General features: G+C 38.7%; 3 protein-coding genes across 4 annotated transcripts; 1 reads left to right on the forward strand and 2 right to left on the reverse strand.

Annotated features, from left to right (window-relative positions):
- The first annotated feature begins 23,889 nt into the window (after positions 1–23,889).
- Positions 23,890–30,559, forward strand: LOC104226717 (putative late blight resistance protein homolog R1A-3). Of its 2 annotated transcripts, none has more exons than XM_009778760.2 (4): positions 23,890–24,725; positions 25,130–28,214; positions 28,292–29,395; positions 29,950–30,559. In XM_009778760.2, exons 1-4 carry the CDS (start codon positions 24,659–24,661, stop codon positions 29,966–29,968), a joined length of 4,275 nt encoding a protein of 1,424 aa, XP_009777062.1. In that variant the 5' UTR covers positions 23,890–24,658; the 3' UTR covers positions 29,969–30,559. The 2 variants fall into 2 exon arrangements, with proteins under 2 accessions (XP_009777062.1, XP_009777064.1); XM_009778762.2 differs by having other exon boundaries at positions 25,261–28,214.
- An 8,050-nt stretch (positions 30,560–38,609) lies between these two features.
- LOC138880121 (uncharacterized) lies at positions 38,610–39,053 on the reverse strand. The gene has a single exon (XM_070159783.1). The coding sequence runs from the start codon at positions 39,051–39,053 to the stop codon at positions 38,610–38,612; it is 444 nt and encodes a 147-aa protein (XP_070015884.1).
- Positions 39,054–41,856: 2,803 nt separating this feature from the next.
- Positions 41,857–43,173, reverse strand: LOC138880122 (uncharacterized). The gene has a single exon (XM_070159784.1). It carries the CDS (start codon positions 43,171–43,173, stop codon positions 41,857–41,859), a length of 1,317 nt encoding a protein of 438 aa, XP_070015885.1.
- Positions 43,174–72,089: the final 28,916 nt, after the last annotated feature.

Here is a 72,089-nt window from a genome sequence, read left to right on the forward strand (position 1 = left end):
ACAGGAAATTTTCTTTGTTTTGATCTATTTTGTTGAAGTCAGGAGCCCGCCTAGAGAGCAGGGAATACATTTCAAGTTCACCAATCAGGAGCCCGCCTGGAGAGTAGAGAATACATTCAAGTTCAACAGTCAAGCGTCTACCTGGAGAAAAGGGGAAGCATCTCAGATTACAATTCAAGTCAGCAACAAAAGAAGCTAGTAGCAAGAATGCGGGTCAGCAGTCCGAGGTGATCAACATAAGTTAGTCACAATAAAGAAAAAAGGAGAAAGGCAAGAAGTTAATACAAATGCAGAAGTTGATGAAAGATGTAGGATGTTCAAATACATGGTCGAGGTCACAAGCACTGCATGTTCGGTCTTGATTCGAAAATCTAAAAAAGAATGAGCTAGCACCTGCAACTAGCAAGCATCAATTTTCAAATCTATAGTCTGCATGAAGAACCATTCAAGACTCAAGATCAAACTTCAGAAGTCTTATAGATAGGAATCTTGTAACTCGTAGTTGACAGGCTCATCTAGTCTTTTTCGTCTTTTGATTTTTTGATGTAATAACAGGACCGCGGACCGGAACCTCGACGGAACGGCACCTCGATCGTCTCTCCATCTTGGCATACTCCATCATCTCACTTACCTCTGAACTACACGTGACCTGATTCCTTTATAGCCAATGATATGTAGGCAACTCAAATACCAGAGCTCGGTCACATTTCCCACTCTCTTAGTTTTAGTCTCTCCAAATAAGGGTCGGGTCAAAAAACCTGTCTAGTCGTTCTTTGTCTGAAAACTCTTCGCGTTTCCAGTCAAAGAGGGGCAGCTGTAGACATGCGATTTTTGACCCTCCCCAAGATTTTTCGCATTTTTAGCATAAAATATTTAATTTAGGTCTAATATAGCTATTTCAACTCATTTTTACTCTTTTATTTTATTTTATTACAAGAAAAAAAATTATAAAAATAGGTTCATTAATGTTTTGTAGTTATTTTTAATCTTAAAAAAATAATACAAAATAGTATCGTATTTTTATTTTAATATGATATTTGAAAATACCAAAAATATGTTTATTTTAACGGTTAGTTTTATTTTAAAAATTATTTTAATAGTACGATTAATTAATAAATTAGATCGTATTTTTAATCTCGTTCGCAAGGAAAGAGTAAATCTTGGGCTCAAGCAACCCATTTTTAGGCCTAATTTTGGACCTAGCTCATTATTACCAAGCCCATAATTTCAAGGCTCATACCCTTTAACCTAAAAACCCTACAAAAAACTAACCTAGACCTATATATATACACACAAGCTAACACCTAAAGCCGGGGGGGCGGGGGAAACCTAAGGAAAAAAGATCTGAAAGATATCCTAAAGCTAGAGCGTCGCTTTCAGAGAATCCCACCCCCTCGATCGAGTATCTTCTTCTTCTTATGCCATTTTCAATGGTTTCGTCTGAAGCAAAAGCAGTGACTCCATGAGCTACTGTTCTTGAACAAAATTGAGACCCTAAGCATCATCTTCCTCTTATCCAAAAAGAAAAAAATAAAAGATCTGAGCAGCTAGAAACGGGAGGGATCGAAAATTTCCAGCAGTTTCTTCATCTAGTAACTCCGACGACCCTCCATTGAGTCCGGCGAAAGCCGAGGTCGAACACAATGGTAAACTCAGCTACAAAACCATTTGAAACAACAGCTTAAAGCAGCACGAAACACACACAAAATTAGCCAAGGTTTTGAGTCAAACCCGTCGAGGTCGCTCGTTTGGTGTTCCAGTCGAAGGTTTCGTTTTCAATTTCCAATAACCTGTATTGCCAAGGTATTTACCTGGAGTTTCTTTTCCATTTGTTCAATCAACTACTGAAGAAAATCATTGCTTATTGAGGTGCACTTTTATTTGATACTTTTTCTTAGCATGCTTTGCTTGTATGTATGAGTGTGTGCATGTCATGATTCATTCATTGTGTTTATATGTTGAGTCATATTGATTTACTGCCTTCTTAGTGGTGTATTAAAATTTAGAATTTTATTTTGTTTGCTTGTTTCTTTTGTTTTGATGAAGTAGTTTGTAAAACACTTGTTGAATTTTTATGATTAATTTGGAAGATGAAAGATCTATTCAGACGAATTCTAATATCGGTCGTACGAATTGCATGATTTTGTTAGCTTTAAGGGGCCGTAAGCTTGGTTTGGATCCTTAGAAGAATTGATGTTCAAGTTTAAGTAAAAGGGTTGCATAATAATCCCACAGTTTAGTTCATCACTAGTTGCTTTAGGCACATTACAATAAAATTATCATAGCTACGGGTACGGTTCCCGTGTCGTAGTTGTGATACATAATCCCAAATTCGGGGGTGCATTTCATGTAACCCGATTATAACAACTTCGAATAATGAGACCCTGTGAAATAATTTGAGGCATGTCGGACCAAATAAAATCTTAAAATGCATGGCCCTCACTTAATTAGTATTTTAATCCTTAGAGTTCGAGGCGTGTCACTTAGTTGAATTTCCATGGCCCTAGCAAACTTGAAAGTGCGTAGTTGTTTTAGACGCGCTTTTAAAAAATTATTTTCTTAAACTCGGGTGCACATTTATATGACCCAAATTCAAATCTTAACAACATTAAATAAAATGTGTCTTGGACTATGGGTGCATTTCATGTGGCGTGATCCAAAGACGTGTTTTAGATGACGTTGAAATCTTCCTTAAAATAATTAAAAGCGGTTTAAAAAGTTAAAAATGCACATAGGTTTAAAAGTGTTTTAAAATCAGAAAATCAAGCCGATTCTAACAAGTTGAGCGACCGTGCTAGAACCACGGAACTCGGGAATGCCTAACACATGTAAGCATGTGATTTTTGCCCTATGAGAGAATTACTCCCAAAAAAATTCAAAATAAAACAATTTTCCTTTGTGTGCAATTTTGAGAATTTTCGTGGCATTTTCAATAATTATTTCTATTTGTCCATGCATGTTTATTTGTTAAATTAATAAAAAATACAAAAATATGTCGCATTTGCATTTAGGATTTAATTCTACAATTAGGAGCAATTAAGTTTGTTTTTACAAGAACAAAAAATCATAAAAATAAAGTACGTTGCATTTTTAGCATTTAATGTCCAAATTGTTTGATTTTATCGTAATTGCTATTTAATTGTGTGTTAATTGTTATTGAGAGTTAATTTGCACTTTTATAAATTAATTTAGTTCTATATGATAATTTAGGATTTTTAGAATTTAGTTTTAGTTTAAGAAAAAATAAAAGAAGAAAAAAAAGAAGCAATAAAAGAAGAAGAAAATCGGATTGGGCCACCTTTTAATTTAAATCAACCAGGCCCAAACCAAATAACCCCACCGGATCGACCCGACCCAGTCCGCCCCATAACCCAAACTAATCCCAACCCCCCATTTTCATTTTTTTCATTTTTTCCAACCCTAAAAACCCTAAAGCCATCCCCCTCTCTTCTTCTCCTTCTCGACCCCAAGCTCCAGCTCTCATGGCTGCCCTCTCATAGCTGTTGTTCCTTCTTCTTATTCATCTCCAGCTCAACCACGGTGACCACCAGCCACACACAGCACCAGCCCACGACGAACAACATCCCTCCTCCGTGGTCCGCCATTGACGAGCAGTAGCGCTGCTTCGTCGACCAACACCCCCTCCCTATCCATTCTTCTTTTCCGTCGTCGGACCACCCAAGTCGACCCCCCGTCCGCCATTGAAACCAAGCGACGCAGCCAACCAGACGACGTCATGGCTGCTGCTCCTTCTTCTTCTTCGTCTCCAGCAGCATGAACGACCAGTGAAATGACCATCGCTGCGACTGTTGCCCAGCTCCCCAGTCGACCAGCTCACCTTCACGTCGAACCCTAAACCTCCAGATAGTCCCATCTCCCTCAGCGAACCAAACAACCCCTCCAGTCGCTTCTTCTTCAGCCCATCGCACGAGCAAACGACCAGTCCGCCTCCCATCTCCATGCCGGTTTTGATTTCTGTCTCATCATGGAGCTCGTGTGTGCTTTCATTGGTTCGAGCCTGACTAAGAGCTGCCATCCGCTCAAGGTCTCGTTTGGTTTAGTTTGAGTCCGTCGTTATTCGTCGTTCGGTGAGGTCCAGTCTGAGTTCGTCGAGGTTAAAAGAGAAGGTGGGTTTTCGTTAAGTCGAGATCCGGTACGTCGAGGTTGCTGTCCGAGTTTCTGTTCCGTCATTGTTCATTTCCGGTTAGTTGGTTTAAGTTTCATTTCTGTCCGTATTTTGTTTGATATTCTCGGATCTGAAATCAATATATGTTTGATTCTTTTCTTTTTCGTTATTTTTCATTTCTTGATTATTTCTTCAGTTTGTTTTTATTCATTTGTTCTTGTTTAGTTTTAATATAGAAGTGTGTTAGTTTAATTACTTAAATCCTTTATCTTGGTTGTAATGTTGTTAGATTTAATTTGAAGTTCAATCGATTATTAAGTTTAGTGATTTGAATCTACTTGTTTGTTATGTTCAATTTGTTACTGTTATTGAATCTGAAAGTATGTTTGTTGTTAAAAATGTTGTTCAATCAAAATGATTTCAGTTGTTTCTTTATTGTTCATCATATGGTTTGGTTCCCTGAATCCTTAGTCTTTGTTTTGATGATATTTGACATAATCTGAGTTTCTAGCTTAAATTTGTTGATGAAATTTGATTAGGAATTGGTTATAGCTGCTATATTTTGGTTAATTGATTAGGTGAATTGGTTATAGCTAATGGGGGCAGAATGGTAAATTTCAGTATTTTTAGGGGTAGAATGGTAATTTCAGTAGTTTCAGGGGCATTTTCGGGATTTTAAGTTTTAGTAATTGATTAATTTGAGTATTCTGTCTACTAAGCACTAATATATTAAAATAATGCATAAAATAATACGTAGTGGGGGACAAGACATAATGGTGGGGAATTAATACATTGTTTAATATAGTGGGGGACAAAGCATGCGGTGGTGGGGCAATAAGGGAATTAAATAAGAAAAAGATATGTGTTAGTGAGAATTAATACATTATTTAATAAAGTGGAAGACAAAATATTAGGTAGTGAGATTCAAAAGGGGGATGGGTAGAAGATGGTGGGATTTAGTTTAAATGCTTCAAGTTTGTAAATAAATAAGGGAGAGCTTGACACAAGTAAATGAGGTTTTTTTTTCTGAATATAGAAGGGCTTGACACAAGTAAAGGAGGTTTTTTTTCTGAATATAGAAGAGCTTGACACAAGTAAAGGAGGGTTTTTTTTCTGAATATAGAAGAGCTGGACACAAGAAAAAAAGGAGGTTTTTCTGAATATTAAGAGGAAATTCGAAAAGGGTTTTGGCCCAATATTAAGGGGGAGATTCGAAGACGGACTTTTAAAAATCTTGAAGGGGATTCGAGAGAGAATTAAAAATTTTCTGAACATTAAGAGAGAATTGGGGATTTTTCGGAAAAGAAAAACGTTCTGGAAATCTAAAGAGAGCGTAGTATACACCCAATATACGCTCTGAATACACTGGATATATGGAGTCAGAATTTAAGGGTTAAACATTAACTGGTCTTTCAATCTAAAAGGGGTTCACTTTGTTTCTGCCCGTTAATTGTTGTTGGTGTTTCTGGATTTTCATTTGGTTTGCTCCTTGAGTTTGGTTGGTTATTTGCTACTACTTCACTGGTTATTGCTGGATTTTTGCTTGATTTTAAAATTTGTCACTGGTTTCTCGTTGCTGGTTGTTACTGGTTGCGGGGTGTTGCTGTTGTTATATGCTACTGCATTTCCGCTGATCTTCCTCTTCTTTTGCTTCCAATATCAGGTACACAAATTGATACACTGGTTCTTGTAGAATGGAAATTGAAGCAAAAATATGAAATGAAGAGTTGAAGTTCTGAATTTATCTTAGTTATATTCTGAATTTTAGTTGTATATGTACCTTATTTAACTTCCTCTAATTAGAATCATGTAGTTGTTTGATATATATAATGGAACATCTGACAGTAGCTTAGTGGACGAACTGTCTATGTATGCTAGTTAAAAAGACTAATAGTGTAGTAGCTCTGTTCAGTTAGTTCGTTATGGTTTGATGATTATCATGTCTCAAAAAAGCATGTTAGCTGATTTAGACTATTCTTAAACATTCAACAGTTAGCTCATTAAACAAATAACCCATTTCGGAATTTGTAGGAATATTATTTAGCTAGATACTACTGGTTAATTTCAGCATATAAATGGTTTAGGATTAAAATTAGATTGTTAAGTTCTTTAATTTGGCAAACTGTGAGCATGTGTAGTATGATGTAACAAGGTAGTAACATGTGAATGAGATGGCCCGGGTCCAGTTTTGTACCATACACGTTGGGCCTGGGCCCGCATTGGCAACGGACTGCCTTGCTTGCATCATTTTCAGATTTTACAAATCATATTCGGAACCCAACTATAACAACTCGTAAGCATGTAAATAAATTTAGGACCTTTTCTCTTTCATTTTTAGAGACAAATTTAATAGAAAAAATGTAGGCACTTTAGGATTATCCTTTTAAAATAAATGAGTGAGCCTCGCCCTATAAAATGGACAAGTTGCGGGGCCCTCAATAATTGGTTAATAATTGTATAGACTTCGGGATCGGTCGTTTTAGCAAATTTCACGGCCTTGCCCAAAATAATGATACGCTAGTCGTTTTAGGCGCGCCTTTAACAATTTACTTTCTTAAACTCGGGTGCACATTGATGTGACCCAAATCCAAATCTCAACGGAGTCGAAGTGTGTCGACGACCACTAGTACATTGATTGTGACGTGGTTCGAGATACATTTTCACAACGTTGCAATTCTCTGTAAAATAATACTAATAATAAAAGCGGTAAAGAGTTAAAATTTGCTCATAAGTTCGTATTTGTATAAAATCAGATAATTAAGCCGAATATAACAGTGGAGCGACTGTGCTAGAACCACAGAATTTGGGAATGCCTAACACCTTCTCCCGGGTTAACAAAATTCCTTATCCGGATTTCTGGTTCGCAGACTGTTAAACAGAGTCATTCTTTTCCTCGATTCGGGATTAAACCGGTGACTTGGGACACTATAAATCTCCCAAGTGGCGACTCTGAAATAAATAAAATATATCCCGTTTCGATTGTCCTTTAATTGGAAAAACTCCCTTCCGTGCCCCTCTATGGTTGGCGCGGGAAAAAAAGGAGGTGTGATAGATCTGGCGACTCTGCTGGGGAAGTTAACCCAGAATCACTGGTTCAGGGTTAGAAATTCGAGCTTAGAATAATTGTTGTATTTGGCTTTATCGTGTGATTAAGCTTAAATGTGCAAAATAATGCTTTTTACCACTTTGATATTATTTGAACTGTACATATAAACTATGCTGAAACCTTCTCTTCTCACCTCCGGGGATATGCTAACTGGTTGAGACTCCCTATTCTGTTAGTGTCATACCCTGAAATAAAAGAGGCTCGGAAAATTCTAAGCCGGCTGGCCTTTTGGTTCCCGGAAAGGAGCTCCTTCCTCAACTCGAGTTGTCCGCTCGGGTACACTGTCTAGAACAAACACCCAGGATAAACCTAGTATAACAAAACCTCATGCAGGATCCCTAGTAGGAATGCTTATTTGCATCATGTTGCATTTGACTTAGGGGACTCAACACAGGGGTTGGATCCGTCTAGGACAAGCAACCTGAAATGAAAAAAGATCATCCTGCTGCATCCTGTTTGTTTTGCACATTTATTTGCTTCAGATCTGCATGCTGACCGGCTTCTGAAATCGGGAATTTTTGAAAAAATTGTGAAAAGGAGAAAAAATAGCAGTGTAGAAAGATAATTCTGAGTTACCCGCGAACTCTGCCAAAATTTTGTGGAAAAAAATATTTTTTTAGTGTAATTTGTTTAAACAAGTCTTGTTGTCAGAATTAGTTTATTGTCGTGTCGCGAACTACGCGGGTCTGATTCTCACCGGATGTGAGATACGTAGGCAAACCTCTTCAGTTTCGGCCCACCATATTCAAGAGAAAATAGGAAGAATTTTTTGAACATTAAGAGAGATTTGAGGATTTTTCGGAACAGAAAAAAAAACATTCTGAAAATCTAAAGAGAGAGTAGTATACACCCGATATACACTGGATATACAGAGGGGTCAGAATTTAAGGGTTAAACATTAACTGGTCTTTCAATCTAAAAAAGGTTCACTTTGTTTCTGCCCGTTAATTGTTGTTGGTGTTTCTGGATTTTCATTAGGTTTGTTCCTTGAGTTTGGTTGGTTATTTGCTACTACTTCACTGGTTATTGCTGGATTTTTGCTTGATTTTAAAATCTGTCACTGGTTTCTCGTTGCTGGTTGTTACTGGTTGCGGGGTGTTGCTGTTGTTATATGCTACTGCATTTCTGCTGATCTTCCTCTTCTTTTACTTCCAATATCAGGTACACAACTCACACGCTGGTTATTGCAAGCTGAAACATGAAGCATGAATACAAATAAAGAGTTGAAGTTTTAATTTGATTTAGTTTTGTTACTGATTGTACTTAGGACATTCTATACACTACTGTTTCGTAAAAAATTTCTGTCATTTCTGTATAACTGGACAGTGTTATAGTAATGTAGTCAATAATGTCCCGTTGTTTTAGTTTGGTTATTAGGTAGTATAGGTTTAAATGCATGTTAAATAAAACCAGGCCAGTAGACTGTTTTAATATCATGGCAATCTAGCTCCAACAATCAATTGTTTGAATTTAGGATTAAAACTAGACCTTTAAGTTACTTCATTCCAATTAATTGCTCTTTCTAAAACTTGCATGTAACTTGCTTAGTTAGATACTATCATCTTATATCTCTGTAAGTGCAAAAATTGTGAACATGTGTAGAAATAATTAACTAGGCCCAATATTGGAATAAGACGGCCCAAGTCACGTTTAATACTACATGCGGTGAACCTGGGCCCATGTTGGCCAACGGACTGTCCATTTTGTGTTTACATTCTAATTTAACAAATTGCGTTCGGAACCCGACTATCACAACTCGTAAGCATGTAAATAAATTAAGACCTTTTCTCTTTCATTTTTAGAGACAAATTTAATAGAAAAAATGTAGGCACTTTAGGATTATCCTTTTAAAATAAATGAGATGACCTCGCCCAATAAAACGCACAAGTTGCGGGGCCCTCAATAATTTGTTTTAAAATACTTAGACTTCGGGATGGTCTGTTTAGCAAAATTTCACGGCCCTACCCAAAATAATGATACGCTAGTCGCTTTAGGCGCGTATTTAATAAGGTTATCTTCTTAAACTCGGGTGCACATTTATGTGACCCAAATCCAAATCTCAACAGAGTTGAAATGTGCCAACAACCACGGGTGCATTGATGTGACGTGGTTCGAGATGTATTTTCATGATGTTGCAATTCTCGATAAAAATAATAATAATAATAATAATAATAATAATAATAATAATAATAATAATAATAATAATAATAATAATAATAATAATAATAATAAAAGCGGTAAAGAGTTTAAAATTCGCACATATGTTCATAATTGTATAAAATCAGACAATCAAGCCGAATATGACAATTGAGCGACCGTTCTAGAACTACGGAACTCGGGAATGCCTAACACCTTCTCTCGGGTCAACAGAATTCCTTATCCGGATTTCTGGTGCGCAGACTGTTAAACAGAGTCATTCTTTTCCTCGATTCGGGATTCAACCGGTGACTTGGGACACCATAAATCTCCCAAGTGGCGACTCTGAAATAAATAAATAAACCCTGTTTCGATTGTCCTTTAATTGGAAAAACTCCCTTCCGTGTACCTCTGCGGTTGGCGTGGGTGAAAAAGGAGGTGTGACATCTTCTGAAATCGGGAATTTTTTAAAAAATTGTGAAAAAGAGAAAAAATAGCAGTGTAGAAAGATAATTCTGAGTTACCAGCGAACTCTGCCAAAATTTTGTGAAAAATAAATGTTTTTTAGTGTAATTTGTTTAAACAAGTCTTGTTGTCAGAATATTTATTGTCGTGTCCCGAACTGCGCGGGTCTGATTCTCACCGGATGTGAGATACGTAGGCAAACCTCTTCGATTTCGGCCCACCATATTAAAAAAAAAATCCAAAAAATATTTTCAATTACTCGCTTCTTTAGAAAGTCTTTCTTTTAGACCTCAATTTTAAAAAAAATAATACAAAAATATTTCCTTTTAATCTCTCTCAAAATCCAAAATATTTGTTTAAAAATTCAAAAGAAAATTCAAGATTCAAAAATATTTTTCTTTTCTTTCGTAGTATTTCTTTCATAAATTCAGAGTAATAGTTCAAAAATATTTCCTTTCTTCTTTAGAAGTTTTTTCGAAATTTCCAAAAAAAAAGGAAAAAGAAAAAGAAGTCGGAATGACGGGCCCGAACTACGCCGGTTTGATTCTCACAGGATGTGAGATACGTAGGCAGCCCTCATCGGGTCCAACCTCCCCTTTTGCAAAAATAGCCAAAAGATATCAAAAAAATTTCGTCATAGAGTTGGGTGATGCCGTTTTTGTCAGAAATAGCCGAATGTTCCCAAAAAGGACGTCGGAAGGCTGACTTTGCGTAAACGACCACCTTTGGTCATGTTTTTAGGATTTTGGTCGGTTAACTAACGCAACCTTAAAATCTTTGTCCTCGAGGTGCTGAAAGGCTGCGTAGGCAAAACCCGGTCTTTTATTTTAATTTGAAAAATAATAAGAAAAAGAGTCAGTGGTCAAGAATACCGTTTAGATTTTTGGTCAAAATAAGCCGAGCCAGCTTCGGCGGTGTCTTAAACCGTTCTTGCCGAGATAGCCTTAGAGTATCTTTCAGTTGTCAAAAGGCTATTTTCGTAAAAGAACGGACAAGTTTGTGAAGTGTCATAAAATAATCTTCCCGACCTCAAAATTCATGTGAAATTGGGAAGGGGCCACGTTTGCAAAAACAACCGTTTGGTTAAAATCGGCATATAGAGGAAGGAATCTGTCATTTTATTTTTCTTGAGTTTGTATTTCTTTTGATTAGAGTATGTGGACAGTTTGACTTTTGAGTCTGTTGTTCGTCTTTAAGTGATTCCAAAAATGTTTTATTGTTGTTTACCTTTTATGTGGCAGAACTACGCCCGGTCTGATTCATGCGGGGACATGATACGTAGGCAATCCACATAAGATTCGACCACCATTAAAAAAAGGAGAAAAATTGAAAAAAAGAGAGGAAGGCGTTCAAAAGGAGCACAATTATAAGAAGTCGGAATGACGCACGTAACTGAACAAATGCATGATAGAAAGGGTTAACTGCCTAGTTGCATTGCATCCTCAATGTGTGTTTTCCTATCTGTTAAAAACCCTAACGCTAACAGGTTGCTTCCATTTTGTTCCTTTTCAATCTTTAGAAAGGTGGTTGGTTGTGGTCCTGAAAGTAACGCTTCCCTGCAACACAAAGGCAAAAGACAATGGCAGAGAACAACAGAACTGAGCGGGTTGGTACCGATGCCCGAAAGCAGTTGGTTGAACATGATTACGGGTTGGAAGAAGAGGTAATAATGTTGAGACAGCATGTGGCGGACATGTATCACGCATGGATGACTGAGAAAACACCACCCCCGCCACCTCCTAGCTTCTTGAACTCTGTCCTTACCCAAGCACCTAACACAATGATGGATGATCCCTCATACTTTCCATATCTACCCACTTATAACAGCTTTCCCAGCCACCCGAGTAGCTCCATCACTCGTCGTCCAACTATATTCTCCCAACGCTACTCCCCTCCCCAACGCTGCTTCTCTCCACGGGACTCCCAAAAACGTGCTCCACTTTCACAGTACCCAGCTCCACAAAATGCCTATCCACCCTCACAAGCCTACCGAAAACCCTCTGGATCAGGTTTCCGGCCCAATCAAGCATTTAAGAATGAGAAGTTGCTGAAAAAAGAAAAGGCTTTCACCCATGTTAGAGGATCATATGCCGGTTTGTTCCAAAAGTTGAAGCAATTGGACATGCTGAAGCCGATTCATATAAAAATGTCAAACCCTCTGTCAAAGAAGCTTGATTTTTCTCGAAGGTGCACATATTGCTCAGATTCCCCGGGGCATGACACAGAGAAGTGTTGGAAGCTGAAGAAAGCAATTTAGAATCTTATAGATGCAGGTGACATTGTCATGCAAAATCCAGATGCAACAGACACTAGCCAAAGTCCGTCGCCTATTGGTAGTGAGATGCATATGTTAAAAATGACTTGTTTTGAAAAGGAATATGAAAAGTCTTCCGAGATCCCCGGAGGTCCGCGTGTTGCAGAGTTTTCAGTGCTATCAGAGGTTACTCTTAAGAACGAGCCCGCAAAGGGAACCCAAAAGCAATTTGTTAAGAATAATGAGATGGAAGCTGGTGGAGGTCCCAGTAATGTTGATGCCGAATTCAGTGGCTAAGATGCCGAGCTTGGCAATTGGAAAGACGCTCCTTTCTTGGTTGGTCAGGAAGGAGTTTTGGTGGTTCATTTTGTTATCATTTCTGTTGTCCGGGTTATTTGTAGGGTTGTAATCCAGACATTGTCTTGTGTCAAACCCTCTTATCCTTCCATTTTTGTCATAGTGGTTTGTTTAGTGTTGTCTAGGTTCGTGTTAGGTTTGTTCCTAGGTTGTACCCCAGTTGTTTTGCTTGTTTCATTATACGAACCGTTTCACCGCTTATCTAATGCAAATTCCGGTCTTTTGTTACCCTCAGTCATCTTCTTTGTTTAGTTCTTTTATCCTTTTGTTTTGTCTTTGTTCAACACCGATTCTAGTGACATGACATGCGCGCACAGTTTGGGCCTAATCTTAAGAGTAAATTATAAAGCCATTGGGAGATGATCGGGACACTTAAGGTAAATAGGAACAGCTTGAGATCATTTGAAGCCCGAGCCACGTGAAACTGGGGCAAGTAAGACATAAAGAAAACCATAAAAGCAAATTAGCCATATTGCCAAGAGGGCCGTTCATGATAACGAAAGTAAGAGTATTGCCCAACGGTGCTTTAAAAATGACAAATGAAAGGTGAATATGTGGATATGGTTATCAAGTCCGGCACAATCAGAAGATGTGGCGAATGTTTAATTGTTTGGTTTGTGCTTGGCATGTTTTGAAGATTAGAATGACGAAGGCATTTTATTCTGTTATCTAAACACTTTATCCTTCGTTAACCCTTTTTAGCCTTATTGGTTTTCTTTCATACCGCTCATTCAGAATCAGTAGCAAAGATTAGAAAACACAAACATGGAAGATAAATAAAAAGAAAAAGGAAAAAAAGGGGAAAAGAAAACAACAGAAACAGAAACAACAAAACACAAAAGAGAAAGCGGAAATGAGAAAGAGAAAGAAAAGAAAATAATAAATAAATAAATAAATAAAAAGAGAAAAAAAGGAATTGGGAACTACATTTGACCTGATTCCTCAAAGAGGATACGTAGGCGCTTCACGGCTCGGTCATAGTGTGCATAGTGTAACAAAAATAAAAATCCCCAAGCAAGAAACTGGGGCAGAAGTTGTGCTTGATGTAAAGAAATCCGGTTCCGAAGGTTGTAAATTTTGAACCCAAATCGATTTGCTTTGAGCCTTTAAAAACATTTTTTTAGCCTATCCAAAATTCTACATTACAGTCCAAAGAAAGACCTTCTGATCAGTCTTCAAAAGATGCCAAGTTAGACAAATGAGAGAGTCTTACCGGTGAACACTCTGATCTCCAACAGAAAAGACTCTGATCCCAGCAAAAAAGAAATATGAGAGAGTCTAACGGTAACACCCCAATCCCCAGCTGGAAAGTGATACAAATGAGAGAGTCTTATCGGTGAAAATCTTCACGGGCACCATAAGGCGATGAAAGCTGAGAGAAAAACCAAAATGAGAGAGGCTTGACAATGAAAACCCTTCGGGCACTACAAGTCGAAGAAAGATTGAGAATCAGATGGAAATCACCAGACGAAAGTTGTGAAAGGCGATTAACGATGGAGGATAGGCCATATGTGCATGTCATGACCATTAGAGTTGGTATCCGCATTTGATAGGTTTTTATTTTATAGTTTCCTCATTAGACAGTCATCTCTTTCCTTTGTCTTTTATTATGTTCCTTTTTATCTTTCTCCTTTCATAGAAAAATTCCCCAGTAGAGTCTGTTTGGTCAGAACAAGTGAGAAATGACTTCAAAATTTGCCATCAGCTTTCCAATTATGCAAGACGATATCTGACTAGTACATCCAAGTGGTATAGTCAGCAAGGAACAAGCGCAAGGTTAGTGTCAAGAAAGATATCCCCGGCAAGAGGGAATTGACAAAAGGATGGACGAGTGTCAAGAGGGATATCCTCGCCGAAATCAAAGGTTATAGATCTCAAGGCCAAGGCCCGTGGACAAATCAAGAAAGAACAACACGGAGTGCAATGGACATGATTTGGGAAATTTATATGAGACTAAAAGGTCGGGGAAATGCCAGTTTCCGAGCTATGCCACAAAAGAAGAGGGATATCCCCAGCAGAAAAGGTTGTTTTCAGTGACACGAATAAACAAAGAAAGTGGTTTATCAGCAAAACATTGCAAAATCCTCAAGGGGAATCAGCTGTCATGGAAAAGATACATGGTCAGATGGAAAACAACGTTGAGAGGTTGGTGAATAAGGAATCGACAATAAGGTCGGAAGTTATCTCCCAAGTTTCAAGATAGTCGAACGACGCAAAGCAGGTCAAGTCATTCTAAGACCAGCAGGAATATCATCCATATCATCCCCAGCAAGTTTTGATAGTATGATGGAATGCAGAACAGGGAAGGAGAAAGGGAAAAGTCATCCCTAGTAGGAGTATCACAACCAACCACCACAGTCGAATCTTAAAGGAAATGGCATTGATGGCGGAAAGGCATGCCATAAAGAAGATTATCAAACTGGGGCAGAAAATTTTCTTTTCATTTTGAACATTTTCTGGAAGTCAGGTATCCACATGGGGAGGAAGAAAGATAACACTAGTCTTAAGGGAAGTGGGTTTTGAACCAGTGTTAGCCCAGTAGTGTTGAAAGAAAGAAAATAACGAGTTTTAATGAAAGGAGTTGTATCCCCAGCGGACAGAACAAAGAGATGAAACTAGTGTTTAGAAAAAGCAAAAGCCATTATCATCCCCAGCAGCTTCCAGAAGAATGAAGCACCGATTTGAAGGAATAAAATTACCCAGCAGCATTATCCTCAACAACGTTATCCCAAGATGATAACACTTTTATTCCCAGCAGTGTTGAGAGAAAATAAAAAAAAATTGAGGGGAAGAAAGGAGACTCCCCCAGTGGTATAATCCCCAGCAGGTAAGTAAGTAATTCCCAAACATCATTATCCCTAGCAGTCTCGGGGGAAGACAACCCGAGCTTTTAAAGGAGGAAGCCATCCCCAGCAAGGCCACAAATTGGCCACCATTTTAAAACTGATAATTTTTCTTTGCTTGAGAGTTTAAATAGGAACAAAGCAGCGCAAGGGAAAAAGAAAAGAAAAGAAGAAATTATAAAGGTAAGTTTCTCAAATCTTTGATCTTTACATTTTCCTCCTAGGATAAAAAGTCCTAGTCTGATGGATTTCTCTCCTGATACAATCTTGGTCCGATGGAATTTTTCTCCCAAGATAAGATATCAAATCCTAGTCTGATGAATTTTCTCCTAGGATAAACATCTTAGTCGGATGAATCTTCTCCTAGGATCAAAATCTTAGTCTGATGAATCTTTCTCCTAAGATGACAAAAATAATTCTTAGTCTGATGAATTTTCTCCTAGGATAAACGTCTTAGTCTGATGAATTTTCTCCTAGGATAAACGTCCTGGTCTGATGAACTTTCTCCTAGGATCACAATCTTAGTCGGATGAATCTTCTCCTAAGGTAACAAATCAAAACCTAGTCGGATGAATCTTCTCCTAGGATCAAAATCTTAGTCTGATGAATCTTTCTCCTAAGATGACAAAAATAAATCTTAGTCTGATGAATTTTCTCCTAGGATAAACGTCCATGTCCGATAGAAATTTTCTCCCAAGATAAGATATCAAATCCTAGTCTGACGATTTTTCTCCTAGGATAAATGTCTTAGTTTGATGAATTTTCTCCTAGGGTAAACGTCCTGGTCTGATGAACTTTCTCCTAGGATCACAATCTTAGTCGGATGAATCTTCTCCTAAGGTAACAAATCAAAACCTAGTCGGATGAATCTTCTTCTAAGGTAAAAAATCAAAACCTAGTCGGATGAATCTTCTCCTAGGATCAAAATCTTAGTTTGATGAATTTTCTCCTAAGATAGAAAACCTAGTCTAATGAATTTTCTCCTAGGATAATTTGAAAAAAAAAGAAGTTTGAGTTTGAAAAAAAGGGAGTCATTTTTTAGTTTTCTTAAGATTATCAATGTTCAGTTTTCCTATAATCAGGAGCCCGCTTGGAGAATGAAGGTGTTAAAATTTAAGAAAGTTGTTGAAATCTCGTCCGCCTGAAGAACAGAATGACGATTTATTTTTCAAAGTTGTTGTTGAGGTCAGGATCCCCCCTGAAGAACAGAATGACGATTTATTTTTTAAAGTTGTTGTTAAGGTCAGGAGCCCCCCTGAAGAACAGAATGGCGAATTATTTTTCGAAGTTGTTGAAATCTCGCCCGCCTGAAGAAAGGAATGGCGATTTATTTTTGAAATTGTTGTTGAGGTCAGGAGTCCCCTCTGAAGAACAGAATGGCGATTTATTTTTTTGAAGTTGTTGAGGTCAGGAGCCCCCCCTGAAGAACAGAATGGCGATTTATTTTTCGAAGTTGTTGAAATCTCGCCCGCCTAAAGAAAGGAATGGCGATTTATTTTTCGAAGTTATTATTGAGGTCAGGAGCCTCCCCTGAAGAACAGAATGGTGATTTATTTTTGAAGTTGTTGTTGAGGTCAGGAGCCCCCCCCTGAAGAACAAAATGGCGATTTATTTTTCGAAGTTGTTGAAATCTCGCCCGCCTGAAGAAAGGAATGGCGATTTATTTTTCGAAGTTGTTATTGAGGTCAAGAGCCTCCCCTGAAGAACAGAATGGCGATTTATTTTTGAAGTTGTTGTTGAGGTCAGGAGCCCCTCTTGAAGAACGGAATGGCGATTTATTTTTCAAAGTTGTTGTTGAGGTCAGGAGCCCCCCCTGAAGAACGGAATGGCGCTTTATTTTCAAAGTTGTTGGTTGAGGTTGGGAGCCCGCCCATATAACAGAGGAATACATTTTAGTCTTTACATTTCAAGTTTGGAAGTTGGGAGCCCGCCCATATAATAGAGGAATACAACCGAAATCCCCAGCGGGAAACAACAAGAATCCCTGGCAGAGGAAGGCAGTTCAAGATTCGATGGGAAAAATGATGCGAAGCTCCCAAGAAGGACATAAGCAGTTCGAGATCGGCAGTCAAGGGAGAATACAAGACAAATCAGAAGTAAAGAAATGCCAGAGGAGTCACCGAGACATCAAAGCAACAAGAGACACAAGAGCATGGCTGAAGATCTTGATAAGATTTTGTAATTCATAGACTATAGTTTAGTCTAGCTTCTTGTTTTCTTTCAGCATGGTGTAATAAGGAGGTCGGCAAGCAGTAACAACAACATGCAACAGCAGTAACATTGCAGTCCCATGGTAGTCCCAGCTACCAAAATTTCCTGAACTACATTAACCTGATTCCCTTCTAGCCAAGTATATGTAGGAAACCTTTGAAGCAAAGGTTCGGTTAAATCTTTTTCAAAAGAGGCTTCACACGGAGTACTCAGATGGGCAAAAATCGCTCACTTTATCTTTGCACGAAAACTCTTCGTGTTTTCGGACAAAGAGGGGTAGCTGTAAGCACGTGATTTTTGCCTTATGAGAGAATTACTCCCAAAAAAATTCAAAATAAAACAATTTTTCTTTGTGTGCAATTTTGAGAATTTTCGTGGCATTTTCAATAATTATTTGTATTTGTCCATGCATGTTTATTTTTTAAATTAATAAAAAATACAAAAATATGTCGCATTTGCATTTAGGATTTAATTCTACAATTAGGAGCAATTAAGTTTGTTTTACAAGAACAAAAAATCATAAAAATAATGTACGTTGCATTTTTAGCATTTAATGTCCAAATTGTGTGATTTTATCGTAATTGCTATTTAATTGTGTGTTAATTGTTATTGAGAGTTAATTTGCACTTTTATAAATTAATTTAGTTCTATATGATAATTTAGGATTTTTAGAATTTAGTTTTAGTTTAAAAAAAAATAAAAGAAGAAAAAAAAAGCAATAAAAGAAGAAGAAAATCGGATTGGGCCACCTTTTAATTTAAATCAACCGGCCCAAACCAAATAACCCCACCGGGTCGACCCGACCCAGTCCGCCCCATAACCCAAACTAATCCCAACCCCCCATTTTCATTTTTTTCATTTTTCCCAACCCTAAAAAACCCTAAAGCCATCCGCCCCCCCTCTCTTCTTCTCCTTCTCGACCCCAAGCTCCAACTCCCATGGCTGCCCTCCCATGGCTGTTGCTCCTTATTCTTCTTCATCCCCAGCTCAACCACAGTGACCACCAGCTACACCTGCCACACACAGCACCAGCCCACGACGAATAACATCCCTCCTCCGTGGTCCGCCATTGACGAGCAGCAGCGCTGCTGCGTACCGTCCATTCTTCTTTTCCGTCATCGGACCACCCAAGTCGACCCCCCATACGCCATTGGAACCAAGCAACGCAATCAACCAAACGACGCCATGGCTGCTGCTCCTTCTTCTTCTTCGTCTCCAGCAGCCATGAACGACCAGTGAAACGACCATCGCTGCGACTGCTGCCCAGCTCCCCAGTCGACCAGCTCACCTTCACGTCGATCCCTAAACCTCCAGATAGTCCCATCTCCCTCAGCGAACAAAACAACCCCTCCAGTCACTTCTTCTCCAGCCCATCGCACAAGCAAACGACCAGTCCGCCTCCCGTCTCCATGCCGGTTTTGATTTCTGTCTCATCATGGAGCTCGTGTGTGCTTTCATTGGTTTGAGCCTGACTAAGAGCTGCCATCCGCTCAAGGTCTCGTTTGGTTTTGTTCGAGTCCGTCGTTGTTCGTCGTTCGGTGAGGTCCAGTCTGAGTTTGTCGAGGTTAAAAGAGAAGGTAGGTTTTCGTTGAGTCGAGATCTGGTACGTCGAGGTTGCTGTCCGAGTTTCTGTTCCGTCGTTGTTCATTTCCGGTTAGTTGGTTTAAGTTTCATTTCTGTCCGTATTTTGTTTGATATTCTCGGATCTGAAATCAGTATATGTTTGATTCTTTTCTTGTTCGTTGTTTTTCATTTCTTGATTATTTCTTCAGTTTGTTTTTATTCATTTGTTCTTGTTTAGTTTTAATATAGAAGTGTGTTAGTTTAATCACTTGAATCCTTTATCTTGGTTGTAATGTTGTTAGATTTAATTTGAAGTTCAATTGATTATTGAGTTTAGTGATTTGAATCTACTTGTTTGTTATGTTCAATTTGTTACTGTTATTGAATCTGAAAGTATGTTTGTTGTTAAAAATGTTGTTCAGTCAAAATGATTTCAGTTGTTTCTTTATTGTTCATCATATGGTTTGGTTCCCTGAATCCTTAGTCTTTATTTTGATGATATTTGACATAATCCGAGTTTCTAGCTTAAATTTGTTGATGAAATTTGATTAGGAATTGGTTATAGCTGCTGTATTTTGGTTAATTGATTAGGTGAATTGGTTATAGCTAATGAGGGTAGAATGGTAAATTGCAGTATTTTCAGGGGTAGAATGGTAATTTTAGTAGTTTCAGTGGCATTTTCGGGATTTTAAGTTTTAGTAATTGATTAATTTGAGTGTTTTGTCCACTAAGCGCTAATATATTAAAATATGTAGTGGGGGACAAGACATAATGATGGAGAATTAATACATTGTTTAATATAGTGGGGGACAAAGCATGCGGTAGTGGGGCAATAAGGAAATTAAATAAGGAAAAGATATGTGTTATTGAGAATTAATACATTGTTTAATATAGTTGGGGACAAAACATTAGGTAGTGGGATTCAAAAGGGGGATGGGTAGAAGATGGTGGGATTTAGTTTAAATGCTTCAAGTTTGTAAATAAATAAGGGAGAGCTTGACATAAGTAAAAGAGTTTTTTTTTGTGAATATAGAAGGGCTTGACACAAGTAAAGGGGTTTTTTTTTTCTGAAGAGCTTGACACAAGTAAAAGAGTTTTTTTTTCCTGAATATAGAAGAGCTGGACACAAGAAAAAAAAGGGAGGTTTTTCTGAATATTAAGAGGAAATTCGAAAAGGGTTTTGGCCCAATATTAAGGGGGAGATTCGAAGACGGACTTTTAAAAATCTTGAAGGGGATTCGAGAGAGAATTAAAATTTTCTGAACATTAAGAGAGAATTGGGGATTTTTCGGAAAAGAAAAAACGTTCTGGAAATCTAAAGAGAGAGTAGTATACACCCGATATACACTCTGAATACACTGAATATACGAAGTCAGAATTTAAGGGTTAAACATTAACTGGTCTTTCAATCTAAAAGGGGTTCACTTTGTTTCTGGCCGTTAATTGTTGTTGGTGTTTCTAGATTTTCATTTGGTTTTCTCCTTGAGTTTGGTTGGTTATTTGCTACTACTTCACTGGTTATTGCTGGATTTTTGCTTGATTTTAAAATCTGTCACTGGTTTCTCGTTGCTGGTTGTTACTGGTTGCGGGGTGTTGCTGTTGTTATATGCTACTGCATTTCCGATGATCTTCCTCTTCTTTTGCTTCCAATATCAGGTACACAAATTGATACACTGGTTCTTGTTGAATGGAAACTGAAGCATAAATATGAAATGAAGAGTTGAAATTCTGAATTTATCTTAGTTATATTCTGAATTTTAGTTGTATATGTACCTTATTTAACTTCCTCTAATTAGAATCATGTAGTTGTTTGATATATATAATGGAACATCTGACAGTAGCTTAGTGGACGAACTGTCTATGTATGCTAGTTAAAAAGACTAATGGTGTAGTAGCTCTGTTCAGTTAGTTCGTTATGGTTTGATGATTATCATGTCTCAAAAAAGCATGTTAGCTGATTTAGACTATTCTTAAACATTCAACAGTTAGCTCATTAAACAAATAGCCCATTTCGGAATTTGTAGAAATATTATTTAGCTAGATACTACTGGTTAATTTCAGCATATAAATGGTTTAGGATTAAAATTAGATTGTTAAGTTCTTTAATTTGGCAAACTGTGAGCATGTGTAGTATGATGTAACTAGGTAGTAACATGTGAATGAGATGGCCCGGGTCCAGTTTTGTACCATACACGTTGGGCCTGGGCCCGCATTGGCAACGGACTGCCTTGCTTGCATCATTTTCAGATTTTACGAATCATATTCGGAACCCAACTATAACAACTCGTAAGCATGTAAATAAATTAGGACCTTTTCTCTTTCATTTTTAGAGACAAATTTAATAGAAAAAATATAGGCACTTTAGGATTATCCTTTTAAAATAAATGAGATGAGCCTCGCCCAATAAAACGCACAAGTTGCGGGGCCCTCAATAATTGGTTAATAATTGTATAGACTTCGGGATCGATCGTTTTAGCAAATTTCACGGCCTTGCCCAAAATAATGATACGCTAGTCGCTTTAGGCGCGCCTTTAACAATTTAGTTTCTTAAACTCGGGTGCACATTGATGTGACCCAAATCCAAATCTCAACGGAGTCGAAGTGTGTCGACGACCACGGGTACATTGATTGTGACGTGGTTCGAGATACATTTTCACAACGTTGCAATTCTCTGTAAAATGATAATAATAATAAAAGCGGTAAAGAGTTAAAATTTGCACATAAGTTCGTATTTGTATAAAATCAGATAATTAAGCCGAATATAACAGTGGAGCGACTATGCTAGAACCACAGAACTTGGGAATGCCTAACACCTTCTCCCGGGTTAACAGAATTCCTTATCCGGATTTCTGGTTCGCAGACTGTTAAACAGAGTCATTCTTTTCCTCGATTCGGGATTAAACTGGTGACTTGGGACACCATAAATCTCCCAAGTGGCGACTCTGAAATAAATAAAATAAATCCCGTTTCGGTTGTCCTTTAATTGGAAAAACTCTCTTCCGTGCCCCTCTGCGGTTGGCGCGGGCGAAAAAGGAGGTGTGACAACACCTTATCTCAGGTTAACATAATTTCTTACCCGGATTTCTGGTTCGTGGACTGTGATACAGAGTCATTCTTTCCTCGATTTGGGATTTGAACCGGTGGCTTGGGACACCATAAATTATCTCAAATGACGACTCTGAATCTTTAAATAAATAATCACGTTTCGATTGTCACTTTAAGTTGGAAAAACTCCCTTATTTACTCACCTTTCGGGGGTGTAGGTAAAAAGGAGGTGTGACACTTATCATACCATATATTAGACGCGAGCAGTAGATATTGTTGCTTTCCTTTGGATAAGGTAAATTGATGAGTATCCTCAAATTATGCATTGAATGATTTTCTTTCCTTGTCTGATTGAATAGTGTAAGATTCTTAATTACAACTCATTCCTTAATTCTTTCCTTGTATCTCATATCTTTTCCCAAAATATAATAGATGTGCATCTCATATTTTGAGTATTCAACTGTCTGTGTTTTCTAATATTCATAGAGAATTTTGGTTCTTTGGAAGTCTTCATTCTTCAATACACAACGTTTGATCTTGGACCTATTCGTTTGTACTTGACGAACCCATATATAATTAAAGACGTGAGTTTGTCACTTTCCATAGCAATCTATCCTTTCACGATTCATGCAATGTAAACATGTATTACATAATTTTCCTTCCTTCTGAGAATTTGAGAATAGGTGCAACTGTATCTTCCTTGATCCTTTTTCTTTTTATAACTTTGGACATTCTTCCAATATGCCTTCCAACAGTGCATAGTGCATAATCACGTTCCTTTGCTTAAAGATTCTTCCATAAAATATTCCTTATTTTCTTCCAATAAGTCATTGTAAATGTTCTTCCATTTTATATGAGAAATATTCCTTTCTTGATCTTGGAAAATAATTTCTTTCCATAATATAGATTTTACTACACCATAATATATTTTCTTTCCATAAAAAATATATTCTTCCTTGGCCTTGTAATATCTTTCTTCCACAAAATAATAGATCTTCTCCATAATTTTAGTAATTTTCCTTTCAAGATATTGGAAAACTTTTCTTCCATAATTTTCGTAGATTCTTCTTCCGATATTGTAGCAAGCCATCCAATAATTGAAACTTGACTTCCTTCTATGACGCTTGGAGATTAAAACTGTGAAAATAATCTTCCTTGATAAATTCTTCACATGATATTCTCTTTCCCATATTTGTCTGGATCTTTACCAGCATCTTCTTTCATGAATAAATTTGTGCAACAATAAGATTACCACAAATAAGTGTTCTTTGATTAATAATTATATTGGTTTGTTATCATCAAAATTAATACGTGAAACCTTGAAGCTAACATATATGAGAGTAATTTCGAATCATAGTTAAAATCACACAAGTAACTTTAGATCATTTTCTAAAGCATTTTGACACGTTAAATTCACCGAATTCACATTGGAACTTTGTTAAGCTCAAAAAAATAAATACGGCTAAATACATAGTCAAGCCCCTTAAACTTACTCCAATATTTATTGACACCTTTAAGTTAAAAGCATATACCTATTGAACACTCCAAATTGGTACTAGACGTGCCTATTGAACACCAGGGGCAGATAGCCGTTAACGGGTTCAATTGAACCCATAACGTATTAACGGGTTCAATTGAATCCATAATTCGATGCGAAGTAAAAATTTATTAAAATTAATAAAAATACTAAATATAAATTCATAACTTTAAAAATATGATGTGTTCAATATTAAAAACTTATGAGTTACGGACGAACACAATGAAAGAAAGTATTTCTCGGCCCTCTCTAAGCGCGTGAACATGTCAAAAATCACATTTTTCCTTTTTGTTTTCTTTAAAAAAGAACATTGTTCCTAAACCACCACATCTTTCTCTATCATCTTCCTCCTAATTTGTTACACCTTACTCTACTAACTGACTTTGTCGTAAGCTTTACTTTACTTTACTTTAAGGTTTATTTTGACAGTTATCGGTTGGCGGAGAAAACTGAGGTGGGTGTTGGGGTTGCGACGGCGTCACTCCCAGGGTGCGGCAGGGAGTCGGGGCACCGAAAACTGAAGGGTGATGTGGTGGTCCGACTACTTTATGGGCTCAATTGAATTTGATAACCGGAAAATCTGCCACCGACGTGATGACCTAGAAAATTGCAGCGTCCTTCCTCTCTTGATAATCTTTGAACATGTCAAAATACATATGTCGAAACTATTTGTTTACTGCATATATTGAATTGTTCTGATTTTAAAGCAGCTAGTGGAATTGAAGTGGTAGACTTTGGATGCTGTCAATTCCTTATAATTTGTGTTAATTCTAAGTATGATTGGTAGTGTGCTGTCTTTCTTCATTTCCAGCTTAAATTTCACAATGAAGGTTGTGATTTTCATATGGCGATTGTTGGTCCAGTGGTGTTATGGTGGTAGGGAAGCAGGAAGCGGAGGCAGAGGTGGCACATTTGGTATAAAGTTGGAGTGTTCAATAGGTACAAGTGAAGCCAAGTTTAAGGGGTTGTCTATGTATTTGGCCAATAAATACATATACTACTTTTTGGAGGAGGGATGAATGAATCTGGAAAACAGCGGATACTTCCTCTGAGCTGCACCAATTCAACCTTCTCCTCAACTGGTAAAAACTTTTTTTTTTCCTGGTTTGCTCCCTTTTCCTTTGTATTTTCACTCCCATTAATCTCTTTCTTGTAAGTCTTACTCATTTGGTCATAGAAATTCAATGAGGATCTCAGTGACTTGGTCAAATTTGAATGACTAAAATATATCATATATAAAAATTCATTTAGGGTCTCTATAATTTGGAAAGTCAAAAGTCTCTTCACTTATGTGGTCAGGATCCATGCATGAACTTGTCAATTAATTGGCTGATAAAATAATGAAGGGACAGCGGAGACCATCTTAATTTTGGTAGTTGTTTCTGTCAAAATGACTTGGTCAAATTTGAAGTAACTACATGTGGATTAGTAAGATGACAGATTGAAACCATTAGTTTCCAGTTAACAAAATTTTCATCCACAACAGCTGCTGTTATCACAGTATTTGCAATGAGAAGAGGAGATATGTCTTCAGACATACCTAATCCCCTTGAAACGCTGCAGCTGATTGAACAGAAGTACAGTTCTATTACTTATAATCCTGCAACTCTGAAACAGATTGCAGAGGAATGTCATTCATTCTGTATGGTTTTAGGCGGATATCATTTTTCAGAGGGATCTTGTTCCCTTGACACACTGCAGAGGATTGAAGAGGACTGGGGCTCATTCCTTGAGTTCTCAGACAAGTATCTGTCAAAGTTATCTCATCTACGTGAAACTCTGAAGCAGACTGAATATGAATGCAGCTCATTCCATATATTTCTTTCAGAGGAATCTGATTCCCTTGATACTCTGTGGCAAACTATACCTCGTCTCAAATGCAATCTTTGGCGAACTGAAGAGGAATGCGATTCTTTACTTATATTTTCAGAGAAGTATCTGTCTTCAAATGAATCTATCCCCATTGAAACTCTGCAGAGGATCAAAGATGAATGTGATTCACTCGAAGTAGATCTGTCTGCATTTGATGAATTTAAGCGCCTTGAAAGGAAATTCAAGCTCCTTAAAAGGGATTTCAAGTTGTTGGATATCATTCTCAACTTGCAGATCGTCATAGGTGAACCAGATCTCATAAGAAAAGTCCAAGCTCTGTTTCAAGGTGCTGCAGATGATCTCATCCAGATCTACAGAAGAGAAGGGATCTACCAATCGTATCACGCTGTCTCCGGCTTGCAAAAAGAGTTTTGGCAGACTAAGTTGGAAATCAGAAAAGCTAAATACTCCTTTTCCGAAGTATCATTTCTACTTTTAGATGACAACGATGCTACTGTTATTCCCAATTTTGTTTTGGAATTCGTTGATACTGTGATAGAGAATCTCAGTGATCTACTGAAACTTTATGATCCAAGTTCACCCCTTCATGTTGAGGGACTCATGGATCAAGTTGAAAAGGTTTTGAAGGAGTTGAAGTTCCTTTTTAGTTTTGTCATCTTTGTTACAGATAGATGCGTAGAGCCTGAGGTCCAGCATACTTTCTTCATTCATGTTTTAGAAGTGGCCTGGCACACAGCAGTGGTTACCTGGTTGTATCTTCCAAGCCACGCAGACGGATGCCCAGCTGAAGAATATACTTTGTTTTCTAATCTCCTCCGAAGCATGGAACAGATATATCGAGACTCTGCTGCAGATGAGGGTTATCCTTTGTTTTCTGATCTACTGCGAAGCAAAATTCAGCCTATTGAGCCAAGCATCTCCAAGATCTATATCGATGTCCTGAAAGCTATAAAGTTACAGCAGTCACAATGGTATCCCGTTATCCAAATTAAGTATGTGGTAGATTGTGAAGTTGGATTTGTGGAGACTCTCCTACACAATTTGGAAGAGTTGCCATTCATTTTAAGTGGCATAGAAATAAAGGAGATGCTCAACTTCTTGAGAGCACATCTACTAACACAGGCCCTTGAATTTCATTTTCAAGATATAGACTCTGTGATTGTTGATGCAGGAATTCTTGTTTACTCGTTAAACAAAAAGGAGAATGGTGATCTTGATTTCCGAGTCCAAATTCAGAATCTGCAAGCAATGATCTATCTCATCACAAGAAAGACATTTCTCCTTCAGTCCAACTTGTCTGGAATTGACAGAGTGGGCTCTGCTTATTTCATTTTAGACAACATGGAGAAGTTTCTAAGCCTCTATACAAATTCAGTTGTTTCTGTCAAGAGCCAACTTCATACAATTCAGAAAGAAGTCAAGTACTTTCAAGCTGTTGTAGAAACACAAGTCGGACTTCAACATTTTGTAACACATACAAATGGTTTGGTGTATGAGGTAGAATATGTATTTGATGCTTGTAAGAAAAAAGATGTTCCTGATTGGTGTCTTTTTCTCTGGATCTTGAACATTGGAGAGGATATTAGAGTGCTCATGGCAGAGGTAGCAGAGGTTCAAGAAAATACTGCGTTTGACTTGGTATTGCATAACATCACAGATGCTGCCCCTACACATACTTCTTCACGATTTGCTGGCAATCCAAGCACGAATGAAGAGATGGTGGGCTTCAAGGATGTGATGAACGAACTAAGAGGCAAACTAATCAAAGGATCAGTAAATCTTGATGTCGTTTCAATTGTTGGAATGCCTGGATTAGGCAAGACAACTCTGGCAAACGAACTATATTTTGATGAGTTAGTTGTCTCTTATTTTGATATCCGTGTTCACTGTTGTGTCTCTCAAGAATATAAACGGAAGGACTTGTTACTAGCCCTTCTACGTGATGTTACTGATGATACAGCTAAACTTGATAGAGAGGCTGAAAATGAATTAGCAGACAAGCTTAAGAAACTTTTAAAGCCCAAGAGGTACCTTGTCCTCATTGATGATGTCTGGAAAAGGAGTGCATGGGATGATTTACAGTCATGTTTCCCGGAAAATAACAAAGGAAGTAGAATTATTCTAACAACTCGGCATTATAAAGTTGCATCTTATGCCAAACACGTTAGTGATCCCCATAAGCTTCGATTTTTCAGTATTGATGAAAGTTGGACCTTATTACAGAATAAGGTGTTCAACAAAGAAAGATGTCCCCTGGTCTTAGAGGCTGTCGGCAAAAGCATAGCACAAAAGTGTGGAGGGCTTCCTCTTTCAACGATTCTGGTAGCAGGTATCCTCACAAGAATGAAGAAGGAAAAACATTGCTGGGAACAAGTATCAACAAACTTAGGTCCAAATATTCAGGCTCAATCGGAGGGCACACTAGATCTGAGTTATCAGAATCTACCACATTATTTGAAACCATGTTTTTTATATATGGGAGTATTTCCAGAGGACAGAGAGATTCAAGTCTCAAAATTAACATGGTTGTGGATAGCCGAGGGTTTGATTAACACGGACATGGAGAAGCTTTCTGAGGATATAGCAAAATTTTACTTGGAGAATCTTATTGGGAGAAATCTAGTGATGGTTGCTAAAAAGAGCTCTGATGGAAGCATCAAAACATGTCGCATTCATGACCTGGTGCTTGAATTTTGCATGAAGAAAGCGAAGTTGGAGAACTTTTTAGAAACGATAAGGTAATAAAAACATTAATTAATTTTACCTTTTCAATCTATAAAGCTCCTTCTAATTATACCTATTTCTCCATTAACAGGGACAGAGGTTCACATCCTTCTCAATTTTTTCTTCCAATGTGCAATACTTCACGCCGCTTATACCTTTATTCTCAAAGTGAAAATCTTCCAAAATGGTGTTTGTTTTTCTCCCATGTGAAATCTTTTCAGTTCAGAGAGGCTAGAAATATTGCATTCTCTTCGATAGACTGTGTTTCAAACACTTTTAAAAGGTTCAAGTTTCTAAGGGTGTTAGATTTTGAATTCACCATGATTGATTCTATCCCACAAGAATTAACCCTTTTGAAGTATCTTGCTTTTCGGACTGCAGAAGATGCATTATCACTCCCTGACAATCTTCGTAACCTTGAAACATTGATAGTTCAAGGACTTAGAGGACGGATATCATTATCAGATACCATTTGGAAGATGGTTAAGTTGCGGCATCTTCATATCTATGATCGAGCATTCTTCACTTTGAATAGTGGACAAGAATTCTCAAATAGCCCCTCGACAATGGTTAATTTGCAAACTGTTTCCTCAGCATGTTTTCCTTGTGTGGACAATGCCGATAAGATCTTGGAGAAGACGCCAAATCTTCGGAAACTGAGATGTGAAGTTTCCAAATTTGATGGCTCGTTTACTGCATTTAGCAATCTTACAAAGCTTGAAACGCTCAAGATCTCTTCCGGTACTAAATTGACCTTGATCGATCATTTGAAGTTCCCATCAAGCTTGAAGAAGTTGATACTGTCCAATTTTCACATACATCTCACTGAAGTTGCAACTCTTCCAAAACTTGAGGTACTCAAGCTATTAGGAGTTACCATTAGCTCCAATGTATGGGAAGTGAATGATGAAAAATTCCCTCAACTCAAATTCTTGAAACTAGAAAATCCTTCTTTTTCAGAATGGAATGCTTCAGATGATGCCTTTCCATGCCTTGAACACTTGGTATTGAAAAAATGTCGATATCTTAAGGAGATCCCTTCTCGTTTTGGGGATGCCTCCTCCCTGAAATCAGTTGAGATAATATCGTGCAATGAAGAACTTGTCAAGTCAGCCGAGGCCGTCAGGGAAGAATTAGAGGGAATGTCGGGAACTTCTGGTTTCGAGCTCTTCATCTCCAAGCAGCAAAAAAACAGGTATGTTGTTGATCCAATGCAACTGAAGTTAAACGTGTATATTTGTACACTAGCTTATTGAGTGTTCGCTTTGACACCCTGTTACACGAACTTACGTTTTACTTTGAAATGGTAGAAACGTAGAACTATCAATCAAATTATGATGGTGGTTTCAGCTCTACCAGTCAAAGGTGGAATAAATCTAAGAGTCCTTTTGCCAAATCTAAAACTAGGAAGCCCACATAGCTATTAACTATTCTCTGCTCAGGGCAGATCACATATAATTTGATAATTTTATATGACGATATCCCAAATTAATCAGCTTCATATATTCAATTCATGACAGTAGTACTGATGGTTGGAAGCTGAAATTATAATGGTCGTCTCTATAGTCCAGTCTTTCAAGAATAATGAATGTTTGTTATTATAGATAAAGAATAAGCAACTTCATTTCAACTCGAATTGAAATAGTATCAGTTTGTGCTATGAAATTATGTTTTTTTGAATGATCATATTTTCGTTTAAACCATAACTTACGAGATCGCGCCCTACTAATTTATTTATTTCCTTTACAGATTTGAAGGAGTTTTATAAGCTGGTCATGCAATTGGTGAAACCGAGAAGCTTACATAAGATGTATTAAAACCAATCCGCGTCCTCTGGAATAAGGGTTCAAACAGGACTGGATAACAGGAAACGATGCAAATATATCTCCGCTGCAAACATGTCATGTGATTGAGGCATCGCGAATCTATCTGCACGGTTTTCTTGTTATATTTGCTGGGAAGCTCATACACAAACTTTTAATCTTCCTACTGGATCATCTTCCAAAACATCACCAGCACTTCCTGAAATTCTTTCAGTGTATTCAGGTCGGGCTTCAATTCTCAAAATGAAAGCAAGATAAATAAACCCAAGAAAGGTCCTGTTCCAATTTCTCATCTTCTACTATATGGAACGAAATTACCTTCACTAGGTAGGGGTAAGTTCTGAGTATGCACTACCCCAGACCCCCAGTATGAGAATATACCGGGTATGTTGTTACTATATGGAACAAAATTATAGCCTATAGCAGAAGCAATCTGAAAAAAGATGGAGACGAAAAGAAGAAAAGATTAGTAACTTTGAAAGAATGTTGAGGAGTCGATATATATTTGGAATGTGAATAGATGCATGACTTGTTAGATTAATTCTTGTTGTATTTCTGTTTTGACAAGTATTATGGATTGCTAGTAGGGCCCTAGAACAGTACAAAGAAGCAGAGTAAAAATCATGGGAGTTTAGCCCAACGTGAATATTGTCACACCATGTTAAAATTATCTTTAGACTAATTTAGCCCAGCAATTACAAATAAACAAACTCTATAAAGTCTATCCATTGTCAGATTTGAAAAATGTTTGGACAAACAAATAGATTACCAGATTAAATTTGCTTTAGTTCTACGTCTGATCTCCGTTTAAACAATAGGAGATGCTACACAAATGTGGATTTAATAGATTAAAGTAAGATAAATGTCTCGAATAACTGAAGACAGCCCATTTGGCCATTGGTCAACTCCTCTTCTGCTTCCTTGTTCCTTGAAACAAACGAAAGCAGAAAGAGAAACTGTCAACAACTTGGTTCTAAATAGGAAAATTCAAAACTAACATTAGAAGAACAAATGACACAGTTTTTTTTTTTTTTTTTTCCTGGGGTATAACCACATGCACTACTCCCTGGCCAAACTAATATGGATTCCCACCGTACATTTAGGGACCATTAAAGGGGAGTGCTCCCTACCAAAAGTTTCTCCATTTCTAATGCTCAAATAGAACATCTAGTTAGGAGTGGAGGATCTCATCTATCCATCGCATCCCTTGTTGGTCGCAGATAACACTTTTCAATTAGTTCACATTTGAAAACAATCTAACAAAACATATGTTTTGATGTGATATGACCAGATACAATTGTAGCTTAAAGTCAACTTGTTCTTGATGTATATAATCACCATACTTGTAATATATACTATATTATAAGTTATATACTATATTATAAGTGTGAAGACTTTTAGATAATGTTATTTTATTAAAATATCCTTCAAAATTTGAATGACCAAATTACCCTATATATATATATATATAACAACAACAATTCAGTATAATCCCACTTAGTGGGTCTGGGGAGGGTAGTGTGTACGCAGACCTTACCCCTACCCTGGGGTAGAGAGACTGTTTCCAAATTGACCCCCGACATCCTTCCCTCCAAGAACTTCCCGCCTTGCTCTTGGGGAAACTCAAACTCACAACCTCTTGGTTGGAAGTGGAGGTTGCTTACCATCAGAGCAACCCCTCCAATTTATATATATATATATATATATATATATATTCCAATTTAAGTGACATTATTCGAAATGAGATTAATTATTCAATTCAGATTCGCCTCTTGGGATAGTTTATTTGGTGTCCCAAGTCACCGATTTATTTTAAATCCCAAATCGAGGAAATTTCGACTTTCCTTTTGAAGTCTGCGAACTAGAAATTCTAAGTAGGGAATTCTGTTAACCCGGGAGAAGGTGTTAGGCATTCCCGGATTCCGTGGTGCTAGCACGGTCGCTTAAACTATTACAATTGGCCTATTATCTGATTTTTAAAACATGTTTCAACCTATGGTATATTGTTAACTTATTAGCCGCTTTTAATTAATTTAGTTTTTGGAAAAATTCAACGTCATATAAAACACGTATTGAACCACGTCACATGAAATGCACCCGCGGTCCACGACACGTTTTATCTAACGTTGTTGAGATTTGGATTTGGGTCACATAAAATGCACACCCGAGTTTAGGAAATTAATTTTTTTTTAAAAAAAATAGCGCGTCTAAAGCAACTACGCACTTTCAAGTTTGCGAGGGCCATGGAAAATTCAACTAAATGGCACGCCTCGATTTCTAAGGATTAAAATTAATTAAATGAGGGCCATGAGTTTTGAGATTTTATTTGGCATGGCACGCCTCGATTATTCTAAAAGGATTGTATTCAATTTAAAGCAAACTACAAATATTCATGATTATGTTTCTTTCTAAAACTACTTTGAGATTATTGCAAGGTCATGATTTATGAATATAGAATTATTATTGAAGAAATATATGATTTGAGTTATTATGGACCTAATCACCCATGTCGGTATCAAATTTGCTATTGACTTAACATCCTTTAATTTGGATCCAAGCTATTACATCGTTCTCTCTCCATTTTGAATACATTTTCCTATCTTTCCCTATGAACTACAATCTCATTGAAGAAACTCATTCTGTCTTTCACGAATTCTATTTCTTGATGCTCTTCCTTCATTTTTTTTGTTCATATCTTTCAAGTTGGTAGATAACCAAAATATAATATACAAATCAAAAGGAAATACGGTGAAAGAAAAATAATGAAAACATTGGTTAAGAAAAGAATGAACCTTTTATAGATGAAGATCTTATTCAATACATATGGAGCAAACAATCATCAAATTTAATGTGCAAATGAACCACAATCAGAGGCAACGAGCAGAAACCTTTCGAACCGAACTCGACTTCGACCTCTTCATGCTAGTATTTTGGGCTGTCTTTTAAATTGAGTTTGAAGCTTTTGGATTTGATTTTTGGTGTGATTTAGCTCCTGTTTTTGAGGTATTCTTTTTAAACAAGGTAATGAATGGCTATATGTTTTTTTTTGTTGAAAGAAATATGTAAAAAGAATAAAACTAGTAGAAATTCTCTTTAGCATAGAAGAAGAAAATTTGTTTTCTCTCAATATTCTTCCCTCTTCTCTTCTCTTCTTTTCTTCAAATATTTCTCTTCTATTTATAAGAGAATTTTCAAAAAATTTCAGATTTTTTTTTAATTTTTTTAATTTTTTATTTAAAAGAAATCCCACTTACATTTTGCTTTTCTTTTTTTATAAAAAGAATTACCACCTTTCTTTACTTTTATATTTTAAATTCCAACTTTAATTACTTTTATCTTATTTAAAATCCAACTTTTTTTACTCTTTTAAAAGAGAATTCCACTTATTTTACTTTTCTTAAAAAAACAATCCACTATCTTTTACTTTTCTTTAAAAATTTCTACTTTATTTTAATTTTTTTTTAAATTTTCAGCTACCTTTATATTATTTTTTTAATTCCAACTTTCTTTTACTTTTTATTTTTAAAAATTTCCACAAAATTTACTTTTATTTTTTTAATTTTTCACTTTCTTTTACTTTTTTAAAAGAGAATTCCCCCTACTTTTACTTTTTTTTTAATTCCATACTTCCCTTTTTCTTATTTTTTTAAATCTCTCCCGAAAATAAAAAAAATAATATTTTCGGATTTTTTATTATTATTTAAAAATAAGAATAAAAATAAAATAATATTAATAGTAATAATTCACCTTCTAAAATTTTGTATTTTTAACCTATAATAAAAAGTATAACAAAGCTAAAAATTTGTATGTTAAAACCCCCTAAAATATTTACATAGAAGAAGTGACAAAAAAATTAAATATTGTCAAAAATTAGGTGCTCACAGCTGCCCTTCTTTGCTTGGAAACATGAAGAGTTTTCAAGCAAAGATAAGGTGAGTCATGTGACTAATTTTTGAACATATATTTATTCAAAAGAGAAGAAATAAAGATAAGAGAAAAAAGAAAGGGTACAACCGAGTCTTGGTTTTAGACAACCTACATATCCCGGGTTATAAAGGAATCAGGTCGCGTGTAGTTCAAGAAAAATGATGGAATGATGAGTTGAGGAGTCGAGTGAGGTTCCGTCAAGGCTCCGGTCCGCGATCCTGTTATTATATCAAAAATCAAAGAGAAACTAAACAAGCCTATCAGCTATGAGTTACAAGATTCCTATCTATGAGACTTGTGAAACTTGTCCTTGATCTTGACTGGTTCTTCCTGCATACTCTGATCTGAATATTGATGCTCGTTAGCTGCAACTGCTGGTTCATTCTTCTTCAGCTTTTCGGATCAAGGCGGGACATGCGAAGCTTGTGACTTCAATCATATCTTGAACAGTCCACATCTTTCTCCACATCAACACTTTGAGTTCATTTCTTTTTGCTCCTTTTCTTCTTTTCTTTATTTTGGACTGAGACTCATTCTTTTGGTTGTCTCAGACCTTGTGCCTCGAGGCCAAACCTGCTCAGACACCAAAACAAACAAACGAACAAAATTTTTCTGCCCCAGTTTTCACTGGAAAAATTTTGTAAGTTATTTGTAACTAAAATCTAAACTTTTTTGTTGTTGTTTTGAAAGCGGTAAAATAAGGATTGTGTGTCTTTAGGAGGAAGAGACTAGGGAATGGAGCCCTATATCTAAAATAACCTCGACTAGGGAGTGGATATCCTATGTTGGCAAAAAGGCGACTAGGGAATGGAGGCCCTATGTCTAAAAATCTCAACTTAGGGATTGGAGCCCTAATGTTGGAAAAGAAAGGCGACTAGGGAATGAAGGCCCTATGTCTAAAATCTCAACTAGGGATTGGAACCCTAAAGTTGGCAAAAGGCGACTAGGGAATGGAGGCCCTATGTCTAAAAATATCAACTCAGGGATTGGAGCCCTAATGTTGACAAAAGCGACTAGGGAATGGAGGCCCTATGTCTAAAAATCTCAACTTAGGGATTGGAGCCCTAATGTTGGCAAAAAGGCGACTAGGGAATGGAGGCCCTAGGTCTAAAAATCTCAACTTAGGGATTGGAGCCCTAATGTTGGCAAAACATGCGACTAGGGAATGAAGGCCCTATGTCTAAAAATCTCAACTCAGGGATTGAAGCCCTAATGTTGGCAATAAAGACGACTAGGGAATGGAGGCCCTATGTCTAAAATCTCAATTTAGGGATTGGAGCCCTAACGTTGGCAAAAGTCGACTAGGGGATGGAGGCCCTATGTCTAAAAAATCTCAACTTAGGGATTGGAGCCCTAATGTTGGCAAAAGGCGACTAGGAAATGAAGGCCCTATGTCTAAAAAATCTCAACTCAGGGATTGGAGCCCTAATGCTGGCAATAAAGACGACTAGGGAATGGAGGCCCTATGTCTAAAATCTCAACTTAGGGATTGGGGCCCTAATGTTGGCAAAAGACGACTAGAGAATGGAGGCCCTATGTCTAAAAATCTCAACTCAGGGATTGGAGCCCTAATGTTGGCAAAATGCGACTAGGGAACGGAGGCCCTATGTCTAAAAATCTCAACTCAGGGATTGGAGCCCTAATGTTGGCAAAATGCGACTAGGGAACGAAGGCCCTATGTCTAAAATCTCAACTCAGTGATTGGAGCCCTAATGTTGGCAAAAAGGTAAAAGATTGATTTTGGGGCTTCTAAACTACCTTTTTTTATTTTCTTCTTATCTATTTTCTTTCAATTCATTTTTTAGTAAAAAAATGTAGGAAAGAATTTGGAGGAGACTTCCCTTTTGGGTTGATTATTGTTTCTAAGCTATTTCTAGCGCTTGCACATTTCTTTTTCTATTTTGGTTACACCTGCTTCTTGCATTGTTGCTTTGGATTGCACCTATTTCAATTTTCAAACAAAGAACAATTGTTAGTTTGAAACGGTGGTCGGTTTTGTGGCCTTCATTGTTTTTGATCACTTGATCTCGGCCCAACTCTTTTGGCGAGAACCTCTGCCGCTTGCTGGCTTTTCTTAAAGATTGGTCTCTCTCCTAAAACCGAGGAACTCAATTTTTCAAAATTTATCATGACGGCTTACCCGTATAGGGCTTTAGCCCTTTCATTTTAATCTGCTTCTAGGGGCTTTTGACTTTGGATTTCTTTTCATTTTCAATAACTCTGATTTCAGAGCATCGGCTATCATGGCCAGTTGGGATCGACTTGATGCACCCACTGAGGCTGGCTACTTTTCTTTGGACTTGGCTTTTATTAAACAAAACCCTGTAAAACCAATCTTGCCACCTTTTCTTTGTATTAGTTTCGGAACAGAGTTAGACTGAAAGGGATTCAAGGAAAGGTAAAGAAAGGACAAGAAAAAATGAATTTAAGGAGAAGCGTCCCTTTTGGGGGAAAGAAGGACTTATCTAGGGTGCATGCAGACTTCAATAGACATGACATGCTTCTTGGATTGGATACCCGATATGCACAACTATCTAACTCATTGTGAACCACATCTCCAAATCGAGAAACCTGGCCAGGACTCTTTCAGTGGTGGGGGTGTCTTCTTTTCGATCGATGGCGCCCTTTGCGGGTTTTCGCCAATCGACCTCTCTCATTTCTCTTCTTACCGTCGCCTGATAGTACTCTTTACGGGTTTTCACTAACCAGGCTCTCTCATTTTCAATTTTTCTGCTCACTGTCACCTTATAGTGCCCGTGTGGGTTTTCACCAATAAGACTCTCTCATTTTATTTCTCTCATTTTTATTGCATCGGATCCAAGTAGCTGTATTCTCTGATCCTTGAACATTCTCACCGATTGATCGGAAGGACTTGAAAGGATTTGGGTAAAAATGATTTGGATCGAATTACAACTTTGGAACCATTCAAGCGGGATTATCGCAGGACCATTACAACATCTGCCCCAGTTTCACTTTTGAGGGAATTTGGATTTTTATTTTGGTGTGACTGAACCCCATAGAGAGGCTGCCTACGTATCCTTTCAGAATCGAGTCGAACGTAGTTCAGGAAAACATCTTCTTCTTTTTTTTCATTTCTTTTTTTTTCAATAACACTTTTAAGTTCCAAAAAGGGCAATCAAAGAAGAGTAACCGACACAAATGGGTTTGCAAAGGGTAGATAGTGTTTGGGTAGCGAGAATAAAAGCCTTCGTCCTCCCAATCGGACAATGTTGTTGTTACAGAAAGACTAAACATAGTACCTTTTGACTGCATCCGCATTTACAGCTGCTTCAGGATCATTTCCTTCGATATCGCCTAGAAACAATGCTCCTCTCGGCAATATCTTTCTGATGACGTATGGGCCCTTCAAATTAGGAGCGAGTTTTCCTTTTCCTTCCTGGTGATGGGGAAGAATACGCCTTAAAACGAGTTGCCCCACTTCAAAACTTCTAGGCCGCACTTTCTTGTTATAGGCACGAGCCATTCTTTGTTAGTACAACTGCCCATGGCAGACCGCAACCATTCGCTTTTCATCGATCAAGGTTAATTGTTCCAGACGGGTTTTAACCCACTCACTGTCTTCAATTTCGGCTTCAACAATGATTCAGAGAGAGGGGATTTCAACCTCTACGGGTATTACGGCTTTCGTGCCATAAACCAAAAGATACAGGGTGGCTCCAATTGATGTGCGCACAGTTGTGCGATATCCCAACAATGCAAACGACAACTTTTCATGCCACTGCCTGGAACTTTGAATCATCTTTCTCAAAATCTTTTTGATGTTTTTGTTTGCTCCTTCAACGGCACCATTGCCTTTAGGCCGATAAGGAGTAGAGTTCCGGTGCATTATCTTGAATTGCTCACATATCTCCTCCATCAAATGACTATTCAAGTTTGCAGCATTGTCTGTGATAATAGTTGCAGGAATGCCAAAACGACAAATAAGATTGGAGTGCACGAAATCTACCACAGCTTTCTTGGTGACAGACTTGAGAATGATTGCTTCAACCCATTTTGTAAAGTAGTCAATGGCAACTAGTATGAATCTGTGTCCATTTGAGGCTTTTGGCTCGATTGGCCCAATGACGTCCATGCCCCAGGCAACAAATGGCCAAGGTGCAGACATGTGATGTAGTTCTGTGGGAGGTGCATGAATCAAATCACCGTGCACCCGACACTGATGACACTTCTGAACGAAAATAAAACAGTCCTTTTCCATAGTCATCCAGTAATAACCCGTTCGAAGGATTTTCTTTGCTAAAACATACCCATTCATGTGGGGCCCGCATACTCCCGCGTGTACCTCATGCATGATTTTTCCAGCCTCTTCTGCATCAACACATCTTAACAAATTGAGGTCCGGAGTTCTATTGTACCTGACATCCCCACTCAAAAAGAAACCACTCGCGTGCCGTCTAATGGTTCTCTTTTGGTCTCCACTGGCTTGCTCGGGGTATTCTTGAGTTTTCAGAAACTTTTGATGTCATGGTACCATGGTTGGGTATTTGGTGTTGCTTCAATTATATTACAATAACCATGCCTTTCCCGGATTTGAATTTCCAAGGGATCTATGTGAGCATTGCCTGGATACGGCAGCATTGAGGCCAAAGTAGCAAGTGTGTCGGCTAATTCGTTGTGACAAAGAGGAATGTACCTGAACTATATTGACTTGAATCGCTTGCTGAGGTCTTCCACATGCTTCTTGTAAGGGATAAGCTTAACATCTCGGGTTTCCCATTCTCCTTGGGCTTGCCGGATAATCAGATCTGAGTCTCCCATGATCAACAACTCTTCGACATTTTGGGCGATTGCCATGTTTATACCCATAATGCAAGCTTCATACTCGGCGGTGTTGTTTGTATAGAAGAACCGAAGCCGAGCTGTGGCTGGATAGTGCTGACCAGTGGGTGAGATAAAAAATGCCCCAATTCCAACACCTTTTGCGTTTACCGCCCCATCAAAGAACATTTTCCAAGCATGAGTGTCTTCAGATATTGCCTCAACTGAATTTACTTCTTTATCTGGGAAGTAAGTTCTCAAAGGTTGGTACTCATCATCAATCGGGTTCTCAGCCAAATTATCCGCTAATGTCTGGGCTTTCATTGCCGTGCGAGTGATATAGACTATGTCAAACTCCGTGAGCAAGATCTGCCACTTTGCTAATCTCCCAGTGGGCATTGGTTTCTGAAATATGTACTTTAAAGGATCCAACCTGGTTATGAGGTAGGTGGTGTAAGCTTGCAAATAATGCCTCAGCTTCTGAGCGACCCATGTCAAAGCACAACAAGTTCTTTCCAATAAAGTGTACTTGGCTTCATAACTAGTAAACTTCTTGCTCAGATAGTAAATGGCCTGCTCCTTCTTTCCGGTCACGTCATGTTGCCCGAGGACACAACCAAAAGAATTTTCCAAGACGGTCAGGTACAAGAATAGAGGCCTCCCTGGCTCAGGTGGGACCAAGACTAGCAGATTTGACAGATATTCCTTGATTTTATCAAAAGCTTCTTGACATTCAACTGTCCATTCGATTGCCGCATCTTTCTTTAATAACTTAAATATGGGTTCACGCGTGGAGGTAAACTGAGCAATGAAATGACTGATGTAATTCAATCTTCCCAACAAACTCATAACATCTTTCTTGGTTCTTGGAGGAGGCAAATACCAAATAGACTTTATCTTTGTTGGATCTAACTCGATGCCCCTCCGACAGACTATGAATCCCAAGAGTTTGCCGGATGGTACCCCAAATGCACATTTGGCTGGGTTCAGCTTCAAATCATATTTGCGCAGCCGCTCAAAGAATTTTCTCAAGTCCCGAATGTGGTCGTCCTGGGTTTTGGATTTGATGATTACATCGTCCACATGCATCTCTATCTCTTGGTGCATCATATCATGAAAAATGGCAGTCATGACCCTCATGTAGGTTGCCCCGACATTTTTCAGACCAAATGGCATGACTCTATAACAGTAAGTGCCCCAAGGTGTGGTAAAAGCTGTCTTTTCTGCATCTTCTTCATCCATCAACACCTGGTGGTATCCTACGTAACAATCCACAAAAGACTGTATTTCATGTTTGGTGCAGTTATCAACAAGGATGTGGATGTTTGGCAAAGGAAAATTGTCCTTGGGGCTTGCTTTGTTCAGATCTCGGTAGTCAACGCACACCCGGATTTTCCCATCTTTCTTTGGCACAGGAACTATATTAGCCAGCCATGTAGTGTATCAGACCACTCGGATCACTCCCGCTTTTAACTGTTTTGTGACATCTTCTTTAATCTTGTCACTGATATCAATTTTGAACTTCCTCTGTTTTTGCTGGATAGGGGAATAATCGGGGTAGGTTGGCAACTTATGGACCACTAAATCGACACTTAATCCTTGCATGTCATCGTATGACCAAGCAAACACATCTTTGAATTCAAACAAAAGTTGGATCAATGCGTCCCTGGTTCTTTCATCTATATGAATGCTTATCTTGGTTTCTTTGACTTATTCAGAACTACCCAAATTAACCGGCTCGGTTTCATTTAAGTTTGGTTTAGGTTTATTCTCAAATTGTTCCAATTCTCGATTTATTTCCTTAAAAGCCTCTTTTTCATCATATTCCGGTTCTTGGTTCATTATTTCGCAGTTAGACAATGTGTTTGGATCTGGGCATGAAGTCAGCAAGCATGTCATGTTATTTAAAGCCACATTATTAGAGATGAAAGAAAAAAGAGAAAAAATAACAAAATCAGAAAGAATAAAGAAGGATGGACGATGAAATATGATTTCATTTCTTTGAATTTGAAGATAACAGGGTTTACATTGGAAATTAAAAGACAAGAAACTAAAGAAAAACATCTGAGTTACACCCTGACATAACTCGCTATGCAGAAAAAGTGGCAGGACAGGTCTACCGGGACTCCCGCCTGATTGGGAATGGCGTAGCCTTCCAATTCTGCAGCTTGGCATTGGATCCCATATACAGCACCTCAGCGGTGCTTGAGCCCTCCCCTGGCTGGACCATGTGGGTTTCATATAGTATCTTCCTCATTGCCCCACAGATCTTTTCAATCTCTTTGGCAGTAAAGGCCTCATCTTCTTCTTTCTTCTAGTATTTTGGCTTGACAAATGTTCTGTACAGATGCGGAACCGGCTGAGGCAAGACCAAACCATCATTCTTTCTATCATATGCCCATCTTATATCAGTTGGAGTGGGTCGGAAGCCTACCCCGAAGAACTTTTCACTGGTGGGCAGGGTGATAAGTTTAACTATCCCTTGCAATGATTTCCCAAGTCCCTTCCCCAGTTTGAAGCCATGTCGGATCATTTCTTTGGCCACCATGATTGATGCATTAGAAAGGAAGGGTTGGGGGCAAGGGTTTCCTTCTTTGTACTGGTCTGCAACCACAATTTCAAAAGCCTGATAAACTATGTGCTCACTTCCCTCTCTTGCTTCGAGACATGGGACTGATGGGTCCCGATAAATTGATTGCTCATCTTCTCCGTGGACCACGATCTCTTGATCCTCATGCTCGAACTTCACCATCTGATGAAGAGTAGAGGGTACAACCCCCGCTGCATGAATCCATGGCCTCCCCAAAAGAAGGTTGTAGGATGTGTCCATGTCTAGAACCTGAAAGGTTACTTCAAAGTCTACTGGGCCGATGGTCAGAATTTAATCGATCTCTCTAATTGTGTCTCTTTTGATGCCATCGAAGGAACGTACGCAGGTATTGTTGGGTCGCATTATTTCGGTCCCGATTTCCATGCGCTGTAGAGTTGAAAGTGGGCAAATGTCTACTCCAGAGCCTCCGTCCAACATAACCCTTTTCACGTAGTGCCCTTTGTATTTGACTGTTAGGTGCAGGGCTTTGTTATGTGCGGCCCCTTCTGAGGGCAAATCATTTTTGCTGAAAGTGATCTAGTTGATTGCGAAAAATCTTTCTGCCATTCTCTCCAACTGCTCTATAGAAGTGTCAACAGGCACATATACTTCGTTAAGGGTCTTTATCAATACCTTCTGATGTTCGGCGTAGTTCATCAACAAAGCCAACAAGGAGACTTGTTCGGGAAATTTTTGAAGTTGGTCAATTACCTCATAATCTGCCATTTTCATGTTTTGAAAGAAAGCCTCTTCTTCTTCGGCACTCACAGACTTCTTAAGTAGGAAGCGCTTTCTAGTAGCGTTGTTCACCTCTTCCAAATTGGAATACTTTTCAACAGGGTTATTTTCTTGAACTTCTCCTGGGAGTTCTTTGCCCTTATAGGTCACCACCGTTTTGTTGTAATTCCAGGGCACAACAGTAGGATCTTTCATGGGCTTTTGTGGCGCGCGTCCAATAACCACGGGCTCATTCAGCCTCGATGGCTTAATTGGCCCCCGCATCACATAAGCCCCCTTGGGCACATACATCTGGACTATTTTGTCCAGCTCGAATCTCCTGGGAAGACTCAATGTCATCTGCTTTTCTTTACGGCCTTGAGGGACGTAGAGAACAACATCTTTGGGAGGCGTTGCCCCGGTCTCAACTTCAATTTTGTTCTCTGACTTTGGAGGGGTGGTTTCTTTCTTTTTCTCCCCTTTATCTTGCTTCGAGGCAGCTTTTGGTTTCTTTTCTTCGTCAGCAATGGCAATGATGGCCTTCAATGCTGGGTCAAATTCCTTATCCTCACAAATTATTCCAATTACCGGCCCGTTGTTGTGGGCTGGCAGTGGGTTGTTGGTCATATTGGGAACATCTTCATCCCTCAGCACTGTATTCTTTTGTTCTATCAAGTTTTCCACGGCTCTCTTCAGAGTCCAGCAATCATCCGTGTCATGCCCTTCTGCCCCTGAGTGATAGGCGCATTGGGTACCAGCTCTGTAAGCGGGTGATGCTGGGTTTTTCCTAGTTTGAGGAACAGGCTGTAGCAGACTCATTTGAACAAGCTTTGGTAACAGGCTGGAGTAGGTTTCGCCAATTGGTGTGAAATTTGGCCTCTTGGGCGGTTCATGAGGGTGGAAATTATTTTGTGGAGGATGGGGGTTGTAGTGGGTTTGGTAAGAAGGTTGGTTTCTAGGAAATAGAGCTTGATTTCTGTTGGCTTGTTGTTGTGGCCGGACATAAGGATGAGCATTCATGACCGAGTATGGCTGAGGAGTATAGGCCAAGTCTTGGTGAGGGTAATAGTGCTGCGGGGTCCTTTCTGAGAAAGGGGATCTGGGAGTACAGTTTCTCCTTGCACCCGACACTGCCATGGATGTTTCTTCCTTTTTCTTTCCCTTTGCTATTCCTCCAGACCCACCCTGAATGGCTTGGGAGGTAGCTCTGATAGAGGATTGGCTTAGAATTCGACACGTTTTCAGCCCATTTTCAACCATTTCGCCAATCTTGATAGCTTCAGCGAACGGTTTACCCACTACGGACATCATATTTTGGAAGTAGTCAGCTTCCTGAGCTTGAAGGAAAACTGTGACCATTTCAACCTCATCCATCGGAGGCTTTACCCTGGATGCCTGCTCACGCCATTTAACTGCGTACTCTTAGAAGCTTTCTGAGGATTTCTTTTTCAAGTTAGTCCATGAGTTCCTATCTGGAGCAATATCAATGTTGTACTAGAACTGCCTGACGAAATCTCTAGCAAGATCATCCCAGATGTACCAGCGGGATATATCCTAGTCGATGTACTACTCAGATACGATGCCAACCATACTTTCTCCGAAATAGGCCATGAGTAGTTCTTCCTTTCCACCGTCTCCTCGCAACTGATTGCAATATCTCTTGAGATGAGCAATAGGATCACCATGCCCATCGTACTTCTCAAATTTTAGGGTTTTGAATGCCAATGGTAGGTGCACATGAGGGAACATGCATAAGTCGGCATAGGATACACTTTTCTGTCCACTCAAGCCTTGTATGCTTTTGAGACTCTGTTCCATACTCCTCATCTTCCTCACAATCTCTTCTTGCTCAGGAGTTTTGGTGGTCTTTTCTTGCCCCGCAGTGAACTCAAATTGGGGTGGTTGAGGGTAAGTATAAGTAGGAAACTGAGGAGGTTCCACTGGGAAAGATGGTGCTTGAAATATGAAGGAAGATGAATCAAAGTTAGGCCTGGGTAAAACAGGTTGTGCCGTAGCTGAACAAGGCGGCGCGGTGAATATGTTTGAAGCCGCACTTGAAGCTAACACCTGGGGGCAAGACTCAGAAGGTGTTCCAGCAAAGTGGGCTGAAATGGTAGGATATCCCAGTGGAGTATTTGGATAACTTATGGGGATGTTGGAGGTCCCACTTGCCATGGGAAAAAGCTCAGGGAATCCAGGGATCGCTCTTGGCGGTTCTTTTCCATTGGCTCAGGCGTCCCACATTTCCATCATGCGGAGACGCAGAATTCTATTTTCCTCAGCCTTTGCTGACTCAAAAGTTGGGATGGCCGAGATCGGACTATCCTTTGGAATAGGAACTGTTGACAGAGGAATTTCCGAAGACATTTCAACGCTTCCTTTTGACCTTGTGAAGTATGAATGTGAAGCCAGACTACTACAAAACCAACCACCTTACTATAGAACCTTTACAATAGTAGACAACAAATCAGTTAGTTTGAAGAAATTAACACATAGGAAATCACACGTTGGGGTGTGATGCACCTATACAGTTAAATGTGTTTCTACATGTTTTGCAACAGCTGCATGTTTCATCCCGGCTCTTCTTATTTTCCCAATTTTCCTTTTCTTTCCACTTTTGGCTTTTGTACTTCTCCTCTTATTCCCATTTTCCACTCTTTTCTCTCCTCTCTTTCCTTGCCCTTTTTTTCGTTTTTCTTTTGGTTTTTCTTTGGCTCTCTTTTTCACATCCCTCTCTTATTTGAGTTATTTACAAAAATCGTGACCGGATCCGATGAGGATTGCCTACGTATCATGACGCCGCGTGAATCAGATCATTACGTAGTTCAAGAAAAATAAGTGCAAAAAATAAAGAAACAATTTTTTGGGAATTTTCAAATTTTCATTAATAAAACTCCTAAACTTTCTATTACAAAAGACTTTAAACTACTCATTTTCTTAGAATTTTAAAACTACCAACAGACTAAAAAATAATTTCCAAAATACAGACTCAATAAGTGAAAAATCATGAATACATCAATGCTTCGACTCCTGGGGCCCATGGGACATCATTTGGTCTCACGGGCCTACATGCGAGATCCCCTTGAAGCCGCTCCAAATCACTCATTATCTGGCGGACAAATGTCATTACAGCAACGAAGAAAGTGGTCTGAGTCATATCCTCACATGCGTGGCATTTCATAACGATGTAGTCGGCAATGGCTCTAACCCTCTCTCGGACAATACCCTTTTCCTGAAGTAAACGCCCGATTTGCTGATTCCGGGCTTCCAACACTTGAGTGTCATGATGATTTTGATTCCGCAATTATTGCATATCTTCGTCCATTTGGGCCATCAAAGCATAACAATGTTCCCTATCAGCTTTAAAATTCCTGGCCTGTTTGTCCGCCTTATTTTCAAGGGTGATTAGCTTTCTCTTTAAATTGGCGATTGTCCCCTCATATTTTCTTTTTATTTGTCGCACAAACTCTGCTCGCCCTTCTACATTCTCTGCCAATTTTGCTCGGACTTTTGCTAGACTAGCCTCAGATTTTTCTAGGTCATCTTGATACTCAAGTACTTTCTTTCTCAGACCTCTTATAAGCCTTTCATCTGCCCGGCTTCTTTCCGGGTTTCTAGCAGCTATTCTCATTTTATGGATTTGAGCTTTGAGAGCTTCATTTTCCTGAGTTAGCCTTTTCTTTTCCCCTTCATCTGCGGCAGCTTGGATACTGTGGACAAATTTGAGGTCCCTGATTTGTCCCTCTAATTTACTTATCTTAGCCCTATAGCTTTCTTCTTTTGACAACCAGCCCCACTGCTCCTACGAGTCGTTAGTGAATTGTTGGACATGAGGTCTTTTAGCAGGTCTCTCAGGCTCTCGAGGAATTTGAAATCTTTTGCCAAACCAAACCATATAATTGGGGTCCACCTCACCTCTGGCTAGATCCTGCACCATAGTCTTGGGTTCGAGAAATCTGCACTCATTTTAAACTTGGCGAACTCTTCCTTCTAGAAATATAGCCTTTGGGCCCAATTCGACGACATGTACACTCAAATCTTTGTCATGGGGGACGGTTTGAAATCTTCCTAGTTGGCGCAAAACCCTATGAGGAGTATATGGCTGGATGCTCCGGATGCCCATTAGGAGAAAGTAGCACACTTTAGCTGACATGTATATGACTTCGGTGGCAGGGAGCCATCCGAACGTTCACTCAATTTTATCCGATGTTAAAGAACTCAAGTGGGCAAACCAAGCTTCGGTACCCTCTGGAAATTCAACCTCTGCCACTCGGCTTTCAAATTCTTCGATGCAATCCAAACCGGTCATGTCGTAGTTCATATACCCGACACGGTGGCAGAGATGTTCCAGTATCCACAATTGTAGTAGTAAGTTTCAGCCTTGGAAGAATTTTCCCCTTTCTCGACAGATGGTCAAAGCTCGGTAAATCTCAGATAAGATCAGGGGAACTAATATGCCATTAGCTTTCTTGATTGCGACATCAACCATTCCCACGAGGCACAATTCTATGTTGCCGTCTTTTCGCGGACATATTATAACACCCAAGAATGCTACTATAAAAACTAAACCCCGCCTTGCCTCCCATTTATCTTTATTTCCAGCATGGGTCAGACCAGTATTCGGTGCTTCGAAACCTTGGGGATTGCCATAGCGTTGGTACAGGAACTGGAAAGTGCAAAACCCTCTAGATAAATTCCCATCCTGAATATCCCGGCTAATACTCAACATATCCAGAAACTTGTGAGGAGATACTGGTCTCGGTGACACCGGGTACCGACTTCTAAGGTTTCCGCTAAGGCCGACGTAACCCACAATTTCCTCTAGCGTGGGTGTGAGCTCAAAATCAGAAAAGCGAAACACATTGCGAGTCGGATCCCAAAAAGGTATCAAGGCTTCAATCACGTCCAATCTTGGCTTGATGTTAAAAAGTCCGACAAGACCACCCAAAACTTTTATCACAGTTCCTCGGCTACCTTTTCCCAGGTCATTCCACCACATGTGGAGCTGTAAGGGGATCTCTTCAAGAGCTGTGAAAGGTTCGTTTTCATCTGTGCTCATCCTTCACATTTATTAGGGTGATTTAATTTAAAAGGTTATGACTCATTTTGACTCAAGAAAATGTTATCACTATTTTTTTAAAAACAATTTCATAAAAAATACGGCTTTGCAAATACGGTCTTTCAGCACTTCAGGGAAGAAGATTTTAAGGTTGTGTTTGCTAAACGGCCAAAACCTTAAAATAAAACTACTAAAGGTGGCTGTTCTTGCAAAAACGGCCTTCTGGCGCACTTTTGGGGACATTCAACTATTTTAGACAAGAATGACATCACCTTCTTATTTACAATCAAAACAAAATTTTTTGTTCTTTTTGGGCTATTTTTACAAAAATGAAGTTGGACCCGATGGGGGTTGCCTACGTATCCCACATCCGGTGAGAATCAAACTAGCGTAGTTCGGGAAGACCAAAAATAAAGTAAATAAACTAACTCTTTTTTTGGAATATTTTAATTTCCGCAAGAAAGACTTATAAAGAGGAAAGAAAATATTTTTGATTTCAATTTTTTTTTTTTTTGGGAATTTCGAAAGAAGAAAGTTTTCTTTTTAATTTAGACTTTTACTGTTTTTTTTTTGGAATTTCGATAGAAACAAAAACTTCTAAAGAAGAAAGAAAAATATTTTTGGAATTTTATTTTGAATTTATGAAAGAAATGCTTCTAAAAAAATGAAATATTTTTGAATTTTGAATTTTCTTTTGAATTTTGAAAGAAGAATGAAAATATTTTTGGATTTTTGGAAGAAATTAAAAGAAAATAATTTTGTATGTATATATATATATTTAAAAACAATTAGGGTCTAAAAAAGCAGTAAAAGAAAATATTTTTGTATATATATTGTTTTTTAAAAAAACAATTAGTTTCTAAAGAAGCAAGTAATGGAAAATATTTTTTTTTTGGGATTTTTTTGAAAATTGGGGTTTAAAAAAAAGACTTTTCTAGAGAGGAAGTAAAGGAAAATATTTTTGGATTTGTTTTTTGAAAATTATGGGCCGGAACCGATGAGGTTTGCCTATGTATCTCACATCCGGTGAGAATCAGACCCGCGTAGTTCGCCAGTTTTGACAGAACATGGCAGTTGAAAACTTTGGCTCATTTGGAGATGACTTCTTCTTTTTTTCCAGAATTTCGGCAGAGTTTCAGAATTTTCTAAATACCTACCTCTCACTCATATATTATTATTATTATTATTATTTTTTGATTTTTTTTGATTTTTTTTGATTTTCTTCCTCTGTTCTAGAAGCCGGTCAACATGCAAGCCGAAACAAACAGATGCACAAGTAGCACGTAAGATGCATCAGGATGGTCTTTTTCATTTGGGTACACCTGTCCTAGACAGACCCAACCCCTGTGTTGAGTCTCCAAGGTCAAATGCACATGATGCAAACAAACGTTCCTACTAGGGATCCGGCATGAAGCTTGTTATACTAGGTTTAAAAACCTGGGTTTATTGTTCTAGACCTGGCTTACCCGAACGGACAGCTCGAGCTGGGGGGGGGAACGTACCGGGAATACAGAAGCTTCGCCAGCTTTGCAACTTGTCCGAACATCGTTCTAAAATTGGGATAAGACTCTAACAGAAAAGAAGTCACAAGAAGTGCACACTTCCCAGATGATTTAGAAGACTCAGGGAGAGGAGGGTTTCATAGCAATTTATATACAGTCCAAACAATATCAAAACGGTAAAAGCAACATTTAGCACATTAGGCTTAACATGTAAAAATCAGATAAAACAAGCCAACTATAACAGTTATTCTAAGCTCGAATTCTTGAACCCTGAACCGAAGTTCTGGGTTTGGATCCCCAGCAGAGTCGCCAGAGCTGTTACACCTCCTTTTTACACACCCGAAGGTATATAAGGGAGTTTTTCCAATTTAAGTGACATTATTCGAAATGGGATTAATTATTCAATTCAGAGTCGCCTCTTGGGATAGTTTATTTGGTGTCCCAAGTCACCGATTTATTTTAAATCCCTAATCGAGGAAATTTCGACTTTCCTTTTGAAGTCTGCGAACCAGAAATTCTGAGTAGGGAATTCTGTTAACCCGGGAGAAGGTGTTAGGCATTCCCGGATTCCGTGGTTCTAGCACGGCCGCTTAAACTATTACAATTGACCTATTATCTGATTTTTAAAACATGTTTCAACCTATGGTATATTTTTAACTTATTAGCCATTTTTAATTAATTTATTTTTTGGAAAAATTCAACGTCATATGAAACACGTATTGAACCACGTCACATGAAATGCACCTGCGGTCCACGACACGTTTTATCTAACGTTGTTGAGATTTGGATTTGGGTCACATAAAATGCACACCCGAGTTTAGGAAATTAATTTTTTTTTTAAAAACATTAGCGCGCCTAAAGCAACTACGCACTTTCAAGTTTGCGAGGGCCATGGAAAATTCAACTAAATGACACGCCTCGATTTCTAAGGATTAAAATTAATTAAATGAGGGCCATGAGTTTTGAGATTTTATTTGGCATGGCACGCCTCGATTATTCTAAAAGGATTGTATTCAATTTAAAGCAAACTACAAATATTCATGATTATTTTTCTTCCTAAAACTACTTTGAGATTATTGCAAGGTCATGATTTATGAATATGGAATTATTATTGAAGAAATATATGATTTGAGTTATTATGGACCTAATCACCCATGTCGGTATCAAATTTGCTATTGACTTAACATCCTTTAATTTGGATCCAAGCTATTACATCGTTCTCTCTCCATTTTGAATACATTTTCCTATCTTTCCCTATGAACTACAATCTCATTGAAGAAACTCATTCTGTCTTTCACGAATTCTATTTCTTGATGCTCTTCCTTCATTTTTTTTGTTCATATCTTTCAAGTTGGTAGATAACCAAAATATAATATACAAATCAAATGGAAATACGGTGAAAGAAAAATAATGAAAACATTGGTTAAGAAAAGAATGAACCTTTTATAGATGAAGATCTTATTCAATACATATGGAGCAAACAATCATCAAATTTAATGTGCAAATGAACCACAATCAGAGGCAACGAGCGGAAACCTTTCGAACCGAACTCGACTTCGACCTCTTCGGGCTAGTATTTTGGGCTATCTTTTAAATTGAGTTTGAAGCTTTTGGATTTGATTTTTGGTGTGATTTAGCTCCTGTTTTTGAGGTATTTTTTTAAACAAGGTAATGAATGACTATATGTTTTTTTTTGTTGTTGAAAGAAATAGGTAGAAAGAATAAAACTAGTAGAAATTATCTTTAGCATAGAAGAAGAAAATTTATTTTCTCTCAATATTCTTCCCTCTTCTCTTCTCTTCTTTTCTTCAAATATTTCTCTTCTATTTATAGGAGAATTTTCAAAAAAAATTCAGTTTTTTTTTAATTTTTTTATTTTTTTTTATTTAAAAGAAACCCCACTTACATTTTTTTTTTCTTTTTTTATAAAAAGAATTACCACCTTTCTTTACTTTTATTTTTTAAATTACAACTTTAATTACTTTTATCTTATTTAAAATCCCATTTTTTTTACCTTTTTAAAAGAGAATTCCACTTATTTTACTTTTCTTAAAAAAACAATCCACTATCTTTTACTTTTCTTTAAAAATTTCTACTTTCTTTTAATTAAATTTTTTAAAATTTTCAGCTACCTTTATATTATTTTTTAATTCCAACTTTCTTTTACTTTTTATTTTTAAAAATTTCCACAAAACTTTACTTTTATTTTTTAATTTTTCACTTTCTTTTACTTTTTTAAAAGAGAATTCCACATACTTTAACTTTTTTTTTTTAATTCCATACTTCCCTTCTTCTTATTTTTTTAAATCTCTCCCGAAAATAAAAAAATTAATATTTTTCGGATTTTTTATTATTATTTAAAAATAAGAATAAAAATAAAATAATATTAATAGTAATAATTCACCTTCTAAAATTTTGTATTTTTAACCTATAATAAAAAGTATAACAAAGCTAAAAATTTGTATGTTAAAACCCCCTAAAATATTTACATGGAAAAAGTGACAAAAAAATTAAATATTGTTAAAAATTAGGTGCTAACAATATATATATACTACAATGTGAACGCGCGCATGAATAGAAAAATAAAATTGATCATTTAATTGAGATCCTAATAAATGGTAGTATTCAATTATCCTTCCCATCTTTCACCTTTTTTGCCAGTTTGCTCCTTTGAGCTTCCACTATTCAAATCATCCGTTCAAAACCTTTTTATGTGCTTGATATTTTTTCGTATAAAAATGCATAATATATTGTCACTTCACTTCTTTTACAGTGCCTTATTTATGCCAAAGTCATATCCATTGGCATAATTTATCTCTCCCATAAAAAGACAATGACCTTTTGGCTTATGCTTTCCTATTTGCCAAAAGATACATTTTATTGGTAAATTACAATTTTTTTCTTTAATGTACAAACTTTTCTTTCCCTTTATTATTTTGTTTTAGGACTTCATGAAATTTAGTCTGTCTTTTAAACTTTTGAATTTCTATGCTATTCTAAGCAAGATTATGTCGGAACATTACCTCTAAAGTAAAATCAAGTATTAAGCATCATCATCTGATATATGCGGAATTACTTCATGTGTCGATCAAACATACTATACTAATTCCACAAAATACTATTTTCATTTGACACAGCCTTTTGACATGTATGTTGTAAAAGGAGGAGGCTACTGTTTCTTAAAGACAAGGTAGAATCTAATTTAATCATGAAGTATTTGAAACTATAGACAATAATGTTACTCATATTCACATGTAAATTATATTGTTGAAGTATAAAAGAACAAAAACAGTTGTCAAGCTTAACGGTTATAAGTGATAAACAGTGGGAAAAACAACTCTGGCAAACAAACTATACTTTGATCATTCAGTTGTCTCTCATTTTGATATATGTGCCCATTGTTGTGTGTCTCGAGAATATACACAAAAGGACTTGTTACTAGCCAATCTACATGGTGCTAAGAAGGATACGGTTATAAGTGATATACTACAGGATAATGAATTAGCAAATAAGCTGCGCAAACATCTATTGGTCAAGAGATACATCATCCTCATTGATTATATATCTAGGAAACTAGTGCATGGGATGATATAAATTCTTGCTTTCGTGATGCTAACAATGGGAGTAGAATTATTGTACAACTCGGCATGCTGATGTTGCCACCCATGCCAAACTTGGTAGTGATCCCCTATTTCTTCGATTGTTTACTCCTTATGGAAGTTGGATGTTATTGAAGAGTAAGGTATTCAACGAAGAATGTTGCCCGCTGTCTTAGAAGATGTTGGCCTAAAGCAGCAACAACAAAAACATGCGATTATTTCACGTTGTGTATCCGGGGAGGGTAGTGTGTACGCAGACCTTATTCCAACCTTGTGAGGATAGAGAGGTTGTTTCCAATAGACCCTCGGCTCAAGAAAGCATAAGCACTACATTAATGAAAATATAGACACAAAGGGACAATACCAAAAAGTCATATAAAAGCAGAATAAAAATAACAAGATAGTAAGGTGGTCAACAATGAAAGAAAACAACGGTTAGTCATAAAAACCTACTACCAACAGAAAGCGAAATTGTGTGCCAATAGTACTGTTATGAACACTCTAGACTACCTACTCTACTATCCTAATCCTCGACCTCCATACCTCCTATCAAGGGTTATGTCCTCGGTCAACTGAAGTTGCGCCATGTCTTGCCTAATCACCTATCCCCACCTCTTCTTTGGCCTACCTCTACCTCTCTGTAGGCCCTCAAATATCAACCTCTCACACATCCTCATTGGGGCATCTGTGTTCCTCCTCCTCACATGACCAAACCACCTAAGCTGCGCTTCCCGCATCTTGTCCTCAATAGGGGCCACACCCACCTTATCGCGAATAACCATATTTTTCATCCTATCTAACCTGGTGTGGCCGCAAATCCATTCCAACATCCTCATCTCTGCTACCTTCAGCTTCTGGATATGAGCGATCTTGACTGACCAACACTAACCCCCATTAAACATCGTTGGTCTGACCACCACTCTGTAGAACTTACCCTTAAGCTTCGGTGGCACCTTCTTGTCACACAAAACATCGGAAGCGAGTCTTTATTTCATCCATCCCGCCCCAATATGATGTGTGACATCTTCATCAATCTCCCCACCCCTCTGAATAATAGACCCAAGGACTTAAAAACTACCTCTCCAAGGGATGACCTGCGAGTCCAGCCTAGTGGCTAAACAGCTTGATACCCCGATAGTTATTAGAATTTTGGATATCACCCTTATTCTTGTATACAGAAAAAATCGTGCTCCACCTCCACTCTTCGGGCATCTTGTTCATTCTAAAAATGACATTAAGTAACCTAGTGATCCATCCAAGCCTGCCTTGCCCGCACTGTTCCAAAACTCTACCAGGATTTCATCCTGCCCGGTTGCTTTGCCCCTACTCATCTTACGTTATTTACCGTGAAAATGGTAATAAAAATTAAATTTGTTGATGGGACTCTAAAAATACGTGATCTATTTTTATGCTAGTTGTTGGAGCAGTTGATGCTAGATATGCGAAGCTTAACGACAAAATACGAACTAAACACAGGGTTATAATCAAACCAATGAGTTAGCTGTCCGGGCCTCGGGCTAACTGATGGAGGGCTTCGAGGTCGATGCCTGGGCTCGGGCTCAAGTTATCGGGGGTAACCGAGAAAGGACTAACCATTAGAGTATAATTAAAGGAGGCTCTTTGCGGCCAATTCAAGCAATAAATGAAGAACAGGTATGAAAGCAATAAATGAAAGAGGTAGTCTCGAGCGAGTAAGTTAGAGAGAAAAGAGAGAGAGTTGTTATTGATCTTGTGTAGAATAGTTGGAGCAACAACAGCCCCTTGCAAAGTGGTGAGGATCCCCTTTATATAGGAGGGGAAATACAACATAGTACAAAACACATTAATTGTAAAGATACGGAGATGGGACGACCAGATATGATATTAGACTCTGCCGATGCTACGTGCTTGCCTTGGGAGTTCCCCATCCTCGACATCGTCGTTGGGTTGAGCGTGAATGAACATCGAGGGAGAGAACTCGACCGCAACCCCACAACCTCGAGATCTCGATATGATTCCCCGAAAATACATTAATGACGAGAAATTGGACCTTCCGATTTTACCGTATACAGATAGTCTCTGCGTTTCCTGGAATGAAGTAATGGGAAATGATTTTGAGCCATCATTCCAAGGGCATCGTTGCCGTGCCATCACCCGATAAGAGCATTAAATTCTGTATTCCAGAAAATCGTGCAAGAGTCGCCGTCAACTGCGATTATCGAGGAAACCACGAACTGCTTAGTGGCTCGCCCTTTCTGCTACCCAGGAGGCCTATAATTATATCGACCGTTTGACACTCCTTATTTTCACCCCATCTTCAAATTCACGAGTCAGAACCCACTCTCTTTTTCACTCATCCATCTTGTTTTAGAGAAATTTTTACCATTGATATGGCTAGGACTTCTAGAACGGTTCCTCGATGGAATGAAGTTGTATCATCATCTCGATCATCTAAGGAGAAAGCCAGAGCGATTCCTTCCTTGGAACAGTGTACTCCACCTAATCTCGATATGCCGAAGGTTTTAACATCGATACCACTTCATCCACAACGGGCCGATGTGAGCACATGTCCCGATACATTAACGTCGTGACCAACATACAAATGGTGAGGACAGACTGCCGATGGAGCGAGGCAGTGGGGGTGGAGATTCCCGGTACCAATGAGAATATAACGGACTATAAGGTCGGCTTTCTTTACATGTGTACCTACCCGTTCACCTTGGGTCCTGATAATTCTTCTGAATCCTCTCCCCCCGAGATGGGCCCGGTTGTTCTTGACTTTTGTGACAAGTACCAATTGATGCTTGGTCAGATCTATCCTTCTTTATGGAGGATAGTATTGATGCTCCGCCATTTCATCGAAGGGGTTAGGGGTGAGACCTTTACCCTCAATCATTTGATCAATATGTATAGCCCTCGATTTTATCGAGGTTTGATAAGGCTCCATCATCAATCCAAAAAATCATTTTTCTCGAGCATCGATGAGGGAAAGGACCGAGGGTGGATAAGAAAATTTGTCCGGGTAAAGACCTCGGATATCATCCCGTCCCGAAGGATGCCCTTTCCGGAGAAGTGGAACACGAAACGTAAGCAATTATCCCTTAACCATTTTTAATACTTTTCTTTTGAAATAATGATCTCTCTGCACTTCCTGCAGCCGCTGCTTGGTACCCTAAGGCGGTTCCGGATTTGTCAGGATGGATCAAGCGGTTGGACAAGGCATTCCCATATCTTGATCGGTCTTGGAACGACCTGGCCAAGGAGAAATGGGTGGCCAAGAATCATGGTAGAGTTTCCTTATCACATATACCTCATATTTGTGTTTCTCCCTGTGTCTTTAGTGATGATATCCTGCGGTTACTGCACTTATGTAGGTCTTGGGGAGAATATGCAGATGAGGCCGCACCCTGGTGGTGAAGTGGAGGCTTCAGAGCCCGGCATGGGCAAGAAGAGAAAAGGCAATGCAGTTGTTGTCCTTCATACGGCAAAGAAACCCAGGTCACTCGAGCATCGAACCGCTGCTGGGACCTCTGCTTCAACTTCAGGGGCGAATCTCGACACCGAGGAAGAGGATGACGACAAATGCCAGCTATCATGGAAGACGAGGTCGAAGGCGAGAGCCTCGCAGGTGCCTCGATCGGAGGCTGCTGAGTTTGGAACGACTGACTCCGGTCAGTCTTGTAAACCGGAGACCCTTGAAGAGGGTGTTAATGCAGCCTCAAATCGCACAATCGTGTTTGACACATTTTTCGTCCGGGGGACCGCTGCCATCGATCCTGAAGGGTCGGGGCCCGAAGCATTTTAGAAGAAGGGCTTGCCTTTTGGGGAAGTCGGAGACATGAATGACTTCATCTCATGCTTTCAGGTCTCGTCAGGTGAACTCAGGGATGCTCAAGAAGCGGGCGTCGTCAAGGTAGGGATTCCTCTCCAAGGGGGAGGCTCTCTTACCAACATCTTTGATGGTGTTAGTGGTAGTGTCGGTCTTAACATTCCCAGCGCCGTCAAGGCAGCGAAGAAATTCATGCGGTAGGTGATAGTCATCTTTCGTACATTTCTCTTAGTTTCGGGTGTCGTTCTTTGTCTTTCTAACTTTTCTGCTATGCCGCAGTGCAAGGATATATACGATCATGCCTTCCTTCGGCTCCTCTAGGAGCTTTCTTACCACAAAAAGGAGTGTAAGAAACTTACCTCGATGCTGCGGGATTCAGAGGCTCGCTCTGCCCAGGGATGGAAAGAACTAGGAGAGCTCCGAGCTGCTTTGGAGATGGCGCTCCGAGAAAATGCCGACCTTTCTACGTAGGCCTTTAGAAATCCGTTCTCGGAGCAACGGGGACCCTCAAATTGGCCATGCCCAGGGTTAAATCGCAGCTCCTATCGGACCAGTGGTAGCGATATCGAGGAGCCCCCGAGGCCTCGCAGTTTTTTGAGTTCTGTGGGGTAGCAACATTCGCTCGATCTGGTAAAGGGGGCCCAGGGTGATTTTGCCAGTACGTTTCCCTAGGAGAGGGTGACGTTAACGCTGTCACGCCTCCTTTTTACACGCACCTACCCCGAGGGATAAAAGCACAAGGGAGTTTTTTCCAATTTAAGTGACAATGTTCGAAATGGGATTATTCAATTATTTCAGAGTCGCCACCTGGGAGATTTATGGTGTCCCAAGTCACCGGTTTTAATCCCGAATCGAGGAAAAGAATGACTCTATATTACAGTCCGCAAGCCAGAAATCCGGATAAGGAATTCTGTTAACCCGGGAGAAGGTATTAGGCATTCCCGAGTTCCGTGGTTTTAGCACGGTCGCTCAACTGTTTGTATTTAGCTTATTTATCTGATTTTAAAACATGTTGCAATTGATGTGCTTCTTAACTTTAAAACGCTTTTATTATTATTTTAAAGAGAATTGCAACGCCATGAAAACGTGTCTCGAACCACGTCACATAAATGCACCTGTGATTGTCGACACATTTCGATTTCGTTGATATTTAGATTTGGGTCACATAAATGCGCACCCGAGTTTAGGGAGGTAATATTATTAAAATACGCGCCTAAAGAGATTAACGCGTTATTAACTTTGGGAAATGCCGTGAAATTTGCTAAAGGCCCATCCTGAAATCTAAATGTTTTAACACAAACATTTATCGAGGGCCCCACGATTCATGTGTTTTGTATGGCGAGGCTCATCTCGTTTATTATTTAAAGTTCCATCCTAGATCCAACTACAATTTGCTATTTCAAGTTATCTCTAATACAAACCGCCCTAATTAATTAATGTCAACTGAGACTGAACCTTATTGCCGTTTTATGCAAATTTACTTTAGTACTAGAACTGATGAGGTTGGCCCTGCCGGCGTTCAAACCCATTAAGGCAAGCCCCATGTCAACTTATTATTCATACTAACTGATTTATAAACATTTGAAAATCCTAATCCATTCAGTTATGGTAATTTAATACCACATGCAACATGCAACCCATACGACCCTTAGTCACAATTTAACTTGACCAAGCAATTTACTTATCCAAGCTATTTGTGTTTTACATGATTCTTATATCAAAGACTTAACTAACTGTTTCTAAGAATTAAGACTTTAGTTGCTCGTGGCGGTCAATCAATCTAAATTTGACTGTATCATGCTGGACGATTTATAGCCCAATTTTGTATTCAGAAACATGCAATCCTATTTGAGCTCATAATCAAAACTATTTTAGTGTTCAATTCTACCAACTATTGAATACAATTAACTTAAACTAATAGGCAGAACAGTCCAAATTCACCTAAAGCAGTCCTAATTATGCGATTCAAATTATTACAATCCAGCCAATTCAAAGTCAATTTTCAGTCCATACAAATCAAAGATTCAAAAGTCTAAAACAGTTTTAATTACTTATGATATCCAAATATTTATGTTCTAGCCATTCTGATCTATGAGCATGTGAACTAACTTTCACTTAACCAATATACTAAAGTCAAATGAGTCCATGCATCCAATTACAGTCCAATACAGTTGTGGTCATATAATCAATAGTCCAAAGTGTCTCTAGTTTAATTACAATATTCAATTAACCAAATCATAGAAAATTATCTAAGGCATAACAGAATTATTAAAATAATAAATCCACAGTAAAGGAATTGTTTCAATTTAATTTCACTCTTTAACTGAATATGCTACATTGAATCAGGTTCAAAATGTGTACCTGGTATTTGAAAAGCAAAGAGAAGAAGAGGAAGATCAGTGCAGAAAAACAGCAATAGCATATACAACAATACAGCAGTACAGCAACAACCAGTAAACCAGTAGCCAATAATAACAGTAGCAGAAATCTCAGGACCAGAAAATAAGAAAATATCCCCCAACAACTCAATAGAACAGAGCTTGCAAAACCAGCAGAAATCCCAAGAAATTCCAAATTCAAACCAAACAATACCACAAAGCAATTACAGTCAAAGCAGAAGATAGGCAGGTGTAAGAAAACTGTCTTTCTGATCGTGAACCCTCAAAGAAGAAGGCAAACTCAAACTCTTTAACTTAAGTTTAGCCCTTAAACATTTACTCTATTCCTCACTTAGTAAGATCACATAGCCTATATGCACTCTCCTCTTTAGTTCTGAAATTTTTTCTTAATTTTCAGCTCTTTTTTTTCTCTTTTTTTTCTTTTTTTGTTTTTTCTCTCTCTCTGATCCCCACTCAATTTTCAGAACTTCAAAACCTTTTATACAAGTCTGCCCCTTCTATTCTTACTGCTCGACCCCTTTTCCTTATTCAAATCAGATTTTTCCACTAAAAATCTGATTTTTCACTTTAAATTCCCACTAAGGAAAGCTTTTCCTTAATTTCAGCCCCTCCACTTCCTTTGGTTTCCCATTAGGTATTAATTAATATTCCACTAACAAAGCACTAATATTAAAATATAATCCTAACTATTTCATTCCTAAATCACCCCTAAAACCCTACTGTTATCACTTCATTAACCTCAGCTTTACAAGTCTGAAGTTACATTTATGTAAGTTCAAACTGAAACTCATTTGGTTAAATATCTAAATAACTACAGCTATATCCAATTCACAATCCTATTCAGACACAAGGATTTAGGGCAGAAGAACAGAAGAATATTGAAATGGTATTAATCAAGGCAATGAGATAAATGAGTAATCTGGTAAAAATAAACAAGACTGAAAACAACAGGTTCAATTCATTATACATTTAAAACAGAAGACAAAGAAATGGTAAACCTACTGGAAAATAAACAGGAACTACTATCATGTTTTCTCTAATTCTTCAAGCAAATTACTTGATGATACTTGATTAATCGATTATACAGGCCATAATGTACAACAATTATCGACAATCAATCAGAAAAACAAACATATATGATTCGAGTATTATTTGACAGAAACAGTGAGTTGTAATACAACCAACTAATTGACGAAATTAATCACATATACTATACAATTTACAACATATACTTAATCAATGATCAGAAGAATTCGACCAAATAAAAGGTCTATTGGAGATGAGAAGATGAATTGAAAAAGCATGGAAAGTCAATAAAACTAAACTAAACAGATACATAGATAGAAAAAATCATAAATACAGAATAAAGGAAAAAGAAAAATACCTCAGAAGCTTAAAACTATACGGACCCAGGTTCGAACTCGGATTTGGACACTTTGAGGTCGAACAGACTTTAATCGAAGTATTCTCAATTGAGAATACCTCAATTAAGGTCTATTAGACCCCAACCCTTCATTTAATCGGACAGATTCCATGATTTGGAATTTTAGGGTTCCAATTTTTTTTCGGATTTAGGGTTTGAACATTTCTAGGCAGATTCGAACCAAACCAAGGGTGGTTTGGTCACTAGGGAAGTCAGGGACATGTCTGGTATGAGTTTGGGACTAGTTAGGGTAAGCTTAGGTTCTGCTCGAATCTTCGATTGAAGATTCGAGAAGATGTAGGGTGATTCGAGGTAAACAACCAACAGATCTGTAACGAGGGTGGTTAGGGGGTGCTGTGGTGTTAATTAGGGACTGGTTGGTTTGGATCTAAGTTTGGCTCGAATCTTCAAATGAAGATTCGAGACGTTCCAGGAAGATTTGAGCTGAACGGTTACCAGATTTGGATCGAGGTTGGTCAGGTGGTCTTATGATGTTGGTTTGGTGACCGGCTACGTTGTTGCCGCCGGGTTTCAGACGAAGGGGAACTAGGGCGGCTAGGGTTTGAGCATGGTTTTGGGACGATGATGAACAGGAAGACGGGGGGGGGGTGTTTGGTTAGGGGGCTGGGTTAGGAGATTGAGTTTATATAGGGGAGGGGTGGTTTGATCTTGGCCGTTGGATCAATCACGATCTACGGCCTGGATCAATTCACATAAAGGGGACGACACTGTTTGGTTTAAGTTGGGGAATGGGTTGGTCCAGGGGTGAAGTGGATCGGGTCGTGTTGAGGCTTTGAGGCCGTTGGATCAAAGACAATGGATGGCTCAGATTGATCATTTGAAACGGTGTCGTTTCAACTATGCAGGGGCTGAACTGGATCGTTCGATCCAGTTTGATCAACGACTCAGATTTGAGACGCCAATACGGCGTCGTTTGGATTGGTTGCAAGTGGACTGGATTTGGCCGGGTCTTTTGAATGTTTTGGGCCTGATTTTTTTTGGTTTAAATTTTTTTTTGGCCCAAATCTGATTGGCCCTATATTTTAACTATTTTCATTTTCTTCTTTTAATTAACAATTTAAACACAATTCACAATTAAATTGTAAAATCAACAATAAAACTACACAAATATTAATTAACACTTACAACAATTAGCACATAAATTAAAACCTTAAAAAAGATCACACAATGATAACAAATAGAATAAAACGCATATTTTTATGATTTTCCTTTTAAAACCAATTAATGGTTTAATTCATTCCTAAATGCATAATTAAATCCTAAATATGTATGCAATATGTATATATATATATTTTTATTTTTCAATTAACTACAACAAGGTAAACATTTACGGACCATAACACAAATAATTATCCAAAATTTCACGCAAATCCTAAAAATTGTACACCAAGAGAATTTTGTTTCATTTTTTGATTTCTTTTGGAGTAATTTTTGTGAAGCAAAAAATCACATGCTCACAAACGCGACCAAAATTAATTGGCCTTTTGGGTAGGATGTCTGTTGCTGCTTTTACCCTATATATTCATTCATCCGCCTTTCCAATGGTGATTCTGCTTCTTTGACAGACTATCTCTTCCGCATAGCCTGGTGCTTTGTGCTAGTCCTTCCGCTCTCCCAATTCAAAATTTTTGCTCAGACCCACATCTTTCCCATCATATTCTGCCATAGCCATAGCTGCTACGTCGACGTCCGATCGTCGGGTAGATGGGAGTTTTTTCTGTGTTCTGCATTCGGTTAGCGATAGAAACTCACCGCCAATGTCCGGTGAGCGAGACTCAGGGTGCCCTGCCTCAAGGAGAGTTGTCACGTCGGGGAGACCTCCCAATGTTCCGGGTCAACAGGAGCATGTGTCAAGGATCATCTCATCAGTGGGAGAGAAAAACCTCAAAATGATCAAAAAGGACTGCGGATGGGAAGAAGGCGCGATATTACAAGTACCTTCTCCCCAAGATAGCATCATGACATACGTTGAAAGGTTTTTGAGCGTATACACACATATTTTTGTGTCGGGTTCCCCCGAACAGGTCGTACTTGATTTTTGTCGGAGATATCAGGTTACACAGTGGCGCATGCGCATCCCTTCCTTTGGAAAATAGTGCAAGCGATGAGATTTCGCCAATAAGGCCGGGATAGAGTTTACCCTCAGCTATCTCGTGAGGTTATATCGGCCACTGCGTCACCAGGGTTTGATTGCTCTTCAGCGTCGATCCACTCGAGCTCATATCGTCGGTAGCAAGGAGGACGAGGACCGTGAATGGATGAATCGGTTTGTTCGGATTCGAACGATCGATGTCATTCATAGAGAATTTTTGCAATTTCCTGAGAAATGGAACTTCACATGTAAGTGTCTCATCTGAACTATCATCGCTTTAACCAGAGGAAGACTCCGTAATGATATATTTCCGTTCCATATTTGTAGCAACTCATTGGTCGCCGAACGAGGTCCCCGATTTAGCCGAGTGGTCTCATAAGCTGGCAGCTTGCTCGATTTATGATAGGCGCCGGTGGCGAGATCTGTCCAAAGGGAGATAGGAGGCGAAGCATCGTGGTAGGTGTCTAGCGCTTTGCTTTCTAAAAAATGGTGCCTTTCTTTCCAGTTTTATTTAACTCAACTGTCGCATGTGCCGGGGGTTCTTTCGAAATGAGGCCGTGTCCTCCGAGGGAGGAGGAGAGATTACTGGCCTCGAGATCGAGGAGTGATGACAAATGAAAAGATGCTCCAGGGTGTGAAAGGGATTGTAGTGAGGCGACTCCTTCTCAATGGTTAAAGAGAAGCGATTTGGTCGATCGCCTATCTTCTGAAGGCGGTAAGCCATCGGATATTGCTTCGGCCTTCGGCGAGTCTCAACGGCTTGGCCTCATGGTGAGTTCTGATTGGTGTAAGATTATTCCGGCCCCGTTCTTTTCTATTTCTTTTTAGCTTTCTTTCATAGGCCTTTGACAGGCTTAAATCTGAGCTACTTCGTAGTAAGGCCCCATTGTGGGGGGCTCTAGATAGGGATAAATCCCTTATGCTTCTTTGTGCAGAAAAGGAAAGCGAGTTGGTCTCCCTGTGGCGCGAGGTGGACCAGAGCCAGAGCCGTGAGATCCGCCTGGAGAATCAGGTACCCTGCATTTCACACTGGCTTGCACTCCCTCTTTTTACCTCGGTGTCTTGATGTTTTGATATTTCAGTTGGAGGACAAGGCAAAAGAGCTGGGACAGCTCTGGGGCGAGGTTGGTCGAGCCAAACCCTAATTCAGCAAGCTGCAGGTGCATGTAAGTGCCTATTATGCGGCCAAAGAGAGTGATCTAGCCATGGTTTCTACTCTTGAGGCGCAAATCCAGACTGTTCGCGCGAACGATTCTGCTCGGGCAAATATGATCGCAAGGCTTTCGCCCGAGCTTTCGAAGGCAAATACCGAGATGGTGAATATCCGGGCCGAGGTTGTGATGAGTGATACTAGGGAGAGACAGAAAGTGGTGGTCTATTCGAGGAGTGCTACCGTTTCCAAAGCTGAAATGAAGAGAGCCCTTGATCGTGCAAGCAGTAGCAAGGAGTATGCGAGGTGCAAATCCCGGAGGGATGTTCTCGAGGAGATTCATGCTAGGGGCTTTGATCTCTCGGAAGAGATCGAGAAAGCCAAAGGGGAGGAGTATGATGCCAAGTTCCTTCTGTCTGATGCTAAAGACGACGATGAGGGGGTTACGGGGCCATAGTCACCGAGAGGAGACGTTTTATTTCCTGCCTTGTTCTTGTGTACATAGCTTTCATAATATGTTGTAGACGAAGCTTGTATTTCACCGTCTGTATGTAAAAAAAGGGGGTGAACCCCGCAATTTGTGTCTTTGGTGTTTCTTTTTGTCAAGATCTCAATTGGGTCGATTCGACCTTTGAATTAGTAGGAATCTTCGAACCCGTGGTACGACCCTGAGGTTGGTTAGGCTCGCGACAACGGCTTTTACCTTTTGCCCTTGGGCATACATTTTTTTACTGTTTTGGGTTCAGTCTCCGAGTCGGGCTTCAACTCAAGCTCAATCGACCCTCAAGTTTTGTATTTTCATTGGCTGGCGACAATGGCTCTTACACCTTGGGTCGAAGCGACCTTTTATGTGCGTGAGCCTGAGACTCACGAAGCTGGTGACGATGGCTCTTACACTTTGCCCTTAGGAATGTATTAGTTAACTATTTTGGATCCGGTCTCCGAATCGGGCTACGACTCGAGCTCATTTTGATCCTCAAGCTTTCAAATTTTAAGCTGGTGACAGTGGCTCTTACGCTTTTGGTCGTTGCGACCTTTTAGTGTGTGGCCCTGAGGCTCGTTTGGCTGGCAATAATGGCTCTTACGCTTTGCCCTTGGGAATATGTAGGCTTTGTTTTCCTCTCGTTAAGGACTTCTTGAAATAATTTTGCCTGACCCTTCATCGGTTCGAGAAGAAACTCGATTTCAAGTCATTTGCGGCGATGTTCGAGCACCTCGGAAGGTTTAGCTCGTAGGCTGAGTAGCTCGAAGCCTTGTGATTTGGAGCTGACATGGTTGAAGCTCGTTTGCCTATCGAGGGTAGCCTGTTTAACCGGTTCTTTTCGAAATAGATTCGAAGTAATGGCTTGTGATTTTATAGCAATGGTCGGCATCCCCGAGTCGCGTTAATTTGGCTGGTGCTGCCGTATTGTCTGTAGTCATTTGTGTTTGACCGGAGCCATTTCTGATCCCGAGTGTGGTAGTTTAGGTATCTAAATTGAGGGTATGCCCTTTTGGGATTCTTACAAATGCGACATATAGCTTAAACTTTGGGATCGAGTTTTATGCCTGTAGTAAGGTCTTACAAAATTTTCATGCCTGTTGAGGTCTTACAGTTTTTTCATCCTGTTGAGGTCTTACAGTTTTGTCATGCCTGTTGAGGTCTTATAGTTTTGTTATGCCTGTTGAGGTCTTATAGTTTTTGTTGCTATATTAAATAGATCTTGCTAGACCGAGTTTGCCCGCTTGGGGTCTTACGACCTCGGGTTTTTAAGTGTATGGCAATTAGCGACAGTCTCCGAGTCATCGAGTTTGCTTAGGCTCGGAGGCCGTTACTCGTGAGATTGGAATTGCCTCATTGAGGGCTTATGAGCATAGAGTTCTGATCCTGAAGCCACGCGAGTATCAAATTATTGACGCTAGTCTCCGAGTATTTCGGGACGTACTCGATGGAGGGATCCTTGTTGTGAATACGTTGGATTTTCTTTAGAGTACGAGATGCTTTCGGTGAAAGATATTCTTTGATTGTTTGGCATAAATACATGTTGTTTTGTTGCCGTAAGCCCGACTTATGCGGGCACGGTTCGTTCGACCATTTGGCCCGGTACATCATTTCCTATTGGAACCTCGTTTGTCATTTCCTGGTACAGGGTTGATTGCAAAAGAAGCTTTGTAAGCTTGTTGGGTCCTCCTTAGGTAACACGTGAACATTGCCTCATTAAAAACCTTACCGGCAAAAACCAATTTCGGGGTAAAAATCCGGTTGAAGGAAAAGAGTGCAACAGACGCTTCTGAACCTTGAGTCGGATCGACATCTCGACTGCTTTTGTCGCTGGCCTGCGCAAGAGTTATCGTGAAGTAAAAGTTAGGAAAAGGGAGAGATGATTATACCTTAGTGGCGATGGAGCTCTTGGGTTCCGGTGTTCGTTTGGCGGACGCGATGTGGTCCTTTATTTGAATACAGCCGAGGGCGTGTATTAAAAAATCGTATGGATGATGTGTTAGGGTTCGTCTGCTTTGTTATTTCCGGTTGTTTCTCTTTCTAGGGACTGGTTTTTAGTTCGGTTGCTGAGGAATTCTCGAAGGTGTCCGTTATCGAGTAGCCGGGCCACTTCCTCCCGGAGTTGCCTGCAATCCTCGGTTATGTGTCCGCGCGAGTTGTGAAACTCGCATATCAAGTTGTAGTGCCTTTGGGAAGGATCGAAGTGTATAATCCTGGTCCATTTGGCGTCCCTGATTTTGCTGATAGCGAACACGATATCCGATACATCGACGTTGAAGTTGTATTTTGATAGGCGGGGTGCCCCCGTTGGCCCCGTGTCCCCGTCAAATCCACCTCGGTTGATGGGTCCCCGAGGGTTCTATCCTCTGTTCATCAATCGATCATTGCGAGGCGGATTGCGTCTTGGGGCATTACTCCTATCATCGGGGTACAACTAATACCTCTCTTTGTTTGATTTTGACTCCTTCGCCAGGAGTTTGCTCGGATATACTGAGCCCGAGGGGACTCCCAGCTGGTCATTCTCGACCCTGATCGTTGACTGGTACCGATTGTGGATCCGACCAGGTCACGACGGGATATTCTATCAGATTCTCTTTCAATTGCCTTGAGACCACTGAGATTCGTTCATTCAGGCCTTGAGTGAAGGCTTGCACCGCCCAGTTGTCGGAGACCGGGGGTAGTTCCATTCGTTCCGTTTGGAAACGAGATACAATTTCTCGCAGCATTTCATTCTCCCTCTGTTTAATCTTGAGTATGTCGGACTTCCTTGTTGCCACTTTGATGGCACCGGCGTGTGCCCTTACGAAGGAATCTGCTAGTATGGTAAATAAATCTATGGAGTTGGGAGCTAGGTTGTGATATCATATAATGGCCCCCTTCGAGAGCGTTTCTCCGAACTTCTTTAGTAAGACGAACTCGATCACGTCGTCTTTTATGTCATTTCCCTTTACTGTGCACGTATAGGCAGTGACATGTTCATTGGGATATGAGGTCCCGTTGTATTTTGGAAGTTCTGGCATTCTGAACGTCTTTGGAATGGGCTTCGGAGTTGCTTCCTCTAGGAACGGCTGTTGTACGAACTTCTTTGTATCTACACCCTTCACGACCAGGGGTTTGAGTTCAAAAAATACTACCTCCAAGTGTTTCCCTTCGAATTCCTCTTAAATCCCTCTCAAAAAGCTTCAAATTCGGCCAACAATGGTGAGAAATGGCCTAAAAATCGCGAAGATGGCTATTTAAACATTCTGCCTAGGGATTATTTCCTTCTGCGCGAACGCGGTAGCCCCCTCGCGTTCGCGAAGCAAAATATTCCACTTTCAAATAATTCCTCTTTCGCGAACGCGAGTCCTTCCACACGAACGCGAAGCTTCAGCTGCCCAAGCCTTCGCGAACATGACACTACCTACGCGAACGCGATGAACAACTATCAGGGGACCTAGCCGCTCCAATTTCCCTATGCGGACGCGGAACCTACATCGCGTTCGCAATGCACACTCTACCTCACTCTTCGCGAATGCGAGCGCCCTCTCGCGAATGCGAAGGGTAAATCTCTGCAACAAGAACAACAGAAATCTGCAACTCTCCAAAACCACGAATTGTTAACCTCCCGAAACTCACCCGAGGCCCTCAGGACCTCAACCAAACATGCCAACACATCCCATAACATCATTCAAACTTAGTCGAGCCTTCGAATCGCTCAAAACAACACTAAAACACCAAATCAATCTCGAATTCAAGCCTAAGAACTTAGAAACTTTCAAATTCCACAAATGACTCCGAAACCTATTAAATCAACTCCGAATGACCTAAAATTTTGCACACACGTCACAAATGACACTACGTACCTACTCCAATTTCTGTAATTCCATTCCGACCCCGATATCAAGATTTCCACTACCTACCGAAAAGAGCCAAAATTCTAATATCGCCAATTCAAGTCTAAATCTACCACAGACCTTCAAATTATATTCCGAATACGCTCCTAAGTTCCAAATCACCTAACGAAACTATCCGAACCATAAAAATTAAATTCCGAGATCGTTTACTCACAAGTCAACTTCTGATTGACCTTTTCAACTAAATGACCAACTTAAGAGACTAAGTGTCTCATAACACTCCAAAACTACTTCAAACCCGAACCAACCAACTCGATACAATGAAATGTAGCTGAACAACATATAAGAAAGCAAAAATTGGGAAAACAGAGCGGTAACTCATAAAACGACCGGTCAGGTCGTTATAATTTTATTCATGTTAGTAGTATTACAATTAAAAATAATATCACAAACATCAAGTAGAATAAAACCAGAATTACAAGTAGAAGAAGGAACACAAGATGAGACAACATTAGTCATGGGAGAAGCAGGATGAACACAAGATGATACAACATTATTTGTAGAATCTAAATTGGTGAAAATCTGAGAATGAGAGGAAGTCCTTTTTCACACAAGCTTGTACATGCCATTATCCAATTTACCAAGATCCAGAGGCTTATTCAGAGAAGGGCCCTGTGGTATAAGTAAACAAGATTCACAAGCGATCAGAACAAAACATTTGAATTGTTGTATAATCCTATGCACAAAGATCAAATTATATTAAAAATAGGGAATATAGAGAACATTGTGAAGGATGAAAGAAAGATTTAAAACAAAGGAACCAGTGCATGTCACTTTTATTTTATAACCATTAGGAAGTGACACAAGATAAGGCACATGTAAAGGAGTAAGGTTTGATAGAAAAACTTTATTAGATGTCTTATGGTTGTAGCACCAGAATCAACTATCCAGGTTAAATCTATTGATTGAGAAAGCATGCAAGAACTAGAACTAGAAACATTCAGCAGATCATCAGTTAGTAGAGTACCAGCAAAATTGACAGAAGCCATCAGATTAGACTGAGGATTAGAATCTGATAAGTGGGACTGTTGCAATAAAGTCATTAACTAATTGTACTATTGCATATTCAGACCAGGAATCACAGAACTTTGCTCAGGAGAACTAGTGACACCAAAATGAGAAGAACCGACAATGTTATAATGCCTACTGTTAGAAGACTCAAGTTCAGCAGTAACATTCGCAACATTTGCTGTAGTTCTTCTACTTTTAGTGAATTTTAAGTTAGAGGGAAAACCATAAAGTTTTTTCAATCAAATGTCCAGTTTTTTTTGCAGAATAAAGAACCCTTGGTCAAATCAACATGCATCCTCTGGTCAAAAGTTACCCTCTGATTGTATTGTTGTTTTGGTGGTGGAAGAAGAGGCTTAGGAAAATAACTAGCTTTTGCATTGAAGGAAGTTGACTCTAAATTGAATTGAGGAGTAGAATTCACATGTCTTTGACTCTCATCTTAGAGCAAAATATTGTAAACAGTATCAAGTGAAGGTAGTGGTTGTATCATAAGAAGATTACCCCTAACACTAGCATAAATTTCATTGAGCCCCATTAAAAATTTATATACCTTGTCTTCCTCTAACTCCTGTTGTAAACTAGATTTAGAAGCATAATTACACGAACTCATATGATTCTTATGGATGAAAGGCAACTCATCTCATAACTTTTATAGTTTGTTAAAGTATGATGCTATGTCAAGAGACCCTTGACAAGTAGAGGCTAACTCTTTTTTAATCTCAAAAGCTTTGGTTCCATTTATAGTTCCATATCGTTTTTCAAGTTGATTCCAAATGCTCTCGGCTATTTTAGATTATTGAACACTCTCAGCAATTTCAGGTGATAGGGAGCTGGTTAACCAAGATATTACGATATTATTACACTTATTCCAAAGTCGTAATTCAGGATCATCATCAGCAGGTTTAGGACATGTTCCATCTATAGAAGCTATCTTATTTTTGCTGACAATGCCACTATCATATTTCTTTTCCAACCCCGAAACCCGGTTCCAGAAAATGGAACTTGCACCAAACAAGTACCTGGAACATCAGAGGGATGTATGAATAAAGAACCAGAAGTATATGGAGTATATGGGAAGCTAGCAATAGTAGAACTAGTTACAGTCATATTTGATTCAATTGAGAACAAAATTGTATATGCAATGAGGCAATTGAGGGTTAAAATCACTAAAACAAATAGAGAAAAGTTTATAACAACACTATATGAGAGGATATGGTAAGATGTACCACACTTCTTCGCAACCAGAAGAAGACGGCCTTCAAGGTCAAAACAAATTTCAACTGACCTCGTGGAGCTCACAAACACACAAAAAAATTCACTTTAAACCAGATTAATGTCAGAGCCCCGAGTTCAATTTCTGACCAAAACCAAATCCTCGTTTGTAACTTCTAAGAACAAATTGTAAACGTCGGAAAATATCAAAATAAACCATCGCAAGGCAGCAAATCACTGGAAACTACTATAAAATAGAGAGGAGACATGGAAATGACGAAATCGAAGATGAAGAGAACTTGGACAAAACTTTGTGAGGGTAATATCGAATGAAAGCGGATGACCAGATCTATAAGAATATGTGCTCTGATACCATGATAACTTTGAAGATAAGTCAAATCACCATAAAAATCTAACTAGGGTTCATGAGAACAAAATGAGAGAGAAAAAGAAGCTTCAGATATTTCTATATATTAGAATGGCAAAACTGTTCAAATATGTACAAACTATACTATAAATACATTGAGCCAAAATATCTTGAACCCGAAAAAATATAAGCCAAAAACTTAACAAAACAAAAGCCTATACAATTAACTTATACACAACTGGGCCTATTTCTGCCGAGGCCCAGATGCCAAATAGCCTTCAAGTCCAACAAGAGCCCCTTAGAAATGGATGATCTGCAAACTCCTTCCTCCGCATGGTTTTCTTGCGTGGACGATGCAGATAACATCTTGGCAAAGACAACTAATCTTCGAAAACTAAGATGTGAAGTTTGGAAATTTGATGGCTTGTTTCCAGCATTTAATAATCTTACTAAACTTATATGCTCAAGCTTTCTTGCAATTAGACCACTGAGCCAAACTTTCGACTAAGTCTTAAAAAATTGACACTATTCAATAGTCACATATATGATCTTGATCGAGTTGCTACCTTTCCCAGACTTAGGTGCTTAAACTGTTATATAATTTACCATTAGTTACGGAGTATGGAAAGTGACCAATGAGCAGGTCCCTTACCTCAAATCTTTGAAACGGCAAGATCCTTCTTTTATAAAATGGAATGTTTTAGCTATGTCTTTTTGTCAATCATCACAGAAAAATGATTAGTACTACTATATTAGTAATTGGCAAACTAAAGTTTTTGGCTTCGCTTATTAAATTAAATTAAATTAGAGCAGTAATGGTGGGAAGAAATGTTAATGTTACATAAATTCTCAACTTAACCGAAATTACTGAATTAATGTTATATAATAGGAAAAATGCATAAGTACCCCTAACCTATACCCGTATTCCCAACTACACATTTTTTTTTTGCGGGAATCCTATTATCCCCCTAAACTTATTTTAAATGGAATTATTTGCACCCTAAAACTAGACAACCAAACTCTTGGCAAGTGGTGAGCTACACGCACCCCCACATGTATTTTTAGTACTTTTTTTTTATTCTTTCTTCTTTTTCTTATTTCTTATTATTCTCATTGTTTTTGGTTATTTCATTCTCTTTCTTTTTGTTTTGGTCACCGGCGGCATAAAATGGTGGTCGTTGGAATGTAACAAACACCATTTTTTCCGGCGAATTTTTTTTCTGCCGACAGATTTTTATCCCGATCTAAGTGTGTTTTGTTATATATATATAATTTTTTCTTGAAAGTGTAATTTATGGGTGAGAGGAAGAGCAAAAGAAATAAAAACGAATATAAGCTGAGAAAACTTTTTTCAGTTAAAATTTAAATACATCATTTTTTTTTCCGGCGTGGGAAAGTTTTCTGATGATGAATTTTTCCCCCCAAATCTGAGTGTATTTTGTTTTGCTTATGAATAGAACTTTTTGAGAGTTTAATTTGTGTGTGAAAAGGAAAAATGGAAGAAAAAAGGTTAGACAAAGTCGCCGGTAAATGAATATCCGCCGGAATTAGAGAAAAAAAACGAAAAAAGTAAAAGAAAAAAGACAAAGAAAAAGGAAAAGGAAAAGGAAAAAAAAAAAGTAAGAAAAAAATGAAAAAAAAGAATAAAAAATAATCTGAAAATCGTTAGCGCTAAGGGTGTAAATAATTCCACTTAAAATAAGTTTAGGGGGTAATATGATTCCCGCAAAGAAAAAGTGTGTAGTTGGGAATCCGGATATAGGTTAGGGAGGTACTTATGCATTTTTCCTATATAATACCTAATAAGTATTAAGCAACATTAATTATTTGCAATGGTATTAAAATTGCTTGAATTGTACCATAAAACTAAGCTTTTTTGAATGAAACTATTTTTGTCTCAACCATAACTTAGTAGGCTCGTGCGTACTAATTTATCTTTTTTTATTTATTTACATATATTGAGGAGTTTTACATTAGGTGGAGTGGTTTGCAAAATCTTGAATTTCAAGAGGACTTTATATTTTTGTAAGATG

The sequence above is a fragment of the Nicotiana sylvestris genome, chromosome 10 (genome assembly GCF_000393655.2).
Source record: "Nicotiana sylvestris chromosome 10, ASM39365v2, whole genome shotgun sequence".
Lineage (NCBI taxonomy): Eukaryota > Viridiplantae > Streptophyta > Magnoliopsida > Solanales > Solanaceae > Nicotiana > Nicotiana sylvestris.

Excerpts from the sequence above, each read along its gene's own strand:
- LOC138880121 (XM_070159783.1), bottom strand. The coding sequence starts at position 39,053 with ATGAAAGCCCAGACATTAGCGGATAATTTGGCTGAGAACCCGATTGAT.
- LOC104226717 (XM_009778760.2), top strand. The coding sequence starts at position 24,659 with ATGAATGAATCTGGAAAACAGCGGATACTTCCTCTGAGCTGCACCAAT. Across the intron at positions 24,726-25,129 it reads TTCAACCTTCTCCTCAACTG|CTGCTGTTATCACAGTATTT; the intron begins GTAAAAACTTTT and ends CATCCACAACAG. Across the intron at positions 28,215-28,291 it reads AACTTTTTAGAAACGATAAG|GGACAGAGGTTCACATCCTT; the intron begins GTAATAAAAACA and ends CTCCATTAACAG.
- LOC138880122 (XM_070159784.1), bottom strand. The coding sequence starts at position 43,173 with ATGGCAGTGTCGGGTGCAAGGAGAAACTGTACTCCCAGATCCCCTTTC.